Source organism: Hippocampus zosterae, chromosome 20, assembly GCF_025434085.1.
Source record: "Hippocampus zosterae strain Florida chromosome 20, ASM2543408v3, whole genome shotgun sequence".
Taxonomy (NCBI): Eukaryota; Metazoa; Chordata; class Actinopteri; order Syngnathiformes; family Syngnathidae; genus Hippocampus; species Hippocampus zosterae.
The window spans coordinates 12,539,792-12,593,186 of record NC_067470.1 but is presented as its reverse complement, the minus strand read 5'-3'; the positions used below and the strand labels follow the sequence as shown (position 1 = coordinate 12,593,186).

Sequence of the window (53,395 nt, the reverse complement as noted above, 5' to 3'; positions counted from 1 at the left end):
ACTGCTTTTCTGGTCAGCAACAGAGGTATGATCTCTGCGTTTTAATGAGAATGATGTAGGAGCATGTTCTCCCATGGGCTTAAAGGTCAACCATCGTGTGAGCAATACCTTGAACTCAAGGTATTTCAAGCATACTTTTTGTTAGGGTTTTTTTTTCGTAACCCACCCCAGATTCATAGTTGGACACATAGCAAGGCACTTAACAACGAAAATGTCTTTGTTCCGTAAACTCCGACCAGTGATGTCATCGACAGAATGTGTGCCAGTCAGCCATTGTACTGCATCGTTGATTGTCCCATTAGCTATTCTTTGCCGATGTTCCCCAGTTATTTGGCAAAATGCCTTGTGGCTGTGTGTTGACGTTCAGACAAACAGTTTAAGTGGCCAAAAGAAAAGAATATGGACCAGAAAATTGGAAAGATACCATTTTGTTCTCACAAAGCGAATGAATTTCACACTGGTGTTGATGAGCATTCTTTGTTACAAGTACTTCGAAGACCTGTTTTCTCAACCGGATTTGCAAAAAAGTAATGTGTGACAATCAATGAATAACTGGCTGTTGTTTATGAAAAGATTTGATTCAAGGTACCTATATGTACATGGATGTATTCCCGTATGAAAATATTTCTATGAGTGCCATCGTTAATGGTTTGCAACTAACAATACAGCCGATATCATGCGCGGAGTGGTCGAGAATGCAATGGAACTACCTTAGCAATGATAATGTAGGCCACCAGCATACTGTAACGTGTGATCTCAGTGCTAGCAGGAATAGATGGATTATGTAGGTAATCCCATTGTGCGTAATTTACAGCACGGCACAGTATCGAATTGCAAACAATAATGCAAGGCTAATATCCACAGCTGAAATAGATTACCGTTGTTCCAATCACGATGGGTCTCATCTCCACTCCATGTCCAGCGTAGGACACATTTTCCAAAACTTGACGTGTGCATACCTGTCAACTTTTCGGAGCGCCAACCTGTATAAACTACCAAAAAAAAAATCATTATAAAGAGCAAAAAATCCTTATAACATACCAAAGCATTTTATATGTCAACTTAACGGCAGAAAACCCCCCCACAGAATTTTCAATATTTATTGTAGATCTCCATAATACAATGTCTGGTTAATGTCTAATCATCATTCTACTTAGTGGCATTACTGTGTTCAGAGTTGTATACCTGCGTTACTTTTTTCACCAACTCCAAATCATTTGGAGTTGGTGGAAAAAAACCCCCGGAAATTTTCAGAATCCGTATGATTTGTGCGAATAGGCCATATAAGTAAGATTCACCACAAAATCCGTATGAACTATGGCTAAACCGTATGAGTGGACAGGTGTGCGTGTGGCTCGTGCATGTATGGTCCAATACACATCTTGCCAACAATCTCCTCTTCCACCAACTCTTCAAACACCCGGATCCAGTAAGATAAGTTTGAAATGTCATCATCTGCGTTGTTTTACTTCTCCAGGTACGGGGAATCTCAAGCGTAGGTAGTTATCACAAATTTACTTTATCAGAAGATGTTAGGATATAAATATGCAGTCAGTGACACTCCTAAAACTTTGGAGCTTATGGACCTTCCAACAGGATAACAATTCCAAGCATCCCTCCAAATCATCCACTAGAGCTTGGTTGCAGACGAAGGGCTGGAAGTTTCTGAAGTGGCCGTCTCAATCGCCCATTTTAAATCCCATTGGTAATGTCTGGCGGGACTTGAAGACAATTACAGCACACAACCCCAAGAATGTCAATGAACTGGAGGCCTTTGTCCCATTTAGAATGGGAAGCGATACCTGTAGATGGCTGTGAGAACCTTATTTCAAGTCAAATTATTGCAAAAAAGTGTTGTGCATATGTACTAAGTACATATGTGACTAATTGGTTGAATAATTTTGGTGTATAACTATAAAAAAAATTGTAAATTAAGATGCATTTGCTCAGTCCTAAGATGATCCGATTCAAAACAGAATCCATCCATCTTCGGAACAGATTTATCCTCACAAGTGGTGCTCAAGCCTATCCCAGCCGTCTTCAGGCAGTAAGCAGGGCAGGACACACAGAGACAAAGAACCATTCCCGCTTACACCTCGGGACAATTTAGAGTGTTCCATTAACGTGCCAAGCATTTTTTCAGAAAATGTTGAGGAAACCCGTGTGGGCTCGGGGAGAAAATACAAATTTCACACAAGAAGTCGGAACCCGGAATCAAATACTGCACCTCTGCATTGTGAGCCGGACGTGTTAATCAGCCGACCAGCGTGACGCCCCATCAGCACAATGTATGGTATTCATTTTTTTAAAAATCAGACTTAAGGGTCAACAAGATCTCAAATTTCAGAGGCCTTTTATTTTGAAATGGAACATCAGATCTAAATGAGAGTCGTCCATTGAGGGATAACTAAAATGTATTTTTTTTTAAATTGGAAAATCAGGCGAAAAGATCAAGATGCCCGATTTTAGAGGACTTTTCTTTTGAAATGGAACATCAGACCTGAATGACACTAGTCTGGTTGATACCTAATGTGGTCGAGTATGTCCTAGACCTGGTCTGGTTGAGGGAGAATTCAAATTCATTTAGTTACCGTATTTATTTTAATCAAGCGAAAAGGTCAACATGGCAGATTTCAGAGGCCTTTTATTTTGAAATGGAACATCATATCTGAACAACAGTCCTGTGATTGGATACCTTGGGTGCCCCAGTAGGTCATAGACCTGGCCTGGTTGAGGGATTTTATTTACCGTACTTATTTTTTTTAAATCAGGTGAAATTTTAGTTATTGATGTAGGGCGGGTGTGCCCAACCTTTTTTGACTGAAGATCAACTTTTGAAGCAACCGACCTCCCGCGATCAACCCGCTATCGCACGTGCACGCACAAACACACACACGCACGCCATGATGAGCAACAGCCATAATGGCCCCAAACATGTACGAAACAGAAAAATAAAGTGGATGCAAGAGCTTGCGAGTTTGTAAAAATGATTCAGAGACCGGATGTGGCATCATGAGACCCACTTTGGCAGCATTGTCAGTGCAACAACGTCACTATCGTAGCTCACATTTTAAAACACTTTTCTTGGCGCTCCCAAATTCCCATTCTTTGCCAGTGCCATCGGTGAATTGTACATGAAACAAACTTGAGAATGAGAATAATAAAAATAAAAAAGATATAAGGCAACAGCTGTAATTGCAAGCTGCAATTGCAGACTGCTGACCGCTCACAACCGCCGGTGATGCAGGTCACACCCTACCACGATTTGAGCAAATTTGGCATCTGTCTAAAATGCCCGAAAAGGCAGTTGCTAGATTTCGATTGTTTATAGGTATCTTGGTTCATAGTACAAAAAAATGTCACAAGCAATTTATTAAAAGTAATTCTTTTCAAGGTTGTCATCATGTGGATTTGCAGATCAAAATAACAGGCACTGCACTTAGTGGGTCACGAGATTCCTTTTTATGCAAAGGGCAAGAGAAGGGGGACAAGTCGCACAAACTCAACATGAGAGCGTTAATCATTCCATGTAGAGAAAGTTGCCTCTTACAGAGATTTCCCATGACGTCGCACATTTCTGGAAATGCCTCAGGCCGCCATGTTGGAGGTCAACGTACTGTCGTGTTCTGGTTCTCTGTGCATGTGTCAATCGAGAAATCTGCAGTGTGCAACAAAACAAGTCAAATTGTCAGCTCATCAAGACCTGAACCAATTTTGAACCAGTGTGAAAGGGAAGGAAAAAAAACAACTAGTCATTGAAAAAAAATTGTGGCTTTCACCCTGGCCAGATAATCAGGAGTAAACATTTCATAAAGTTGGCAATCTAGAGGAAGAAAACGTTTATGGTGTTTCCACAGGTGAACCTGTCAGAGGAGAACTATTGAGGCGCCAGTCAGGATTGAAAGTGGTCATAATCCTCTTCCTAATCTCAACCTCCAATTCAGCGGACAATCGAATACTGATCACGTGATCGAATAGTATCTATAAGCAAACATCCAGATAAACATTCCGGCGATCGGCCAGTATTTTTCAAGTTTCCCATTGAAATGATCTGGATTGTTGAAGATTTTACGGCACCATGTGAACCATGCTAAGATTCAGACCCTCGCCCCCTTACCCCACCCGCCCTAAGATGATCCGCGAGTTAAATATTTGGCATAAAGAAGAAAACACTGGCAGAACACAGCATGAGAAAGCCATGTCGTCAGCCAATTCTCAGTCCGACAGAAGTTAGCGTGCCAGTCCACGATGCCAGAGTCACTTTTTTTTTGTTGGAGTGGGGCGGGCGGGGCATGATTGGAAAGTACTCCTCGTCAGGGGACTCACCATGTATGTGATCAACCAGTTGAAGAGTCAAATTTGTTCACAACGAAGAGGCGTCAGTCCTGAAAGCTAAAGTGCAGTGAAAATGAAATGATTCTGAGCACCAAAAAATAAAAATAAAATAATAAATCCCCACTGGAGAGTGTTCTAGGCTTTGTGTATGAGGGAAGATTGCATCGAATGAATGTTTTCATTCCACGGGAGTATAAGAGGCCGTCCAAACGAGGGTGATATGGAAGCTCCGCCCTCAGCAATGAAGTCAAATTCCTGATTTGTCCATCAATAGGCTGAGAGAAAGAGGGAAGAGGGGAGGAGATGTGTGTCTTAAGTGCCTTTTCGTCAGTTGAGTCCAGGTCAAAATGTGGTCTTGTTGGTCAGTCTAGAGTCAAGGTGAGTTCGATGTCACTCAATCATTCATGCGAGCAAGCGCCGCTCAGTTGCCAAAGCAGCAGGATATATTTTGGGGATGACGAAAAGGGGCTAGCTTCACACAGGACAGCAGACCCACGCTCCAGTAATTGGACATAATCACAATCGAGAAGGAGGGAAGATGGATGGGTCACTCTCGCCAGTCGTGGAGGACCGAGCGGGTAGACATTATAGCTGGAAGCCTTCCATGGGTGCCTCGCACTGCTGGAAGAGGAACTGCTGCTGCTGCAGGTCCACGGCGGGGACCAGCGAGGCATCTTCATCCTCGACGTTGAAGTAGCGCTCGATCAGGTCGTAGGCTTTCTGGTAGATGTCCTGGTTCTCGTGGCCCTGCAGGAACTCCAGCTTGTCCAGACCTGAAGCACATCAAGCATAAGCGAAATGTGACAACTTTGCCCTTTTCGTGGATTTTTAAGGCTGCAGCCCATTAAACGTCGAGACTGAACTGGACAATTGGTAACAAACTACAGTCGGTGTCTCACCTTCACACAATTGCCCCACCTAACATCCGGCTACAGCAAAAAAACTAACGCCTGGTTTTCATGTATGTTGGCCTGTGAATCGCAAAAATTATTTTGAAAAGCCGCCAATTGTGTAGCCCTGGCATATGCTAGAATAACAAAAATAAAACCCTGTTGATTCACAGTTTATTCAGCTCCATTAAAATGGCATAGCCAGACAAAGTATCTCACAAAAGTGAGGAAATTTCTGCATGTTTAATTATCTTCTCATGGGACAACACGAAGGAAATAAACCTTTGACAAAATGAAAAGTGTACAACTTGTATAACCGTGAATGTGGTGTTCCGTCAAAATAACTCCAACTACAGCTGTTAATAGCTGAACCCAGAGCAAAAAAAAAAAGTGAGCCGACCCCCACCACGAGTCAGGATGACTATTTCAGAGAATTCCCCTCCTTCTGTTGATTTGTTTGTTTGTTTGTTTTTAATTACAGGACTGTAGTGACCGAATAGTAACCCGGCAGTATTGAGTTCTGCAAAGTCGTTACGTTTGAATGCACCCATGGTTAGAGGGTAGAGCGAGCTTTTATTTAGAAATGCGAAGATAAACATGTGCATGGGCAGCAAAATGACAAAAAATATCTAAAAAGTGTCATCAATAAGTTGACATTGCCTTGACTATCATGAACTGAACGTGCAACTAGAAAAATACCTGTCAACCCTTCTAGCCACCAGCCATGATCGCGATTTCTAAGAGACAGAACTGTCCACATAAAATGTTTTGATTTCAACCACGTTGTGACATATCCCTGAATAAGCCGTGGTGCATCAGCCACTGGGCGTACCGTAAGCCTCCTCAATGAGTGCACAGTAGGGGTTGATGCCGCCCCCCCTCTTGGCCTCCAGATCGCCCAGCCGCAGGATGTTTTCGATGCCATTCAGGGCCACCTGCACTATTTTGGAGTCCATCAGCGTGAGCAAATCACACAGGGGTTTTATGCACCCTTGGTCCACCAGATGTCTGTACCGGGTAGTAGATACACACAAGGAAATGAATGGTTAGGAGTAGCGCCAAGAAGCTCTGTGACACCGTCCCAATATAACGCCAAGAGCATACTGAAGACTGCGTGGCACTGTTTATGTGCTAACGTTTTGGGGATTGCGCTTCAGAGGGATCGCCAGGCATGTTTGAGACTATAGACTTGGATGAACCGCAATCGTCCTCGTTTTCATACGATCAGCTAATAACGCGAGTTGCTTGTGCTGAACCAATCATGTGGCTTGAAAAGAAAGAACCATGCCAAGTGAAGTTGACGCATGGAGCACATGAGTAGCCAGACGCAAGAGGTAGTGAAGTTTGGATTGCTGAAGTCATTGGAGCCGGCGCACTCAGCATTTTGTCCGCATGACTGACGCAGCATTTGGGTCATGTGGACCAGTCAGTGACCACATCACATGGTCATTCTGTTACAAGGAAGCCGAGGGAGCGCTGCAGCAGCCCAGTACCTTTGGACGGTTCGGCCAAAACGCAACTTTTAAGCGCAATTTACGTTCAACCTGGACATGACCAATATAAGGCATTTTTAATACTGCAATATCTTGAATACAGTGACATCTCTAATAAGGGAAAAACTTGAGTGAAAGAGTCCTTTCCCCGTCAGAAAGCTGGGACTCCTCACACTCACGTGCCATTGGATTAAAGGGACTATTTCCCAGGCACAAACAGTGCCAAGCCACTACAAGAGGAAGGTCTACTATTTAAGAAAATGCCAACACGGAATTATTTTCATACCATAACCTAGAATCATTGGATAATGTATGTTTATAAACCCTTAACCTGGAAAGGCTACTGAGCGACAACAGCGGGGGAAATATCCCTGTGAGAAGTCCAACCTGATCTGCTCCGCGGAGCCCCCTGAAGTGGCGTTGGTAATCGCCCATGCCGCCTCCTTCCTTGTGCGGAACTCTGCCACTTGCAGGATGTTGATGAGAGGAGGCAGCAGATTAGCATCGATCACCATCTGCACTGGGACAGTATGAGTTGGTCAACACTGCACCAAGTGTGGGCTTTGCGGCCGTTATTTGACGGGAGGTCACGCACCTGTATTTGTGCTCGGTTCCCTGCTGTGATGTTAGAGATGGTCCAGCAAGCTTCCTTCTTGATGGACTCTTTGGGGCTGTTCAGGAGGTGGAGAAGGGACTGCAGGGCTGAACAGTTGAGGATGACCTAGAACAAAACATGCATCACAACATTCAAAGCGCTTGCAGAACTTTGTGTGCGTGAGATTCTGAATGTTGCAATTACCTGTGTCTGGAAATCATCACCAGTGACGATGTTACCAACAGCTCGTAGAGCGGGAGATACCACCTTGTAATCAGTGTGCCTGGAACAAAACACTGTTGTTCATATTATAGAAGACTTACAGTTCCATTAAAAAGTATTTGCTGCTACCGAAAATGCATATTTTTGCACACTTTTGTTTAAAAATCACAAAACAAATGCCAATGACCAATAACAATTGCAAATAGCACAGCCTCCTTATAACAGTTGCATATATATACACATACATACATACATATACATACATATATATACACACACACACAAAAAAAAAACCTCATCTCACCCCTCGGGTGGTGTCCGTCCCTCATTCAGCTCGGGTCCTCTACCAGAGGCCAGGAAGCTTGAGGGTTCTGCGCAGTATCCTTGCTGTTCCCAGCACTGCACATTTCTGGACTGAGATGTCCGATGTTGTTCCCAGGATCTGTTGCAACCACTAATCTAGTTTGGGGGTCACTGCCCCGAGTGCTCCGACCACCACAGGCACGACTGTCACCTTTACCTTCCAGGCTCTCTCCAGCTCCTCTCTGAGCCCTTGGTATTTCGAGTTTCTCGTGTTCCTTCTTTCTGATGTTTCCATCACTTGGGACCACTACATCCACTACAACGGCTTTCCTCTGCCCTTTATCTATGATCATCATATCTGGTTGGTTCGCCATTACCATCTTGTCAGTCTGGATCTGGAAGTCCCACAGGATCTTCGCTCTGTCATTCTCAACCACCTTCGGAGGTGTTTCCCATTTTGACCTTGGGGTTTCCAGTCCATACTCGGCACAGATGTTTCGGTAGACTATGCCAGTCACCTGGTTATGGCGTTCCATGTAGGCTTTCCCTGCCAGCATCTTACACCCTGCAGTTATGTGTTGGATCGTCTCAGGTGCCTCTTTGCACAACCTACACCTTGGGTCTTGTCTGGTGTGGTATATCTGGGCCTCAATGGCTCTGATGCTCAGGGCCTGCTCCTGAGCAGCCAGGATGAGTGCCTCTGTGCTGTCCTTCAGGCCAGCCCTCTCTAGCCACTGATAGGACTTCTTGAGATCGGCCACTTCCGTTATGGTCCGGTGGTACATCCCGTGTAGGGGCTTGTCCTCCCATGATGGTCCCTCTTCCAGCGCCTCTTCTACTGTTCCCCATTGTCTGAGACATTCTCTGAGTACGTCATCCGTTGGAGCCTTCTCCTTGATGTATTCATGGAGCTTGGATGTTTCATCCTGGACAGTGGCTCTCACATTCACTAGTCCCCGGCCTCCTTCCTTTCGGCTTGCGTACAGTCTCAGGGTCCTGGATTTGGGATGGAACCCTCCACGCATGGTTAGGAGCTTTCGGGTCCTAACGTCCGTGGTCTGAATCTCTTCCTTTGGCCACCTTATTATTCCTGCAGGGTATCTGATCACTGGCAGGGCATAGCTGTTTATTGCCCGGGTCTTATTCTTGCCATTGAGCTGGCTTCTTAGGACTTGCCTCACTCGCTGGAGGTATTTGGCTGTAGCCGCTTTCCTTGTTGCCAGTTCGAGGTTGCCATTGGCTTGTGGTATACCGAGGTACTTGTAACTATCCTCAATGTCTGCTATTGTTCCTTCAGGGAGTGAGAGCCCTTCAGTGCGGACTACCTTTCCTCTCTTAGTCACCATCCGACTACATTTCTCAAGCCCGAATGACATCCCGATGTCGCTGCTGTAGATCCTGGTTGTGTGGATCAGGGAGTCTATGTCCCTTTCGCTCTTAGCATACAGCTTTATGTCATCCATGTAGAGGAGGTGACTGATTGTAGCTCCATTTCTGAGGCGGTATCCATAGCCTGTCTTGGTGATTACTTGGCTTAGGGGGTTCAGTCCTATGCAGAACAGCAGTGGGGAGAGTGCTTCACCTTGGTATATGCCACATTTGATGGACACTTGGGTAAGTGGCTTGCCATTGGCTTCAAGTGTGGTTTTCCACATCCTCATCGAGTTCGCAACGAAGGCTCTTAGGGTCCTGTTCACCTTATACAACTCCAAGCATTCAGTGATCCATGTATGTGGCATCGAGTCATAGGCTTTCTTGTAATCAATCCAGGCTGTGTACAGGTTGGTACGGGACCTGCAGTCTTGTGCGACTGTTCTGTCAACCAGGAGCTGATGTTTGGCTCCTCTGGTATCTCTACCAATGCCCTTCTGTGCTTCGCTCATGTATTGATCCATGTGTCCACTTATCTTAGCCGCAATGATGCCTGACATGAGCTTCCATGTTGTGGAGAGACAGGTTATTGGCCGATAGTTGGATGGGACTGCACCCTTTGAGGGATCCTTCATGATCAGGATCGTTCGCCCTTCGGTTAGCCATCCTGGGTGAGTCCCATCCCTCAGCAGCTGGTTCATTTGTGCTTCTAGGCGCTCATGGAGTGCTGTGAGTTTCTTTAGCCAGTAGGTGTGGACCATATCCGGGCCTGGTGCTGTCCAGTTCTTCATATCTGAGACTCGTTCCTGTATGTCTGCCACTGTTATGGTAACTGGGTTCTGTTCAGGGAGGTTGCTGTGCTCCTCTCTCAGGGTCACCAGCCATTGTGCACTGCTGTTATGTGCAACCTCCTTCTCCCATATGCCTTTCCAGTACATTTCAGTTTCCAGTCTTGGTGGGTCAGCTCTGTTGTTAGGACCCTGCCACTGAGCGTACACTTTCGCAGGTTGTGTTGCGAACAGCCTGTTTATTCGTTTGGCCTCATTCTCTTTCGTGTACCGCTTTAGGCGGCTGGACAAGGCTTGGAGCCTTTGTTTGGCAGTTTCGAGTGCTTCAGGTATGGTCATCTGGATGTACCTCTCAGGTATCGGACTTTTCATCACACCTCTCTGGGCCTCCGTCAATTGACTCACATCTTTCCGGGCCGCCTTGATTTTAGCCTCCAACCGTCTTTTCCATGGTGGGTAACGTATATCATGCCTTCCATGGTTGCTCTTATAGCCAAGCATCTCAAGGATCACTGATGCTCAAGCGTATATCAGCTCATTGGTTTCCGTGATCGTTACGGTAGGGATCGCGCTCAGTGCTGCATTCACACTTTCCATTAGACTTTCAGGTGGTACTTCACATAGCCGTTGTAATCGGTTTCGAGGTTGCCCAGCTTTCATTATCGACATGATCTCAGCTTTCAGGTCAGTTGTTGCCTCGCTCAGCATTTCACTCATTGGGGCTGGCCTCCCAATCTCATCATCTGCATTCATTGGGGCTTGCCTCTCAATCGCTGGTATGACCTCCTCCTCTGATCTGCCAGCCTATATATATATATTCATTCATTCATTCATTCATCTTCCGAGCCGCTTGATCCTCACTAGGGTCGCGGAGGGTGCTGGAGCCTATCCCAGCAGTCTTCGGGCAGCAGGCGGGGGACACCCTGAATCGGTTGCCAGCCAATCGCAGGGCACACAGAAACGAACAACCATTCGCACTCACACTCACACCTAGAGACAATTTAGAGTGTTCAATCAGCCTGCCACACATGTTTTTGGAATGTGGGAGGAAACCGGAGCACCTGGAGAAAACCCACGCAGGCCCGGGGAGAACATGCAAACTCCACACAGGGAGGCCGGAGCTGGAATCGAACCCGGTACCTCTGCACTGTGAAGCCGACGTGCTAACCACTGGACTACCGGGCCGCTATATATATATATATATATATATATATATATATATATACATATACACATATACATATACTAGCTGGTGCGCCGCCCTCCGGGCGGCTCATCAGCTAGTTCCTGCGGAAGGCTGGTAAGGTGGTGGTTCGCCGCCCTCGGGGCGGCTCATCAGCTAGTTCCTGCGGAAGGCTGGTAAGGTGGGCCTTCGGCCCACAAAAGTGTTGTTGCTTGGTTGAACTTTTTGTTAATCTTCATTGCTGATCGCGAAAATAAAGAGATGTTTAGCTCTACTAAATAACAAACAATTTCATTGCAATGCTTGTGGGTAGACAACATTTTTTCTCTAAGATGCCCGCGCGATCGTAGTGAGCCACTGCCTGAGCGGCGCAGTGGCGGCGCGGTGAAGTAGGTACGTTTTGAAAAGGGACAGACGGAAGGACAGACCGCGTGCGGGACGACGCGCAATATATATATAGAAGATATATACATACATACACATTTTTATATTATATATATATATACATTTATTTTTGTGCTTGCAAACGCTGTTTTTCTTCTTTCTACCCCCAAAATTTGCTGCTGTAGACTAAATTTTCCCAGTGTGGGACAAATAAAGGCTATCTTAAGATAAGATAAGATATCCTTTATTTGTCCCACAATGGGGAAATTTACAACTTAACTTAACTTAATCTTAACTAAGTAAATTAAATAAAATGCAGTTCTAAAAATTTTCAAAGCTATCTAACAGTGTGAAAAAGTACTTGCTCGACTTGATATATTGGTCGCCGTTAAATTCTAAACAATTAGTTGTTTCTTCTTTTTTCTTCTTTTTTTCCCAGCTCATCAGACTGCCATGACATGAAGTCTGTGGTGTGTGTGCGTGTGTGTGCGCGCAATTTTTGTGGGCTGGAAATTGTTTATGTCATTTCAATTTAATTTATTCAAAATCGAGTGGTACACCTCTACTTACAAATGCCGCTCCATACAAAATTTTCAAATAATGAAATGCCTCAAGAGGAAAATATCAAGATACGAAAGGTATAAATACAGTTTGGGCTGCTACTCGGAGCTCCAAGTTTCCTGAATGCAACATACTTCTCGCTACTCTGCCATTGGCTATTACCTAGCATCTTCCTGGCATCCCATTGGCTAAGAGGGACATCTACTGTATGTGTGTCGATAGATAACAAATATGTGTCTATGCAGCATCTTCATCATTCACTCCTCTGGCCATTAGGCGTTTCGATAGTGTTACGTAAATGTGAATCACCTAGAAAAAGTGTTGACCAGTCGGGTGATTGTTCACTATGCTGATGTTTGCCATGGATATTTTCAAAGGATTGCTTAAAGTCGACAAAAGCAAACGTCCTTGAATCAGTTCTTTACAAAATGCCGTGCTTCTGAGAGAGAACATAAGATAAAGAGGGCAAAAAACGATGGATAGGCAGTTAAAAGTTAAATGGCCATCATTTTTATTCTTTATTACAGTATGCACAACTCATTTATTGTGCAATAATTTAATTGTAACATGTATTGGTCACATGTTTCGATGCATGTTTATGCTTTCGAAAAAGAGAGATTACATGGAAAACACTACTTTTTCTAAGTTAAGAAATTTCTTCAACAACCAATTGGTTTTGTAACTCGAGGTATGACTGTACAAGCATTGCGAGCTTGGCCACGGAACCTACGTAACCAACAGTCAACACTTTGAACATTTGCCATTTGCTAAGTGCTTGCATGCTTGCGGTGATGAAGTGGCGAGTGGCGTTAATGTGTTGTGATCATCACCAACCCTAACCGACCCCCAAAACAGCAAGATGGTTCAATAAAGAACATTGCATCGTCTAAGAAAGCAAGCCATTTTCAACTTGAGACTGGTGAATTATTTGGAAAAAAATAATACACATACAGTATGTGGAGACCAACTTATCGTATCAATTAATTTTTAAACATAAAATTGGCCGAATTGTAACATGAGGTACCGCCCCAACAACAGCGATAAACTGCTGGTTCGGGCAAGGTCACGACAGTTTAGCTTGTAGTGGCCCTCCCCAAGGGTTTAATGTGGACCCCTGAGAAAAGTCTAAACAATTCTGTTGTTTTGGAAAAATTTTAAATGCAGAAATGCTGCCTAACACATTCCCCCCCCCCACACACACACACACACAAAGTGATGCTTACATCAATAGCTCCACCAGCCTGCGACAAACCCCCGAGTCGATGACAGCCTGGATTTTGTCATTGGGCCCATCCGACAGGTACGAAAGAGCCCAGCAAGCATCGGCCATGATGTCAATGTCATTGACGAACAACAGCCAAGAAAGCACGCTGAGACATGGGGACACCTGTGACAATAACACAATTACGATGAACACGATGTATTACCGTTTTCATTCTTCCATGTATCATTACAGTTGAGTGTAGTGGAATCGCGATTTTCTTGAATAATTCATTCCACAAGATATAACAAAAAAATACAAAAAACAACAATAATGTAAACCCAAATGATCTGATCTAAACACCCAAAAATGTTGGCCCAAAGGGAAAAAAACAGGTGTAAAGTTACAAAATCACACTATTTTTAATTTAAAAAATAGAAACAACCTTAATGTTACCCCAAAAGATGATTTAAGAAAGAGCTGTTTCAATACAAAACTCTTTTTAACGAAGAATGGAAAGTTTAAGGTTACAAGATAGTAATTAGTAAAATGCTATATACACTTCAATAAAAAGGTTACATTTTGTACAAAATAATTGGTGAATTTTAAAAGACCACACGATTTTTTATTTGAAAAATACCATACCGTAAAAATTGTATACCGTATTTGGCTGTCTTTAAGTCGCAGTTTATTTCATAGTTTCGCCGGGGGGTGAGACTTATACTCTGGAGCGACTCGTGTGAAATTGTTAACACCTTCTCTAAGCCATTTTACGCATTATTTTCACACTAAACCGCAAGAGGCCGCTATAAACCTGTGTTGAGACGATAACTGACGTAAGCGACGTAGAAGGGGAAGTGCAGCATCTTCTAACTCCGGAGTTCGCGGAGGTAACACAGAGGATGAAGATTTCATTTGATTTAGTGTTTTAGAGTGACATTGATGGTTTGGTAAACTTTTAAACATGTTCTTTATGCTATAGTTATCAGAATAAAATCTTAATATGTTACGTGAACATAACAGGCATGTTCTCAGTTCCTTGTTTATGCGTACTTACTCAGCCTGATGTTCTCCATTTTTATTCTTTCTTGCTTTTCAAGATGACATGTCTGTTCTTGGTGTTGGGTTTTATCAAATAAATTTCCCCCCAAACTGCGGTTTATATTCCAGTGCGATTTATGGGGTAAGGGGGGGTTCTTGTTTTTTATGCATTTTATGCCTGGTGCGACTGTAGCGACACCACTTGAGCGAAGCGCGACTTAGCAGTCAATAATCCACTGTTCTATGTTGTGTGTGCATGTACGCATGCGCGCGTCTTTTGACTCAACCAATCAGCATTGACTCAACGGAATTTACATATCAAAGAGCTTTGATCTACCACACAAGCTAATATAGCCTAACCACAACAACAGCGAAGCTAGTTAGTTGAGACGACACCACGCTAGAGGTCGAACGGACATGCTCCCTCTCCCGTCATCTGTATGTTTCTCTTTTCTTTCTCTATCCAAATATATATATATTTTCTAAAACAATAGCGGTCTTGTCCACGTCTTTTTTCGTCCCACCAGGGTTTAGCCATTGTATTTATAATAACGCAGCCGCGGCAAACGTAGCGGTCAGCTCGTGAAGCTAAAACGGGATCTGACACACTTCGAGCGCTCCGGCGTGGTGTGCCCTCGAACCCGTCACCTCGTGCTTGCTAACAGTCGTTGGCTCTCCCATCGCGCCACGGCATTTCTACCCTCCACGCCTTTCTCGGGGAGGAAACCAGCGAAAGCTTTTGAGGGAATTCCCCCGGGCTTGGCGATCGGAAGAGGCAATCCCTCCTGTTGCTATTCCCACAAGGATCGCGTTGTTAAACACCCGGTCGCTGACAAACAAGATCCATATTCTGAGGGAGTATTTCCTTTCCAATGACTTGGATTTCCTGTGTCTGACGGAGACTTGGGCAGGTACTGTGAGTACAACGCTTTGCTTGAATTGTTGCCACCTGACTGTGGTTTCCTCGATACCCCGAGGACATCAGGCCGTGGTGGTGGTACGGTGAGCATCTTTAAGAACAATTTCAAATGTAAACGGTGCACATTCACTACACCTTTGTCACATCCCGGCTGGATTACTGCAATGCCCTGTACTTTGGAGTCAGCCAGTCCTCCATTAAGCGCCTTCAGCTGGTCCAGAATGCCGCTGCTCGCCTCTTGACTGGTACTCGTAAGAGGGAGCATATAACTCCTACTCTGGCATCCCTTCACTGGCTCCCCATTCATTTTAGAGTTACCGTATTTTCACGACTATAAAGGCGCCATTAAAAGTCTTAAATTTTCTCCAAAATGGACAGGACGCCTTATGGTGCGGAGCGTCCTTTATATGCGCTGAGTTCTAAAATCTGACTGACAGCCGACACGCTGTTTATATAGAGAAAAGGCGGAAGTGACTGTAGCCAGGCATGCGGGAAAGAAGTCGGCCAATCAGGGAAGGGTGGGCGTGTATATATACATATATGGAGAGGGAGAGAGAGAGAGAGAGAGGGAGAGAGAGGACAGGCAAGCTAGTCCGCCAATGGTGAAGGGTGGGCGTGTAACTACGCTAAAGGCACGCCTCAAGCCAGTACCAACACTTGTATAGAGTGTGGCAATGTGCATTGTTGCAAAACAACTCCGGTTTTGGTTTCTAAGAACCCCTGAAAATAAATTCGACAAAAAGACACGCCTACGAAGCTCAGTTCAAACTTAAAGCCACCGGTTATGCTTTTGGCATGCGTGCCCATCTCACAGCAGCGGTGAAAAAACATGTCAAGCAAATGAACTCTGAGCTTGCCGTTATTCCCGGAGGCTTGACTAAAGAACTCCAACCGCTGGACATTGGCATCAACCGGGCGTTCAAAGTAAAGTTGCAAACGGCATGGGAACAATGGATGATCGGTGGCAAACACAACTTTACAAAGAGTGAGAGGCAGCGCTTGGCGAGTTACGCCACAATACGCAACAACGAGAGGGAACGCGGCGTTTTTGATGGATTACGGTACTTGCACAATTGTTCAATTCTTTCTACACACACACACGCGCTGCCACCATGTTTCGCTCTGTTCTTTACTTTCAAATGTGGGAAAGCTTCACACGAGAGAAATGTTGACTTTGCTGTTGCTGCTCCTTCTTTGCGCTCGGCAATGCGTAGCAACTCACACTTTAGCATGTGATGCGTTCAATGACAACTGGGATGTGCAGTCCTCTGTTTCTGATACAGAGGATGAGGACTTTGATGGATTTCTGGGTGATGATTGATCGAAAAACGTGAGAACATTGTACGTTGGCTAAATAAAATACACCCAAACTCAGTTCTGCTTTCGTTGCCTTTTTAAAAACGTGTTTTTAGCTTATCTGTATGTCTTGGCATGCTACCGTATGCTTCAAGCTAACGTGTTAGAGTGTGCGCATGCATGCCGTATGTTTAAGCTGGCGTATGTTTTAACACTGTAAAACTGCGGCCATTCGTACGGTGTGTCCTGTGTATGTGTAAAATACAGAAATGTCACCCATTAATGAGACTGCGGCCATTAGTACGGTGCGTCGAATAGTCATGAAAATACGGTATTTTCAAGATCCTCCTCTTTGTTTTCAAATCTCTGAATAATCTCGCGCCACGTTACCTCTCTGAGCTCATCCGCCCCTACACACCTGCCCGATGCCTCAGGTCTGTGGACCAGTCTTTGTTGGAAGTACCAAGAACTAAACTGAGGCTCAGAGGGGATCGAGCCTTTTCTGTTGCTGGTCCCTCTCTCTGGAATGACCTCCCACTGAACATTCGGCAAGCCTCCTCGCTGCCCATCTTTAAAGCCCTCCTTAAAACTCACTTGTATTCTTTGGCGTTCGACTCAGCATGACTTAGATTTGTTTCTAACTTTATTACCGATTCGTCTTGCTGTTTATTGTGTATGTTAAATCGCTCCATGTACAGCACTTTGTATGCAGCGATGGCTGTTTGAAAGTGCTCTATAAATACTGTTGACTTGACATCGGCCACCAGCTTTGAAGCAACCTTCTTTGAAGTCGGTCGTGTTTTCCGTTGCTTTGTGCTGTCATTTACCGTCCTCCTAAATACAACAAAGACATTTTAAGCGACTTTTCAACCTTTCTTCCGGAAATCAGGCTGAGATATGATCATATCCTCCTAATGGGGGATTTAGTATCCATGTGTGCTGTCCGGAAAAACCGCTAGCAAAAGACTTCTTAAGACATACCGACTCTTGATTTTGTGCAGTATGTGACCAGCCTGACACATGAACAAGGACATATTTTAGACCTTGTCCTTGCTCATGGTCTACCGGTGTCAAATCTGGAAGTCCTTGAAAATGGGATTTCTGATCACATGGCAGTTTTATTTGACGTAGTCTTATCGCATGCTGCTGTGTAATCTGGCGCTCCTAGTTGTAAACGCAGAATGTTTAACCCTCGCACCGCTAGTCGTTTCTCTGATGCCTTTAATAACCTTAATACTTAATACCCTCGTCTAACACAGAGGAACTCACCTCTTGGTTCAACTCATCATGCCGTGCCATCCTGGATTTGGTGGCTCCTTCAAAAACTGTGCTCCCAAAACCTAAACCCGAGCCATGGTTCAACGACATTACCCGCGCAGCTAGGCAGGGGTGTCGCAAAGCTGAACGCAAGTGGAAAAAAGGCAAATTGCATGTGTCTTATCAAATTTGGAAAGACTGCTGGCGTAACTACCACCAGTGTTATTCGGTGCTCACAGAAAAAGAGGCCAAAAGAGAATATCTGTCGGACCTTATTCAAGCTAACTGTCACAACCCACACGCACTATTTAAAACGATAGATTCTGTACTCAAACCACCTCTGCCTACTTGCTCGGATTCTTCACCCGAGATGTGCAACAAATTCCTTCAGTTTTTCATTGATAAGGTCTCTACAGCTAGGATTCCGGTCTCAAATACCGCATCTGACCCCTCTGTCCATGTTCCATGTTCAGCTGTGCTAAATTATTTTGAAACGGTGTCCTTGGCGCTTTTGGAGGATGTAGTTCGCCAGACGAAGCCATCTGGCTCCCCTTGTGACTCTCTTCCCCCGCACTTCTTTAAGGAGGTTCTCCCGAGTGTTGGCGCATCGGTCTTGGATATCATCAACAGCAGCCTCTCTTCTGGTGTAGTTCCCCAACAGTTTAAACATGCTGTGGTCCAACCCTTGACCAAGAAACCTGGTCCAGATATGCTGTCAAGTTTCATGCCCATCTCCAAACTGCCTTTCATTTCCAAAATTCTGGAAAAAGTGGTGTACATGCAGTTGAAACTTTTCTTGTATGAACATAACATCTTGGAGGTCTTCCAGTCAGGTTTCAAGACGATGCATAGCACGGAGTCAGCCCTGTTACGCGTTTCTAATGACATCCTCCTGGCAAATGACTCTGGAGACCACGTGTGTCTAGTTTTATTTGACTTAACTGCAGCATTTGATACAGTAGATCACAGTATTCTGCCGACTCGTTTGCAGCACTTGGTGGGCATAGGCGGCAGTGCTCTTGAGTGGTTTAGGTCCTATCTAGCTGACAGAACCTTTTGTGTCAGCCTTGGCTGCTCTGAGTCACGCACTGCTCCCCTGTCATGTGGTGTTCCACGGGCTCAATTCTGGGGCCTCTGCTGTTCTTGCTGTATCTGCTCCCTCTGGGTTCCATCTTAAGGAAACATGGTATTCCCTTCCACTGCTATGCAGATGACTGCCAGATCTATGTCCCACTGAGCAAGAAAGACGCGTTCTCATTAAGGCTACCCTGGGTCTGGGCTTCCCTCCTAAAGCTGGGCTTCCCTCCTAAAGCTGCTGCCCCCGTGACCCGATTCCGGATAAGCGGTGGAAAATGGATGGATGGATGGAGTTTCAAAAATCAGTGATTGACATTCGGTGTTTAAGTGTTCAGCACTTGTCGAGCGATTTTTATTAAAAAAAAGTTTGGACACCCCTAGTATGATGTTTGTGGAGGTGTTTCACCTTTGTGAAGTCAGGAGGAGGATTCTTCCCCCTGCACAAGTTTGAGAGCGCCCACACTGCATTCCTCATCATTGTTAGCCGAGTCTGTTTTGCCAGTAACCTGCAAGATGGATTAATAGGCGTTATACGGTCATAGGATCTATGTGAGAAAGCAAAAGCGACACCGTTCGTCGCTACTCACTGCAGCAATGAAGGCAGAATGTTGCAGTCAACAACAAAGTCTCTGCATTCTGTGCTGTCTCCCGCAATATTGCCCAGTGCCCACACAGCCTGCACAAAGCACACCGAGGTCACTTTTACACGTCAACAAAAAAATTGATTAAAAGTGGTATTGGCAAAAGTGCTTCCACCACACCTGCTCTTGTACGTCTTCAAAATCTGAGCTGAGCATCTCGATGAAAATGGGAACAGCACCAGCTTGGATTACCACCCGCGTCTGATGGGAAGTGCCCGATGCAATGTTGGTGAGCACCCACGCAGCCTCGAACTATGACAACAAGGTGATGGTTGGGGGGGTGATCAACAGAGCAAAACAAAACAGAGGAGCTGGCAATCGTCACGTGATGCTGTACCTGCAACGTGCAGTTTTCTCGCCTCTTCAGGAACTCCACAAAGCGCTCCACCACCCCCAGTGTGGCAATGACTTCGTCAATGGGTGGGTTGGGCTCTGTGGATGACAGGGCGGCAATGAACTGATTCACTGCCATGATTGACGCCTGTTGCTATTAACTGGAATCTGGACGTTTACTGCCATGGACGTTGAGGCAGGCCACTTGGATTTTTAACTGTTTATAGGTTACATACTCTGTCAAGAGATTGCAATGTAAAAAACTATCAAAGAAAACATGGCAATTTATTTACTGATAATTAGTTGAAGTTAAGACGACCGCGGCATTGTGCAACACACAATATAATCCAGCAAGAGTATATTGTGCATTATAACCCGATTTAACATCCCAGGATAGAGATGTGGTGTACAAGTGAAGGAGTTCGTTTTTCTTTGACGTGCCAACATCAATGTTAGCCATGTCAGACCCACGGCATCGCACTGAAGTCACTGTGAGGCAAGTAAAAGGTAAATGAACTGCGGCAAAAAACGAGTCCGCTAAAAAGATAAAGTAGTGCTGAAATGGTTGGTGACCGCTAATGCATGCAGTGCAACAGATAATTAGTTCACTATGGTGCTTTGGGCTAACATCTAATGCAAATAAGCATTGAAAAAGGCACGATTGGAAGAGCAATTTTTAACATTACACTAAATAGGTTTAAAAAAAAAATCAATAATATTAGTGACTGTTATGAAGTACTTACTTTATGAAACATTTTTCAGCCATGTCGCCCAAACTTACAAATTATGTTTAAAAAGCCTTTTATTTATTTTAATCCTTATATTGACCAGTTTATTTGACTTTTGCAGAGTTGTATTGACTTCTTATTAAACATCAAGTATAACGCAGTAGAATAAAATCACCTAAATTCAGCCTTTTTTTTCTCCGGGTTATTACTTTCAATTCCCGTATTTTCACGACTATAAGGCGCCATTAAAAGACCTAAATGTTCTCAGAAATGGACTGGACGCCTTTTGTGTGCGCTGAGTTCCAAAATCTGACTGACAGCCGACACGCTGTTTATGTAGAGAAAAGGCGGAAGTGACTGTGGACAGACATGCGGGAAAGAAGTCAGCCAATCAGGGAAGGGTGGGCGTGTATATATACATATATGGAGAGAGAGAGAGAGAAGGCAGACATGAGCGAGGACAGGCATGTGGGGTAGAAATCCGCCAATGAGTGAAGGTGGGCGTGTAAGTGTACGCTAAAGGGACCCCCCGCAAGTAGGTACCAACACCTGTATAGAGTGTGGCAATGTGCATTGTTGCAAAACAACTTCGGTTTTGGTTTCTAAGAACCCCCGAAAATAAATTCTACAAAGAGACACGCCTACGAAGCTCAGTTCAAACTTAGAGCCATCGGTTATGCTTTCGGCATGCGTGCCCATCTCACAGCAGCGGTGAAAAACCAAGTCAAGCAAACGAACTCTGAGCTTGCCGTTATTCCCAGAGGCTTGACTAAAGAACTCCAACCGCTGGACATCGGCATCAACCGGGCGTTCAAAATTAAGTTGCGAACGGCATGGGAACAATGGATGATCGATGGCAAACACAACTTTACAAAGAGTGAGAGGCAGCGCTGGGCGAGTTACGCCACAATTTGCAAATGGATTGTGGCTGCTTGGACGAACGTGTCTGCTTGCACTGTTGTTCAAGTTTTTGGCAAAGCCGGCATCATTTCTGTGGAGCCGCATGGCAATGAGAGTGACTCTGACAACGAGAGGGCACGCGGCGTTTTTGATGGATTACGGTACTTGCACAATTGTTCAATTCTTTCTACACACACACACGCGCTGCCACCATGTTTCGCTCCGTTCTTTACTTTCAAATGTGGGAAAGCTTCACACGAGAGAAATGTTGACTTTGCTGTTGCTGCTCCTTCTTTCCGCTCGGCAATGCGTAGCAACTCACACTTTAGCATGTGATGCGTTCAATGACAACTGGGATGTGCAGTCCTCTGCTTCTGATACAGAGGATGAGGACTTTGATGGATTTCTGGGTGATGATTGATCGAAAAACGTGAGAACATTGTACGATGGCTAAATAAAATACACCCGAACTCAGTTCTGCTTTTGTTGCCTTTTTAAAAACTTGTTTTTAGCTTATATATGTATGTCTTGGCATGCTACCGTACGCTTCAAGCTAACGTGTTTTTAGCGTGCGCGCATGCATGCCATATGTTTATAAGCTGGCGTATGTTTTACCACTTAAAAACTGCGGCCAATAATACAGTGCGGTTTGTCTATGTGTAAAATACAGAAATGGCACCCATTAATGAGACCGTGCCCAACCATACTGTGCGTCGAATGGTCGTGAAAATACGGTATATATTATACATAATTGTTGGCCCTCTATGAAATGGTTGTGTTGTATTCTTCAGTCATATCACACACCCCGAGAAGAGTAACAGCTCAGTGAATAATCAAAAAACAACCGATTTTTTCATTTTGCCGAGATGCATTTTTTACTTGAACTTAAATTGTGTATAGCGGTACACTTTACATTCTTCTCAAGAAACACGAGCGAAGTGAGTATGGGACAACATATTGTCAGAATCAGCAAAAGTGATTTTGCTGCTTTAACAGTACATTTGTGTCTGGTTTGTTTAAATCAGGGGTGCCCATTAGGTAGATCCTGATCTACCGGTAGATCTAAGACAGGTCCCAAGTAGATCCGAGGAGTGTCGAGGAGAAAAAAAAACAACAACAAAAAAACAACCATTTGTCTCTTTGTACATGTTAGTAATATATATTTTTTGTGTTAATGTACGTTGCACCCTAATCATCCTATCAGTCTCATTTTCACAAAAAAATATAAATAAAAAATAAAATAAAGCAGGTAAATCTTGAATTTACGGTGGCGCGTGATTACATCACCGGAAGTTGTTTGCGCTCATCAGTCTGCAATTGCAGCTTGTAATCAGAGCTGTTGCGCTCTATCTTTTATCGTCATTATTCTCATTCAGAGTTTGCTTCATGTACAATTCACCGAGGGCATGGGCAAAGAATAGGAATCTAGGAGGGCCCAGGGAAGCACTTTAAAACTGTACGTGTGAGCTACGATAGTTAACAGGCTGCAAAAGTGCATCGCATGCCTCAGTTTCAGGCTGTTTCTCATCATGGCGTGCATGTGTGCGTGTATGTGCGCGTGTGTGCCGGTAAGGGTAGATCCCGGGAGGTTAGTTGATCGAAAAGTAGATCTTCGGTCCAAATAGTTTGGGCACCCCTGGTTTAAATAATAAAAAAAGATGAGTAAGAACCACAACTTTGCCCAATTGTTAGCAAAAGGGAAGAGTAATTTTTGCCTTTTAAACTCCCCTTGAAAAGTAATTCAACGGCTCTTGCCAAGGAGTGCCTGCTTAGCTTGAGGACTTGCACACTGCAAGAATCAAAACAAGGCCACGGAAAATCCTCCTGGATCCCCCGCACCCTGCCTACCACCGTTTCCAGCTACTCCCCTCAGGCAGGCGCTACAGATCCATGCGCACCAAATCCAGCAGACACTTAAACGGCTTCTTCCCTCTAGCCATTAACTCCCTAAACAGTCACTCTTCTTGTACAACAAATACTGCTACTGGTCACTGTAAAATGGTTCTCTAAAATGGATTTTTTGCACCAACTGTACAAACTGTCATAGTATTGTATTCTACCACTGATCACTTTCGTTCTGCTTGATACTTTGCACATTGTCTCAGAGTTGTCACTGGGTGGTACCACCGCACTACGGTTCACTTACATTGCAAAATGTCCTTCCTTACCTATTTGTCACGTCCTTGTTTATGATGACACTAATGCAGTGTGTTATACTGGAGACAAATTCCTTGTGTGTTCTACATACTTGGCCAATAAAGATGATTCTGATTCTACTGGACACTAATGCTGGCAACGGGCGCTTAATTAGTAATTGAACATGATTTCAGGCGGGTGGTCTGTTAGTATTTGCAGCTAAATCTTGCGACTTGAACTGGCTCCAATTAGGTGGGGGAGACGAGTGAAGACAGCAACCTTGTGGGTGGGAACAACGTTTAAAATAAAAGCATGCTAACGTATTGGTGTCGACGGTTTCTTTCGTGAAGTAAGGTTAATTCTGAAGGGAAGTAAACAGGTGTTGCTTGGGCTAACTTGACTCTCTTCCAGAAAAAAAAAGTCCTCAAAACATTTTATTTGGTTTTAGTTTTTGAACCGAGGTACTCAAATTACTTGAGGATACATTTCACTTTGGGCTGAAATGGTAAATTGCGATTTGACAAAGCGCCATTTTGTCATCGCTAAGGCTGGAGTTTAAATGGTCATTACTTTGACAGCGGAGCGCAGGGGAAGAACGCTAAGCTCACGCTGCCCCGCTAACCTTCACCCGTGCTGACTTTTAGCTTTCAAACATGCTTGATCCTTGTCACTTCACATGATTAATAAAACTGTGAGTGTAAGTGGACGCCTCAAGCCAGTACCAACACTTGTATAGAGTGTGGCAATGTGCATTGTTGCAAAACAACTCCGTTTTTGTTTTCTAAGAACCCCTGAAAATAAATTCGACAAAAAGACACGCCTACGAAGCTCAGTTCAAACTTAAAGCCACCGGTTATGCTTTTGGCATGCGTGCCCATCTCACAGCAGCGGTGAAAAAAACAAGTCAAGCAAATGAACTCTGAGCTTGCCATTATTCCCGGAGGGTTGACTAAAGAACTCCAACCGCTGGACATTGGCATCAACCGGGCGTTCAAAGTAAAGTTGCAAACGGCATGGGAACAATGGATGATCGGTGGCAAACAACTTTACAAAGAGTGAGAGGCAGCACTTGGCGAGTTATGCCACAATACGCAACAACGAGAGGGAACGCGGCGTTTTTGATGGATTACGGTACTTGCACAATTGTTCAATTCTTTCTACACACACGCGCATTTGATGGATTTCTGGGTGATGATTGATCGATAAACGTGAGAACATTGTGCGATGGCTAAATAAAATACACCCAAACTCAGTTCTGCTTTCGTTGCCTTTTTAAAAACGTGTTTTTATCTTATCTGTATGTCTTGGCATGCTACTGTATGCTTCAAGCTAACGGTGTTAGAGTGCGCGCATGCATGCCGTATGTTTAAGCTGGCGTATGTTTTACCACTGTAAAACTGCGGCCATTAGTACGATGCGTCCTGTGTATGTGTAAAATACAGAAATGTCACCCATTAATGAGACTGCGGCCATTAGTACGATGCGTCGAATAGTCGTGAAAATACGGTATTTGAGATGTCGCTTGTCTGTTTCATTTTCTCCCCCCATTTTTGCACATGGTGTACAATGAACTACTTTGCATTGCAGTGTAGCAAGCCAACATGGCACAGCAATGTATATTCAGTAAATTACTGCCAAAATTATTGTTTTTTTCATTTTACTGTTTGATATTTCTTGCCTGAAATTCATATTACAAATTGTGATAAGACTTTGGTGTGTTTAGACTTGTGCACAGATTTGGGTTATTCTGTCTGTATTCGACACCAAAGCGCGACAGTATAGCCCATTACCTTTTGAAAGGAGTTTCCGAAATCGCTGGGTACCGATGAGTTGCTGCTCAGGGGTAGTAGAGAAGATCATTTGAGTCATATCCTCAGAGATAATGCCACCCTGCACATAAAATAAGTTGTGTTAACCACCTGCCTGAATTAATGCAGGGCACCATGTCCTTTTAATACCCCTTACCATGAGCAGGTCCACATTGTTAGCCTGTGACTCCAGGTAGCCACTGTCAACCATTCCATCATCGTCCAGCGCACTGCCGTCATCTTCCACCGTTGCGACATTTCTCCTTTTGAACAGCTGAAAAAAAATAAAGTTAGTGAATAAATGAATTTGCTCTGTTATGTAAATTGTTTTTTCTTTTCACCTGTTCATCCTTCTTTTGCTTACGGAGCTGCAAGCCCTCCTCCTCCCGTCGTCTCCTCATTTCATCAGTGTTAAGCGATTTGTTCTTGTAGCTCTTCAGTCGGGCATTGTTGTCCTTACTCTGACTCATTGTGCCACCTGAGAAAACACACGACGACACTTAACTTTTATGCAACTTTTGACAGAACTGGACCATTTGTTGTGTAATGATAATGGCAGAATTGACGACAGTGTGCTCATTTTACAGCATGGATGGGAACACCATTTGCATATCTCCATGCCCTCCCAGCACATGAACGTTCAGTGCACACACACCCTGAAAATCTGAACCAATTTGAGTACTTTTCCTCCCTTATGATCAAATCAGCAAAGGCCCGATACTTGAATGTCTGTAAAAGATTATCCTGGGCTATTCCCCTATTGTGGAAAGAAAGTGTGCGTGGGCAGGACCCTACCACGGACTCAGAGATTGTGATCATTCATTCATTCATTCATCTTCCTAACCGCTTGATCCTCACTAGGGTCGCGGGGGGTACTGGGTCCTATCCCAGCTGTCTCCGGGCAGTAGGCGGGGGACACCCTGAATCGGTTGCCAGCCAATCGCAGGGCACACAGAAACGAACAACCATTCGCACTCACACTTAGGGACAATTTAGAGTGTTCAATCAGCCTGCCACGCACATTTTTGGAATGTGGGAGGAAACCGGAGCACCCAGAGAAAACCCACGCAGGCCCGGGGAGAACATGCAAACTCCACACAGGGAGGCCGGAGCCGGAATCGAACCCGGTACCTCTGCACTGTGAAGCCGACGTGCTAACCACTGGACTACCGGGCCGCCCAGATTGTGATCATGCTCAAGTTAATGCTCATTATCTACAATTATGGGCTCAAGTTTAAGTCTTGTTTTGTTGTTGTTGTTGTTTTTAATCAACGCCCTGTGCAATCTGATTACCCGGTAGTTTTTAGGGTTGCATCGAATGCTGGCTGTATGTTCCCCGTTTCTACGTTCAGCATACGAGGTACTCTCGTGTGCTCAAGTCACATTTTTATTCATAATAATTACGACTCTTCAACCATGAATGCAATGTCAATTGCACAAATGGGAAAGCAGGAGGGGGTATTTCCAACTAGCATTAACTGCGCTGACCACTGCGACACGGTAAAAAAAATCAGAATGACTATAACATTTGATGAGACGTTGAATTCAATGTACTCACAACTCACTAAACAACTTTGAGACCCCCGAACAGGACCGACAAACGAAGCCAAGCTATGTTAGCTCATGCTAGTTCGCCAATTCAAAAATGCAACGTTCGCTCGAGGGGAAGGCAATTTTCCCACAACTTTGGGAAACGCCGACGACTCCTTAAACAGTACTTCCGAGCAGGTCACCTTAACGCGTTTAAAAGCCCAAGTAGCTGGAAATGTACAAAAACCGACCTGTCAAATTGGGTTCTGTTAATCCCCTAATTCGTGAGGCCCTCTCGAGCTGTCGCCGGTATTGAACAGCGCATGCGCCAATCTCTCCCTCCTTACCAGCTGTTTACAACTCCGCCCTGTCGATGGCGCATTACTGTTTTTTCTGCTTCTCTTGCTGATTAATAATAATAAAAATAATGGATCGCATTTACATAGCGCTCGAAAATACACTTATACAATACAATAATAATCAATAAACGTGTCTTATTTCCCCATAAAAATGAATGGAAATGCTATTAATCCGCTGAAGCCAACCCAAAAATTATGTAACATATTTTCTAAGACTACACTTTGTAATCATGTAATGACAAATTAAAGTAGAACAGCTTTATCACCTTTTCTTCCATCAATACACATCAAGCACGGTGCCAGGATTTCTTTCCTCTCCCAGGGCCAACATGCCTTGAGGGGCTGAGAAAATAATTGCTTTTCATGACTTCACTTACTTGACAGTTGCTCTCGTTTTTTAGATACAGCCACAACTCCGATTAGCCGCCTCAACAATAGATGCGCAGAACTTAGACTCAACGTCCCCCGCCGCCAGGAGGACGTGGGAAAAGCCCTGCCGGTGGTGGGAGCTGAAACTTGTTCTTACAGGGGATTGTGCTTGATGCTCCCAATAAACACTCATAATACGTTTGGGTCTGCCAGGTCGGACCGGCATCTTCCCCCATCATTGGAGCAAACTCAGCACGAGGTGGTGATCAGTTGACAGCTCCACCCCTCTCTTCACCAGAGTATCCAAAACATGAGGCCGCAAATCCGACGATACAACCACAAAGTCAATCATTGTACTGCAGGCAAGGGTGTCTGGTGCCAAGTGCACATATGGACTTTGAACATGGTGTTTGTTATAGACAATCCATGATGAGTGTCACGTTGCCAGGTGGTGGACCCCAAAAAGCAGGCAAGAGGGAGGAGCTGGGTGTACTTGACAGATTGTATTAAAACACAGAGAAAACTAAATCCTAAACAAAGTCCTGAAAACAAAAACAATTCAAAGTAGCAAACAAAACCATGATCAAAGCAAAAACTAACCATGACCGAAACATGACAGTAGCAAATAAACAGCAACAATGACCCCGACAATGAGTGGTCAGGAGGGAGTCTTTTTATACAACTAATTACATAACGACCAACAGGTGTGAAGCTGCAGGGGGGAGCCCTACAGTGCCACCTGTTGGTCACAAACCGAAACATGACAATGAGCACAGAAGTCTAATAACAAAACACCCCTTGAGTTCCGATCATGGGGGCCATTCCTCCCAATCATTCCCTTTCCTGGTTTCACTGTTATTGCCCACGTGAGCATTGAAGTCCCCAATCAAAATGAGGGAGTCACCAGTGGCGGGGTGCGAGGGGGGGCGATCTCCAGTACATCCTCCAAGGACTCCAAAAATTGTGGGTACTAAGAATCAGATCAGAATCAGAATCATCTTTATTGGCCAAGTATGTAGAACACACAAGGAATTTGTCTCCAGTATAACACGCTGCATTAATATCATCATAACAAGGACGTGACAAATAAGTATGGGAAAGTAAGTATGAGCTGCTGTTTGGTGCAGAGTCACAAACAACATTCATATTTTGAAGCCTCCGCAGTTACAAGTTGCGGTTGGTGCTCAGGAGTTGGACCGGACTCATTTTTTTCCAAATACCCTCTTCCCATTTTACCGCGCTAGAAGAACAGGAGACTTTTGTTTAATTGTTCGTCTTCTGGGCAGCACAGTGGTCGACTGGTTTGCATGCCCACCTCATAGTGCATAGGTGCAGTGTTCGAATCTGGCTCTGGCCTTTCTGTGTGGAATTTGCATTTTTTTTCCAACTGCGCGGATTTTCTCTGGGAACTCTGGTTTCCTCCCACATTCCAAAAACGTGCATCGCAGGTTAATGGAACACTCTAAATCAGGGCTGCCCATTACGTCGATCGCGGACTGGTCCCAAGTCGTCCGCGAGGGGTGTAGAGGAGAAAAAAGACAACCATTTGTGTGTCTTTGTGCATGTTAGTAATATATATTTTTTGTGTTCATGTACACTGCACCCTAATCATCCTATCAGTCTCATTTCACAAAAGTATTTAAAAACTAAAATAAAGCAGGTAAATCTTTTACCTACGGTGGCATGTGTCACCAGAAATTGTTAGCGCTCAGCAGTCTGCAATTGCAGCTTGTGATCAGAGCTGTTGAGCTATATCTTTTATCGTTATCATTATTCTCATTCATAGTTTGTTTTGTGTACAATTCACCGAGGGCACGGGCAAAGAATGGGAATCTGGAGAGCCGAGAGAAGCATTTTAAAACAGAACGCATGAGCTACGGTAGTTAACAGGCTGCAAAAGTGCGCCACATGCCTCCATGTCAGGCTGTTGCTCATCATGGCGTCCGTGTGGATGTATGCATGCACGGTAACGGGACGATCGCGGGAGGTTGGTTGATCAAAAAGTCGATCTTCGGTCCAAAAGGTTTGGGCATCCCTCCTCTAAATTGTCCCTGTAGGTACGATTGTGAGCGAGAATTGTTGATTAACTATGTGTGATCTGCAATTAGTTGGGAACCAATTCATGATGTACCCCTCCGAGATGTTTCAGTTGTCAGAAACATCTCGGATGTTTCTGACAACTGAAACATCTCGGAGGTGGTTCTAAAGTGGTACAAACAGAATTTGCATACGCCATCCCAGATTTCAAGATTTATGATGATTTAACCGGTCTGCATTGGAATTACTTGCTCTACAGTGGACTGAGCATAACAGGTCCAAAACAGGCTGTCATCTGCTCTGGTTTAATGTCAGCATTACTCTATCTAAAGTTCAACGTGTCACAAAGGAGGTCTGATCTGTTGTTTGAAATGTTTGAAACTTGGTATGGTTGAACAAAAGTGGGACTACTGGGTTTATGTGAGTTCTCATTCGTGACGGTATAATGGAAATTGAAAGAGTACTTGCTCATAATCAATGGCTGCAAGTGTCTCTCGGCATAAGGTAGAGTCGGTAGACCACGGCGTGTGTAAAGAATGTAGCTAAAGTTGAATGGCTTTCACTTTGGAGTGGAGCGTATTTTCCGTGAGGAATTCAAATTGTGCAGCATGGTTTTTCATTTTTCAAAGTAAATAATGGAAATTCAAATAAGGTAAATTAGATTCAGTTGTTCAATTAACTTATTTATTTGTAACGATTCAAATTAAAATGTAAATTACGGTATTCAGATCCAGTTTCTAGTTGCACATATTTCTGCCAATATGGATGGTGCTTGCTGCACGGACCAATAGACAAATAGTTCAACGCAAGACACACTATGGCTCGCCCCCTCGTTTGAATAACATTTCCATCTGTATTCCATGCTGACGTTTTCCGGCATGAAATAAAGAAATATGAGAGCAGAGCTCTTTAATTCTTTGATTGATATTTAATTTGATTTCTATATTTATGTTTGTCATTATTTTCACATTTATTTTTTAAATCCTTAAATATTAATAAATAAAATATTTCATGTTTATCTTTGCTTTTATTTATATACCGGTAGTTATGCTTTTTGGTTGTTTTTATTTCCATTACTTTTATTGACCACATGGCCACGCAATAGTGCCATTTTTCTGAAGAACGGTAGTTAGAAAGTCCAACGCCCACACCATTATAACAGCTTATCGTCACCCTCATAAAATAATTAAAGGTTTTTAAGATAACACGAAAAAACAAAAAAAGAATACTGTTTATGTTCTATCTATTGATAATCACATTTCAGAAGTAGCATTAAATGGTTTGTTTGATGGATGAAGAACATGTTAGCTGAGGTGGCCAACATCCTGAGGAGAAAAACAATATATTTTTGGACAAAATGACTTTGCCGTATTCAGATTTGAACTATTTAGTAGATGCCAGAAAGATCGAGACACCGCTGTGAAGCTTTCTTCTCTGTGAGATTGCGCTAGAAGGTTTAATCTGTCCAAAAAAGGTTTCGACTCTCATACCGTCTTGGCCGCTTGAGCTCCATGGGAGCGGCTCTGTCTACACCATGTGTGACGCTATGATCGTAACAGATTCCAACTAGATGCGTGCCAAAGGTGTCATAGATAAGAAGATACCAAACCAGGAGGAAGGGTCACAGCCGCACAACACCCTCACACAAGTCACCTATCAAATTACTAAGAGGTCTAATCTAACATAACTGGGGTTTCAGTGAATTTTTTTTCTCAAACAGACGCCGTCAAAAACAGTGTTAAGATCGCCGCCCTATGGCTTCAGCCATGAGGGGCCTATTGATAGACCATGCATATATGTTTGTGGCATTTATCTATAAATCATTGCATACACAAAATCACAGGCATTTTTTTTTTACAAATTATATATAATACAGCATCAGGTAATCCAATTAACATCTGGTGCATACAAAATACTGAAACAAAAATAAATGTTATCAAAAAATAAAAAAGTAAATTATAATAGTAATAATTAATAAATAAAAATACAATTTTCAAACGAGGCATGTCCGTGAGTTACTCTTTAAACTTTTTTCATGTATAGCAATTATTGATGATTATTGACTTTTATTTGTTATTAAATGAAAAGACTTAAAACGTGAAATATTCATGTAAGTTCAGTGATTATGATGTCATATTTTTTAATGTAATTCTCCAACTTTATTTAAAATGAAGAGTTTAAAAGGAACAAGCCAAGCTTTCCTCCAGCTCATGTTTCCAAATTGTGTATTCCCAAAACATTTCCCATGTGGCACTATTTTCTGAATTTTAGAAAGAGAGTCCATCATGTGTTTATTGCAACATTTACTGCTGAAAATGTCAATACCATTCATAGGGAGATGACCGTATTGGCCCAAATATAAGATGGCCCTGATTATAAGATGACCCCCTCTTTTTCAAGACTCAAGTTTGAAAAAAAGACTTTTTGAACACCAAATTATTTTTTATACAGAAAAGAATTACAGTACATCTGAAACAAATGATTATAACAATATATTTAAGAGAAAAAGCATGTTATTTTGCCTCATTCAAATCTGTATATCTGAACATTTAAATATGTAAACTAAAGTGCAATCACATTCGTAAATGGCTTCTGGTTTTTGAAATGTAAATGACATCATAACTTCTCCTCAGCTGCCGGTTAACCTGGCCGATCTTATGACCCACTTTTCTCCAGATTGTCGCTACGTTTCTCACTTTTCTGTTATTCCTTCTATTATTTTCTTCTCTTTTCTTTCTTACCGCTATTTTTATTTTTATTCTTCATGACAGGGGTTCACTTTGGCCTGGGGAGTCAAGTTGAGAATTCGCTTCAACGATATCTGGCGCCATATAGCGTCGTGAATGGGGAAATGTCAAGACCCCGAATATAAGACGACCCCCACTTTTTCAGTCTTATTTCAATGCAAAAAACACAATCTTATATTCGGACCAATACGGTATTAATAATCATGGGTTGTTTGTTTTGTTTCTTATAGTCTTTAATTCATTCATTCATCTTCCTAACCGCTTGATCCTCACTAGGGTCGCGGGGGTTGCTGGAGCCTATCCCAGCTGTCTCCGGGCAGTAGGCGGGGGACACCCTGAATCGGTTGCCAGCCAATCGCAGGGCACACAGAGACGAACAACCATTCACACTCACACTCACACCTAGGGACAATTTAGAGTGTTCAATCAGCCTGCCATGCATATTTTTGGAATGTGGGAGGAAACCGGAGCACCCGGAGAAAACCCACGCAGGCCCGGGGGGAACATGCAAACTCCACACAGGGAGGCCGGAGCTGGAATCGAACCCTGTACCTCTGCACTGTGAAGCCGACGTGCTAACCACTGGACTACCGGGCCGCCCCTGCTTTTTTAATTTTTGATTATTTTTTTGTGAAAATGAGACTGATAGGATCATTAGGGTTCAGCGTACATTAACACAAAAAATAATATTACTAACATGTACAAAGACACACAAATGGTTGTTGTTTTTTTTCCTCCTTGACACTCCTCGGATCTATTTGGGACCTGTCATAGATCTACCGGTAGATCAGGATCGACGTAATGGTCAGCCCTGATGTAAGGTATGCCAAATAGGGAGTCTCCCAACCGCACTGATGTAACGCTCACGTGTATTTGTGCTTGAGGGCAATTCAAAGTCGTGCTCATGACATAAAACCTGTCGAGTCCACGTGCTACCTCGTCTGGCAGTTCACGCTGTTTACCTTAGCCTCAACAGCAAAGCAAAAAGCAGAGTAGATTTGACCTTACTGTGAACGCGTTGGTTTTCGAATTCGGTTAGTTCATCACAATGACAAGCCTTCTTATTGCCATGGTGTTATCGATGGGCATTTTCATCGTCACGCTGGTGTTTAGTTTTCTGGCAGCACGAGGACAATGTAAGTAAAGTGCCATTTTACGTGTATGTATTTTGCCATTTGCAGTAATGATATTGCATGTTAACTAGGAGACATTTACCACCCTGAGAATAATCAAGAAAACACTCTTAAAACTGCGACTCTGTGTGTTTTCAACTCTGAAATAACAACACTGGCCAGATGTCACAATTTTTCTTTCGCCCACTCACAGTTAATGTAAAGGACTTCAAAAGCTTGAAGATAAATGAAGAAAACATGTATTTACATTCGCTATACTAACATTTTTAGACCTGTTAAAGTAACTTCTAAACTGTCACGTTTTAAAGTCCCGTATAAAAATAATCGATATGAATTTTGACCACAGTGCATACTTGAGGGGACCCCCCCAACACAATTAAACATGTTTAACAAACTTCAGGTGTATAGTTTGTCATGTTTTAAACAACAAAATAAGTAGACTAGCCAAGTCTCTTTGGGTGAGGAACATTTTGCAAGGCAAATACATTTCAGGTCAGAATATTTGATGTTGAAGTTCATTTATTTTGAATACAATATTGTGTACTGTCCATTTGGATTCATATTTATGCGGAAAAAAAAGTAGAATAAGTGTTTAACCTCTTCAGCCCCGTGACCTGCGGTTTGAACGTTGAGTTTGGGCGCCTTGCGTAAGGTTGAGTTTGACATCCCTGTAAAACTCATTTTGGCAAGAACATTTGTGTCATGTTTTTCATTCATCCATCCATTATGTGAACCGCTTCATACCCATGAATGTCGGGGGCGTGACGGAGCCTATCCCAGCTGTCATCAGGCAGTAAACGGGGGACAACCTGAACTGAATACTAGCTAATCGTAGGGCACACAGAGACAAACAACCATCCGTGCTCACACTCACACCTCGGGACAATTTGAAGTGTTCATTCAGCCTGCCATGCATGTTTTTGGAATGTGGGAGGAAACTGGAGGACCCTGAGAAAACCCGCGCCGGCACATAGAGAACATTCAAATCCCACACAGGAAGGCCGGAGCCGGAATCGAACCCAGCACCTTTTCACTGTGAGGTCGACGCGCTAATCAGTCGACCACCGTGCTGCCCGTATGAAATATAACATCACTAAACGCCCAAAACTTGTCACCCCTTCTAGATCCCTTTTTGGAGACCACTGGCAACATTTCAGACGCATTTGCCACCCACATAACACCATCTGGATGGACCTTCATCATTTGGACCTTTATTTATATCTTTCTTGCTCTTGTGATGGTCTATGCCTTTGCAGGCCTCTGCCGAAGGTACGCCCACCCCGCCCCGCTCTCATAATACTTGCAAGTCGTTCATGAATAACAGCTTTTTTTTTCACCAGAAATGCACTCGGCCTGATGTACTGCTGCCCTCCGGTTCTTTCACATGGCTTCTACCTAACTTGGTGCTTAAATTTTGGCTTCAATATCGGATGGTTGTTTGTGTGGGACAGAAGGTAAGAAACGTGCATGAAACGGCTTTGAATGTAATCGCAGATGCATTAAGCCACACAACCATGGAGTGACCACATCTCAGAGTTGTTAGGTTGTGGGGGGGCTGACAGAGAAGATATGTCTGGGCCATCCATCCATACATCCATCAACCCGCTTTTTCCTCACGAGGGTCGCGGGGTGTGCTGGAGCCTCTCCCAGCTGCCTTCGAACAGTGGGAAGGGTACACCCTGAACTGATTGCCAGCTAATCGGAGGGCGTGCAGAGATGAACAACCATACACGCTCACACTCACACCAAGGGACAATTTGGAGTGTTCAATCAGCGTGCCATGCATGTTTTTGGAATGTGGGAGGAACCCACGCAGGCACGGGGAGAACATGAAAATTCCACACAGCGAGGCTGAAGCTGAAATCGAACCCTGTACCTACGCACTGTGAGGTCAACGTACTAACCACTCAAGCACCAGACCACTGTCACGCCGCGTGCTCGCCAGCAGGTGGCGGGTTCTCCCGCCGCCTGTTCGGCACACCTGCCCGTTATTTCGGGCTGATTACGTGCCTTTATTAGGCGACTCCGGCAGTCATCTCACTGCCGGAGAATTCCTCGCCGAGCCATTATTCGCTCTCGCTATCTATTTGCGCTATTGCTATTTGCCTCGTTGCATACTTGCCTTACGACCTATACTTGTTGCCCACTTATTTCGACTTTCGATATTTCGTATTTTTATACTATTTCCACCAGCGCGATTATCTCCTCGCGTTTGCTCTAGCCGCGAGCGTTTTCTGTTTGTTTCCTGATCCTTATTTGATCAGCGTTTTCTGTTAATTTCCTGATCCTTATTTGATCAGCGTTTTCTGTTACCGTTTTTCCCTGTCGGGCTCTTTCTGTTGTTTTTTCGTTCTGTCATTAAAGACACCTTATTTTGTGACAATACTCTCTCTTGTCTGCTTTACCTGGGATCCAACTTATTTAATTCATTTGTTCTGCTCGGAGCGATTTTTTCCCCTCGAGCAGAACGTGACAGAATTCTCCGGCCACCATGGATCCCGCGGATGTAGAGAGAATATTGTCCGCTCTTACCCGAAAAGAGCAGCAAATGAGTCAGCAGGGCCAAGCCATTTCGGAACTCCGAGGCACGGTCTCCATGCTGGCTCATCGGTTCGATGAACTCGAACCTCGTTTGGTGCGGGTGGAGGAACGGAGACTCCCCCCCTCAGGGAGCTATCCAACCTCTCCGGAGGCACCCCTCTCTCAGACCACTATGTCGAGGGAACCCTCGCTCCCACACCCACCTCGTTACGGGGGTGAGCATGGGCAGTGTGGTCACTTCCTCCACCAATGCTCGCTCATTTTTTGCCAGCAGCCGTCTGCCTACGCTAATGATGCCGCCAAGGTGGCCTACGTTATGAGTTTGTTGACAGGTCCGGCGGCGTCATGGGCGATTGCGACCAGCGAGGCCAAGCCAAATCTCCGATCATCGTACCCGGAGTTTGTGACAGCATTCCGCCGGGTGTTTCACCATCCCGTGCGGGGTCGAGAGGCAGAGGGTCGGCTACTCGCCCTCCACCAGGGGAGACGATCGGTCGCCGATTACTCCATCGAGTTCCGGATCCTGGCGGCGCAAAGCGGCTACGAGGATCGAGCGTTGTGTGGGCTGTTTCGCCGAGGATTAAACTCCCAACTCAAGGACGAGCTGGCGACCCGTGATCACAGCACCGACCTGGAAGAACTGATCGATCTCGCCCTACTCATGGACAATCGCCTGAGGGAGCGAAGCCGGGAACGTGGGGGAGTATTCCGGGAGACAGCACCAGCAGAGGAGCCTATGCAGCTGGGAAGCGAGAACATTGGTGGCGAGGAGAGAGATTCCTTTTCAACCATCACCAATCACCCGGGATCATCTGTTTCCTTCGAACATGAGTACTGTGAGTCACCGTCACGCGCGTTAAACCCCAAGTCTGATCGAGTCGACCCGCGACCGAACAGACTAGTACTTGAGGGAACGATATCTGGGGAATCCCGGTCTAAGCGGGTTCGGGCCCTGGTGGACTCAGGAGCGGACGTATGCCTGATTGACACCGAGCTCGCTTCCGAGCTAGGTTGTGCGTTAGAGAGACTGATCGATAGGAAGCGGATTCGTGATCTCGATGGGCGTCTCCTGGCGGTCGTAACCCACAGAACGGAGCCACTGAAGCTCCAACTCTCGGGTAATCACATCGAGCTGCGGCGCTTTTTGGTCATGCGGTCTCGCAACGCTCCCCTCGTCCTCGGGTTACCATGGTTACGAGTACACAACCCCGTAATCTCCTGGGCGCGCCCAGCGATCAACAGCTGGAGCCCTTACTGCTATAGACACTGTCTACAGTCGGCCGTCGGGGGGTACGAACATGTCACCCCCTCCGTGGAAGTCTGCCTTGACGGAGTGCCGGATTGCTATCGGGACCTCGGGGAGGTATTTAGTGAGGATCGAGCGCGTTCTTTACCTCCACACCGCCCCTACGATTGCGCTATTGACCTGCAGGCGGGCGCTCCGTTACCGTCCTCGCGGCTGTACCAGGTGTCTCAACCTGAGCGCGAGGCGTTGACGGAATACATAAACAGCTCGCTCGCCGCAGGTCTCATCAGACCGTCGCGTTCACCGTTAGGGGCGGGTTTTTTCTTTGTGAGCAAAAAAGATAAGACTCTGCGCCCCTGCGTCGACTACCGTGGATTAAACGACATCACCATAAAGAATCGCTACCCACTACCATTGCTAGACTCCGCCTTTGCCCCATTGCAATCCGCCACTATATTCTCTAAATTGGATTTACGCAGCGCTTACCACCTGGTCCGTATCAGAGAGGGAGATGAGTGGAAGACCGCTTTTAAGACCCCTCTGGGCCATTTTGAGTATCTGGTCATGCCCTTCGGACTCACTAACGCCCCCGCTGTCTTTCAAAACCTCATTAATGACGTTTTAAGGGATATGATCAACATTTTTTGTTTCGTTTACTTGGATGATATTTTGATTTTCTCCCGGTCAGAAGAGGAACACCAGCAACATGTCAGGCGGGTGTTGCAGCGCTTATTAGAAAACCGGCTCTTCGTCAAGGCGGAGAAGTGTGAGTTTCATGTTCCCGTCATTTCCTTTCTGGGGTTTATAATCGAGCGGGGTAGGATACGAGCGGACCCCATCAAGACGCTGGCAGTCAGGGATTGGCCAGTCCCGTCTAACCGCAAGGAACTGCAGCGCTTTTTGGGGTTCGCAAACTTCTATAGACGATTCATCCGCGGCTATAGTCAGAAGGCGCTCCCCCTGACCCGCCTTACGTCAACTAAGACTCCCTTTAAGTGGGACTCTACCGCGGAGGCCGCATTCGTTAGCCTAAAGGCGGCGTTTACCAGTCCCCCCGTCCTTCAACATCCTGACCCTGATCTTCCCTTCGTTGTAGAAGTGGACGCCTCGGATTCAGGGGTGGGGGCGGTATTGTCCCAACGCTCTCCAGTCGACCAGAAGCTGCACCCCTGTGCCTTCTTCTCCCGTCGACTCTCTGCTGCCGAAGCCAATTATGACGTTGGCAACCGTGAACTGTTGGCGGTTGTCTCGGCTCTGCAGGAATGGAGACACTGGCTCGAAGGGGCAAAAGAACAATTCACGGTTTACACGGACCACAAGAACCTCGCTTACCTCCGTACCGCCAAGAGGCTCAACTCCCGTCAAGCCCGGTGGGCCTTGTTCCTGACCCGATTCAACTTCTTACTCACATACTCCCCAGCCTCCAAGAACACCAAGCCCGACGCTCTTTCCCGTCTCCACGACCCCCCGGAAGTGGACCTATCCCCAGAGACCATCCTCCCGGCTCAGTGCATCGTGGGGGCCGTTCAATGGGAGGTGGAGCAGCGGATCCAGACCGCCCTGGAGGGGGTGCAGGTACCGGCGGGGTGTCCGGCGGGGAGACTGTTCGTGCCTCCATCCCTGCGGTCGGAGGTTCTTCAGTGGGGACACGGGTCCAAGGTGGCATGCCATCCAGGGGTGAACCGGACGGTACAACTTGTCGCCCAGCGATTCTGGTGGCCGGAACTCCGGAACGACGTGACGGAGTTCGTCAGGGCCTGCACCTCCTGCGCCTGCGGCAAGTCCTCCCATCGACCCCCGGCCGGATTGCTCCAGCCGTTGCCCATTCCACCTCGCCCCTGGTCACACATCGCGCTGGACTTCGTGACGGGTCTTCCCTCCTCCCGAGGTCACACAGTCGTGCTCACTATCGTGGACCGCTTCTCCAAAGCGGCCCACTTCGTGCCATTGTCCGGGTTGCCGTCGGCATTGGAGACCGCCGACCTCCTGGTTAAACACGTTTTTTGTCTCCACGGCCTCCCTACAGATATTGTGTCGGACCGGGGCCCCCAGTTTGTGTCACGCGTCTGGAAGCGGTTCTGCCGGTCCCTCGGAGCCACGGCCAGCCTGACGTCCGGCTACCACCCCCAGTCCAACGGACAGGCCGAGCGCGCCAACCAAGATCTGGGGTCGGCCCTCCGCTGTGTGTGCCTCCACCAACCCGCGACATGGGTCGACCACTTGCCTTGGGTGGAGTACGCACACAACACCCTCGTCTCCTCCGCAACCGGCCGATCCCCGTTCATGACGGCGTACGGTTACCAGCCGCCGCTGTTCCCGTCGCAGGAGGGGCAGGTGGAGGTCCCTTCCGTTCAACACCACCTCAAGCGGGCCCATCGCGTGTGGAGGGAGGCCCGGGCGGCATTGTCCCGCACGGCGTCCCGAAATCGTCAAATCGCGGATCGTCGTCGGCGCCCGGCCCCCCCCTATGTGGTGGGGCAGAAGGTGTGGCTGGCTACTCGAGACCTTCGCCTGGCCGGCTCCTCGGCGAAACTGGGTCCTCGATTCACTGGTCCCTTCGAGGTCGAGGCCGTCATCAACCCGGCTGCTGTCAGGCTCCGTCTACCTCCTACCATGAAGGTGCACCCCGTCTTCCACGTCTCCCTTCTCAAACCCGTTTCTTCCAGTGACTTGGCTCCTCCTCCCACGCCGCCGCCCCCTCCGCGGGTCGTCGACGGTGACCCGGTGTACACGGTTCGTGCCATCCTGGACTCTCGGCGCAGGGGAAAGGGGTTCCAGTATCTGGTCGACTGGGAGGGCTACGGGCCTGAGGAGCGGCAGTGGGTGCCTCGCTCCTGGATCCTTGATCCGTCCCTTTTGCGCGACTTCCACGCTGCACACCCTTCCAAACCGGGTAGTCCGCCGGGAGGCGTCCGTTGAGGGGGGGGTACTGTCACGCCGCGTGCTCGCCAGCAGGTGGCGGGTTCTCCCGCCGCCTGTTCGGCACACCTGCCCGTTATTTCGGGCTGATTACGTGCCTTTATTAGGCGACTCCGGCAGTCATCTCACTGCCGGAGAATTCCTCGCTGAGCCATTATTCGCTCTCGCTATCTATTTGCGCTATTGCTATTTGCCTCGTTGCATACTTGCCTTACGACCTATACTTGTTGCCCACTTATTTCGACTTTCGATATTTCGTATTTTTATACTATTTCCACCAGCGCGATTATCTCCTCGCGTTTGCTCTAGCCGCGAGCGTTTTCTGTTTGTTTCCTGATCCTTATTTGATCAGCGTTTTCTGTTAATTTCCTGATCCTTATTTGATCAGCGTTTTCTGTTACCGTTTTTCCCTGTCGGGCTCTTTCTGTTGTTTTTTCGTTCTGTCATTAAAGACACCTTATTTTGTGACAATACTCTCTCTTGTCTGCTTTACCTGGGATCCAACTTATTTAATTCATTTGTTCTGCTCGGAGCGATTTTTTCCCCTCGAGCAGAACGTGACAACCACCTAGTTAGTTAGTTAGTTCGTTAATTTTTTTGTCAAATGCCTTTTTTTATGATAATATTTTGTTCACGAAAATGTTTCTCTTCAATTTTAGTTGTCGTTATTTCATGAGCTTACATCGACGATTATAACATTGTACTGCACCGTTTTCACAGGCTGGTGTCTGTCGCTCTGGCCTTCCTCATTGTGGTGACTGTGACCAACTTTGCCATGATATTCTTCTCATGCTGTGGCCTTCACATTTACGGCGCCTGGCTCCATAAATTCCATAGGGTTGACCTTTGGCTCGTGCGCGTGTTGGTGAGTATCTAAACATGTCAGCGGGTGAATACTGGTGACTTATCTCCAGCATTTCATGTCATAGGTTCAAAACGGTATAGCCATGTACGCAACGTGGACCACCATTGCGAGCCTCCTCAACCTGGCCATTGTGCTCAACACGTATGCAAGCCTGTCCCAAACATCTGCCGCCACAATCTCACTTGCCATTTTGGTCGTGGTGGTGTTTGTATGGTAAGTAAAATGACATCATCTAACAGACTGTCTCCTGTGATTGTTTTCCTGATTACTTTGTTCCTCACACCAACTCCCAATGGCAGGTTTGTCCTAGAAAATTTCTTTTTGGATAAACATGTGCGCTACATCCTGGTCATCTACCCCGTCGTCATCTGGGCGCTGATTGGATCCTACACCAAAAACTATGATGCAGAATCGCCCAGTCAAACCGGAATATTTGCTGGTAAGGAAGTTTTCTTTCTTTTTTTTTGCATCGTGAAATAACAGATCAATATACAAAACTCTGGCGACAATCATTTTAAAGATGACATATCAAACGTCGCAAATGTTGTTGGTCCCTGTGACATCTTACATACAGTATCCAAAACCAGTGTCCCTCCTGCCACAATGACACTGAGTCACCCTTAAATGAACCCGTGTTGTTCATTCAAGCCCTCCACCAAGTGGTCAAAAATAATAATGAATCTCCAATAAATAAGAAGACAGCCTTTTATAATGCCTCCTCTACATGGGATATGTCACAAACACATCAGAGGTAATTGGCCAAAACCAGTGATCTTGTATCATTGTTTTATGCATGGTGGTCGACTGGTTAGTACGTCGGCCTTACCGTGCCGAGGTGCAGGGTTTGATTCCCGCTCCGGCCTTCGTGTGTGGAGTTTGCATGTTCTTCTCATGCCTGTGTGGGTTTTCTCCGGGTACTTTGGTTTCATCCCACCTTCCAAAAACATGCATGGCAGGCTGATTGAACACTCTAAATTGCCTCTAGGTGTGAGTGTGAGCGCGGATGGTTGTTTGTCTCTGTGTGCCCTGCGATTGGCTGAACCGGAGCGCAGCGGTACATCAGGTCGAGTGCATTTCTGGTGGAAAAAAAAAGCTGTTATTCATGAACGAAATGCAAGTATTATGGGGGGGGGGGGGTGTTACCTTCGGCAGAGGCCTGCAAAGGCGTAGACCATCACAAGAGCAAGAAAGATATAAATAAAGGTCCAAATGATGATGGTCCATCCAGATGTGCAAATGCGTCCGAAATGTTGCCAGTGGTCTCCAAAAAGGGATCTAGAAGGGGTGACAAGTTTTAGTCGTTTAGGGATGTTATACCCCTCCGTGAGTCGTCACCTTACCGTGGTGGAGGGGTTTGTGTGTCCCAATGATCCTAGAAGCTAAGTTGTCTGGGGCTTTATGCCCCTGGCAGGGTCACCCATGGCAAACAGGTTCTAGGTGAGGGGCCAGACAAAGCACGGCTCAAAGACCCCAATGATGATTGCAATAAATGGATCTAGGTTTCCCTTGCCCGGACGCGGGTCACCTGGGCCCCTCTCTGGAGCCAGGCCTGGAGGTGGGGCTCGTTGGCAAGCGCCTGGTGGCTGGGCCTACACCCATGGGGCCCGGCCGGGCACAGCCCGAAGAGGCAACGTGGGTCCCCCTTCCCATGGGCTCACCATCCATGAGAGGGGCCAAAGGCGTTGGGTGCAATGTGAGCTGGGCGGCAGCCAAAGGCGGGGACCTTGGCGGTCCGATCCTCGGCTGCAGAAGCTAGCTCTTGGGACATGGAATGTCACCTCTCTGGCAGGGAAAGAGCCCGAGCTGGTGTGTGAGGCAGAGAATTTCCGACTGGATATAGTCGGACTTGCCTCCACACACAGCCTGGGTTCTGGTACCAGTTCTCTCGAGAGGGGTTGGACTTTCTTCCACTCTGGAGTTGCTCACGGAGAGAGAGGCGCAGAGCTGGTGTGGGCATACTCATTGCCCCCCGGCTCAGTGCCTGTACATTGGGGTTTACACCGGTAGACGAGAGGGTTGCCTCCCTCCGCCTTCGGGTGGGTGGACGGGTCCTGACTGTTGTTTGTGCATATGCACCAAACAGCAGCTCAGCATACCCACCCTTTTTGGAGTCCTTGGAGGGTGTGATGGAGAGTACTCCTGCTGGGGATTCCCTTGTTTTGCTGGGGGACTTCAATCCCCACGTGGGCAATGACAGTGAGACCTGGAGGGGCGTGATTGGGAGGAACGCCACCCCCCCCCCGATCAGAACCCGAGTGGTGTTTTGTTATTGGACTTCTGTGCTCGTCACGGATTGTCCATAACGAACACCTTGTTCAAACATAAGGGTCTCCATATGTGCACTTGGCACCAGGACACCCTAGGCCGCAGTTCGATGATCGACTTTGTAGTTGTATCATCGGATTTGCGGCCACATGTTCTGGACACTCGGGTGAAGAGAGGGGCGGAGGTGTCAACTGATCACCACCTGGTGGTGAGTAGGCTCCAATGGTGGGGGAAGATGCCGGTCCGTCCTGGCAGACCCAAACGTATAGTGAGGGTTTGTTGGGAGCGTCTGGCGGAATCCCCTGTCAGAAGGAGTTTCAACTCCCACCTCCTACAGAGCTTTTCCCATGTTCCGGGGGATGCGGGGACATTGAGCCCGAGTAGACCATGTTCCGTGCCTCTATTGTTGAGGCGGCCAATCTGAGTTGTGGCCGTAAGGTGGTTAGTGCCTGTCGTGGCGGCAACCCCCGTACTCGCTGGTGGACACCAGCAGTAAGGGATGCCGTCAAGCTGAAGAAGGAGTCCTATCGAGCCTTTATGGCCTGTGGGACCCCAGAGGCAGCTGACGGGTATCGACTGGCCAAGCGGACCGGGGCTTCGGTGGTCGCCGAGGCAAAAACCCGAGCGTGGGAAGAGTTTGGTGTGGCCATGCAAGCCGACTTCCGGACGGCTTCGAGGAAATTCTGGTCCACCATCCGACGTCTCAGGAGGGGGAAGCAGTGCACCACTAACACTGTGTACAGTGGGGATGGGGCGCTGCTGACTTCGACTCGGGACGTTGTGAACCGGTGGGCAGAGTACTTCGAAGACCTCCTCAACTCCACCAACACGCCTTCCTTGGAGGAAGCAGAGCCTGGGGACTCTGAGGTGGGCTCTCCTATCTCTGTGGTTGAAGTCACCGATGTGGTTAAAAAGCTCCTCGGTGGCAAGGCCCCAGGGGTGGATGAGATCCGCCCGGAGTTCCTCAAGTCTCTGGATGTTGTGGGGCTGTCCTGGTTGACACGCCTCTGCAGCATCGCGTGGTCATCGGGGAGAGTGCCTCTGGATTGGCAGACCGGGGTAGTGGTCCCTCTTTTTAAAAAAGGGGCCCAGAGGGTGTGTTCTAACTACAGATGGATCACATTCCACAGCCTCCCTGGCAAGGTCTATTCAGGGGTGCTGGAGAGGAGGGTCCGTCAGGAAGTCGAGCCTCAGATCATCATCATATCTTGTCGCGCCAGTACTGGATCCATTGCTTGGCAGCATCACTAGTGTCTAAGAGGTCTTGATCTGTGCAGGTGGGCCCCAGTTCACAGTCCCGAAGAATGTGCTCCATTGTTTGTATTGGGTGGCCACACGGACATTCACTGCTGAGTGAGAGTCCCCATTTATAGGTGTTGTTCCGAGTCTTGCCTACTCTGGTTCTATCTCTATTTAATGTCACCCAGTTCCTTCTTGAGAGGGCTGTTCCACTTGGAAGATGTTCGTTTGGGCTTTGGATTGCACCATTTAGTGCAGAGCTGTCCCATTCTCTCCATTTTTCGAGCCTGTGGTTTGTTGACTGCTCAGGATCTAAACTATGGACAGTCATAAAGCTCTTTCTGGACTTCAGTCTTCTTATTGATTCACTATGACCATAGAGGGGGTGTCTTGTGTCATTTTCTTGATTATGCTTTTGTGCCCTTGCATGAATGTCTCTACGTATGTGTGGTGGTGCGATGCCCGCCAATCTGTAGAGTGCTGGCAGTGGTGTTGGTTTTAGTGTGCCAGTAATTATTCGGCATGTGTTGTTCAGCTCAGGATCTATTTTGTGAGCATGACATGATCTTGCCCATGCTGCTGAGCAATATTCAGCAGTAGAGTAGCATAGTGCTAGAGCTGTTGTTCTCAGAGTTTTAGGATCTGTTCCCCAGTTAGAGTTAGCAAGTTTAGCTAATAGGTTGTTTCTTGTGGCAACTTTTGACTTGAATTTCCTTACATGTTCTGCGAAGGAGAGCGTTCGATCCAATGTGACTCCAAGATAGACAGGATAGTCAACATGCTCAAGTCTCTCATTATTCCAGTGGATGCTTAATTTTCTATTTGCCTGGTGGTTATTTAGGTGGAATGCACACACCTGCGTCTTTCCTGGATTGGCATTAAGTGAGTTTTGTTTATAATACTCTGTTAGGTGTTGAAGAGCAGCTGATAGTCTCCTTTCGGTGGTTTCAAATGAGCGCGATTGGGTGGCAATACACAGATCATCGGCATATATAAATCTTCGGATGTTTACAAACTCTGGCTGGTCATTTGTGTAGATGTTAAAAAGTACTGGAGCCCGAACAGAGCCTTGTGGGAGACCATTTTTTTGTGTTCGGTATCTACTTTTCTTGCCATCCATTTCTACAAAGAAGCGTCTGTTTGTAAGCAGTGATTGTATGATTTCACAATCGTTGTATTATGAACAGCTTTGGCAAGCCTCAGATTGAGGAGGAGCAGTGTGGTTTTCGTCCCGGCCGTGGAAGAGTGGACCAGCTCTACACCCTTAGCAGGGTACCTGAGGGTATGTGGGAATTCGCCCAACCAGTCTACAGGTGTATTGTGGACTTGGAGAAGGCGTTTGACCGTGTCCCTCGGGGAGTTCTGTGGGGGGTGCTTCGTGGGTATGGGGTACCGAACCCCATGATACGGGCTGTTCGGTCACTATACCACCGATGTCAGAGTTTGGTTCGCATTGCCGGCAGTAAGTCGGAATCGTTTCCAGTGGGGGTAGGACTCCGCCAAGGCTGCCCTTTGTCGCCGATTCTGTTCATGACCTTTATGGACAGAATTTCTAAGCGCAGCCGAAGCGTTGAGGGGGTCCGTGTTGGGGGCCTCAGTATTGCATCCCTGCTTTTTGCAGATGATGTGGTGCTGTTGGCTCCTTCAAACGAGGCTCTCCAACTCTCACTGGAGCGTTTCGCAGCCGAGTGTGAAGCGGTTGGGATGAAAATCAGCACTTCCAAATCTGAAACCATGGTCCTCAGTCGGAAAAGGGTGTAGTGCCCCCTCCGGGTCGGGGAGGAGATCTTACCCCAAGTGGAGGAGTTCAAGTATCTTGGGGTCTTGTTCACGAGTGGGGGTAGGAAGGAGCGGGAAATCGACAGGCGGATCGGTGCAGCGTCTGCTGTGATGCGAACGTTGTATCGGTCTGTCGTGGTGAAGAAGGAGCTGAGCCAAAGGGCGAAGCTCTCAATTTTCCGGTCGATCTACGTCCCAAACCTCACCTATTGTCACGAGCTATGGGTCGTGACCGAAAGAACGAGGTCAGTCATCCGGGAGGGCCTCAGAGTCGAGCCGCTTCTCCTCCACATCGAGAGGAGCCAGATGAGGTGGCTTGGGCATCTGATTCGGATGCCTCCTGAGCTCCTCCCTGGTGAGGTGTTCCAGACATATCCCACCGGGAGGAGACCCCAAAGACCCAGGACACGCTCTATGTCACCCAGCTTGCCTGGGAACGACTCGGGATCCCCCGGGGAGAGCTGGAAGAAGTAGCTAGGGAGAGGGAAGTCTGGGCTTTCCTGCTAAAGCTGTTGCCCCCGCGACCTGGCCCCGGATAAGCGATAGATGATGAATGGATGGATAGATGGATGGATGGATGGATGGATGGATGGAAGGATGTTATATTTCATATGGGCAGCACGGTGGTCGACTGTTTAGCGGGTCCACCTCACAGTGAAAAGGTGCAGGGTTTGATTCCGGCTCGGGGCTTCCTCTGGGGAGTTTGCATGTTCTGGCCGCGCGTGGTTTTCTGCAGGTACTCCAGTTTCCTCCCACATTCCAAACACATGCATGGCAGGCTGATTGAACACTCCAAAGTGTCCCTATGTGTGAGTGTGAGCGCGGGTGGTTCTTTGTCTCTGTGTGCCCTGCGATTGGCTGGCAACCAACCAATCCCCCGCCTACTGCCCCAAGACAGCCCCCCCCCCTGACCCCCCACCACCCTTGTGAGGATAAGGCGAATCGAAAAAGGGATGGATGGAACCTCATTTGAGGACCAATGTAAACAACGAAAAGGCACACAGTATGTTGCACATTTGTACAACACAGATACAACGGCACATTTCATCATGTGCTCTTCTTTTTATTTGTAAAGTTTATTGGAATTGTTTCGGCTGTGGTGTAGACCAACACTCTTTTTTCCACAGTGGTTGTGCTGGCAGCGGCCTGTGTTCTGTTTGCCACCCGTATCATTCTGGTTGTGTGGCGTCACATCAAGAGTCCGATCTACAAGCAAAATAGTGTAGACCTCAGATTGCCGGTGGACATAATCAACAGTCAAAGAAATATATTGTTCAAGTGAGGGTGCTCACTGCACTGCTTTTGTGTGACACTTTGTGTGAGTTATGCTTGGGAAATGTGGTTTTTGCAATTTTGGAAAATGTTTTGATGTCAGTGATTTTTTTTTTGTATTACCATATATAATGAATGCACTTTTTCTTATACTATGTGTATGCATTGCATACATGTCAACTTTTCGGAGCGCCAACCTGTATAAACTACCAAAAAACTACTTATCACATACCAAAGCATTTTATATGTCAAAATAACGGCCGAAAAAAAAAAACCCACGAAATGTTCAATTATATTTATTGTAGATCTCCATAATACAATGTCTCGTTAATGTCCAATCATCATTCTACTTAGTGGCATTACTGTGTTCAGAGTTGTATTCCTGCGTTACTTTTTTCACCAACTCCTAATCATTTGGAGTTGGTGAAAAAAAACCCGGAAATTTTCAGAATCCGTATGATTTGTGCGATACGACCATATACGTAATTGTGACAACTTGTGACAACATTCATAATATCTGCAGGGTGGGCCCAAAGTATGTATACCAGTGGCGGGCCGTGCATTTCAACCATAGGCCTTCAGTGACGTCACATACATTAACACAATATAGGCTCGTCAGGCAGCACTTAATTTCAGGAGCATTTAAAACCATCAAGTATGCATTAACAATTAAGAGCAGGAAACTAAATTTACAGATATTGTCAAAAATAAAAAGATTTAAGAAATACTCAATAAAATGACACCCAAATTACGCTGTGTGATCATAAACATGTCTGTCCAATATATTTGCAATGTTGAAGTTTCATATAAGACACCAACCACACAATAACAAAACAAACTATTCTTTGAAAATAAAATACTCAATCATTTGCATTTTGAGAATCAGCTATACAACATTAAATAATTTAAAATGTTGAGCAGCTGAGATTGAACTAATTTTAGTGCACGAAGCTGACTATAATGCGCCATTATAAATTGCAGGTGAGCTGATTTATTTCATACATTTTTGTATCTTTGTAATTTTATTTCGTTTCCATTTATACAAACAAAATAAAATAAGAAGAAATGTAAAATAAAATTCATTTACTCACCAATGTAGTGCCTGTTCACTGAGCTGCAGATCTACGCGAGTGTCCCCAAACGTTTTTAAACGCACCGTAGCTCGTAAGTGCCCAGCCGTGCTCTGATGTTTCCTTGCTGCCTTGGTAAAATAACTTAAATTGGTCCATCCAGTGGAAGGTCCGTCTTGAAAATTGTGTGGAAAGTAGTTCTGCAACCAGATCAACGTCTTCTCCTTCGGGCATTTTGGGTCAAAATGCAACAACAGCTCTCTAGCAAGCGCTCATCCAATCACCGAAATACGCACGTCCAGTGTCGAAGTAAGCCCTTCTAGCTGGCCCTGCTACGCAGACTCGTGATCTGATTGGCTCTTGCAAGCTGACTGTGCCGGTTCACTTACAGGGCACAGGGGCCTGCTCCGTTTAATCTGAAGGCCCCGAGCAAGTTTAATTTACCTGGCAACACAAGCTAGCTGAAATATGATTGGTTAAAACCTCTACCATAATAAATAAGTTATTAATCGAGTGGCTTTCAATGTTATTTTAAATAACATTCAATGTTTCAATGTTATTTTAAATAACATTGAAAGCCACTCGACTAAGTGGAAATAATATGACGTAAAGAATACAGAGAATAATTTTGTTTACATATTTATGAAAATAAAATAACATCAATTAAATTTATGTTATTCTCAGTAATTTAATTTAATAAATTTACTTTTCTGAGCATGTTTAGGCCAGCAGAGAAGGCCTTGCTGGCCCTGACGGAACGCCACTGATGTATACATATTTTAAATTCACTTTTTTTTTGCACATAGGCTACCATGAATAATGAAAACTATATATATATATATATATATATATATATATATATATATATATATATATATATATATATATATATATATATATATATATATATATATATATATATATATATATATATATATATAGCATCCTCGTCTCGAAAGGCGATGGTCGACGCGTAGGGGGGGATTAGGTCCTGTACTGGACGCATGAGCGCGAGTGGCTGAAGAGCCCTATTCTTGAGTGGCATTCCCGCTGGCATTTCACGCAGGTGAATGTTGAGGATGGTGGGGTGGTTCTGCTCGAGGCGATACCAAATCGCCTCGTGCAGAACAAGGAAATAAAGGGTAGGATCCCCGGAAAGCAGACAACGAAAAAATCTTGTCGAACAAAAAGTGTCTTTAATGACAAAAAACAGAAAGAGCCCGACAGGGAAAAACGATAACAAAAAACGCTGATCAAATAAGGACCAGGAGTAACAAAGAAGGAAAAAACAACTGAAAACGCTCGCGGAAAACAAAACACGAGGAGGGCCTGAATTGGCGAAAAATACGATAAGTACAAATGTTAGAGTCTAAGCGCGAATCACAAGAGTATCGGCCGTAAGGCAAGAAGGCAACGAGTCAATAACAAATAGCGAAATAGAGCACGAGAGAATATGGCACGGCGTGGAATTCTCCGGCAGTGAGTGGACTGCCGGAGCCTCTTCATAAAGGCAGGTAATCAGCCCGAAATTACGGACAGGTGTGCAGTTGGCGGAGGGAAAAGCCCGCCACCTGCTGGTGGGCACGGGACGTGACAGGGGCGGTAATGAAAACTAGTCAAGAACAAATTATGTAGGTTCTAGGATTGGGCTGGTACTGTAGAACGAAAGGTAGTTTTAAGGCTGGTCGCAATAAATGTAAGTAAGGTAAGAAGGAAGGAGAGGGAAAGATCTATAATAGAAAATAAGTTGCAGGGAGACAAGTAAGAATGAAAAGAAGGGAGAACAGCAGGTCTCAGTAGCATCCTGACAGTTGAAAGATGGATAAATAAAACAGCTCTGATGGAAGGAAGAAGGGAATGAAGGGCGGGAGGCAAAAAGCAGTTTCAAGCGAAGGCAATAAATAATGATGAAAAAAGTATGAGGGGAGGAAACAACAAAGGAAGGACAGATGGATACTGTAGTTGGAAGTAAGGCAGCCAGGAAGGAACATATATATTCAGAATGTTCTGACATCCATTTTGCTCACAGCGAATGCAAATGCATTTAAAATGCACTTTATTCTTCACGTTTACTGAATGCATGTCGCATTATCATTGAGTGCATTTTAATTTAGGAGATATGTGAAATGAGAAATCAAATGTGTTTTTGTTTCTGCAGTTCAGTTGAATTATTATAAAAGTGATCATTAAAAAAAAAATCTGATTTCAAGAGGTGAGTCTATTTGAATGGGAATTGTCACATCTCGGTTTTTCACCAATCCTGGGCCATTTTTAAGGGTGTGTTTAGTGCCGATCTTTTAAAGTGAATAGCATTCAAAGTATGTGACGTGAGGAGCAAACATCTGGTAGGTACGTTTTGTCTTCAAGTACATTTTCGTGCAAAGACACCATGAAGTAGACAAAAGTTTCCCATTCCATTTGTGACAGATTTCAGTAAACTGCAGGCGGCCCTATCGCTTCACCCAGAACAGGGGTCGGCAACCCAAAATGTTGAAAGAACCATTTGAACCCCTGCCCCCCACCCCCAAAAAAAACCACAAATACATCTGGAGCCGAATAAAAATAAAAGCCTTGTATCAGACTGATAATGAAAGCAACACACGCTGTGTGTATGTATCTATTTTAGCTATATTAGCCAACTATCAAAATGACTAAATTGGCTTCAAATACACAATGAGCCTTCATGATTAAATGGATTTTTTCATGCAGTGCATCCGGTAGAGCAGGGGTGCCCAACCTTTTTTGACCGAAGATCTAGTTTTTGATCAAACAACTTCCCGCGATCAACCCGTTACATAACATGCGCACATACGCACGCACCTACACACGCATGCCATAGTGAGCAAGAGCCACAACGGTCCCTAAGATGAATGAAACAGAAAAATAATGTAGACACAAGAGTTTGTGAAAATCACTGCCGACTTTCATCGTGAAGACATGGGACGCACTTTTGCGGTGTGTTATCGATCGTAGTTTTCATGATCTGTTTTAAAATGCTTCTCCACAATGCCCTCCACATTCCCATTTTTTCCAGGTGAATTGTCCATAAAACACTTTTTTTTTTAAATTTTTACAACAGCCACCTGCCTGGCATTCCGCCCTGTTAATAGAAATGTGTGTTGCAGGCTATGATGCAAATCTTCGTTGACAGAAGTGTTGAAATTTTATAATTATTCTACACATTTTTACAGCATTGGAAAACGTTAAGAATGTTGGTGTCATGTTTGTCCTCATACGGAAACTATATTAAAACAAGAAATACATTTCCCTCCCCCATTTTTTTTCCATATTCAAGGAACTGGGGCACATGCAGCTCTAGAGCCGCCTGTTGCCGACCCCGACCCACAGCATACATGCCCATCATTTAATCATAATTACCTATGAAAAGAGCATCAACATATATGAAAAAAAACATGGGAGACTTTTTTTTTAATCTGACGCTTGGCTATGCAGAATGGAGGATCTACCTTTTAGTATATGTTTGTGTGTGTGTGTGTGTGTGTGTGTGTGTGCGCGTGTGTGTGTGCGCGTGTGTGTGTGTGTGTGTGTGTGTGCGTGTGGTGGGATGGGTCAGTGGTAGAGTTTCTAACCCATAGATTGTGGATTTGATTGTGGATTTGATCCCCAGCCCTCATGACCAAGTTACAGAGTTCTAGAGCAAGATACTGAAGCCCCAGTTGCTCCTAATTCTGCGGCTAATACAAAGTCAGCGTGAAGAGCTGAGAATGCCTTAATCGGGGGAAAAATGCTACACAAGTGAAAGACAATTGATGCCTGACGCAGTTCATGGAGGAACTGAATGGGGACTGGATCCCACAAACCTAAACACAAACAGAATCCGTAAGAAAAATATTTATTTACGAGAAAAAGTGCACCGAAAAAGTATAAATAGAAATCACTGGTCACAAAAAGCCAAGAAAAACAAGGCATACACAAAACATGCTTGAAAAGGCAAAGTAATAGTCACGCAGAGAATATAAACAAAATGATAAGAGTCCAATATCACAAAACAAAATCTAAATCAAAGACAAAATAATGTCAATACTTACTCACGAGGTAAGTGAGAGCAAAAATGATCATTATGAGATCAAGAGGTCCAGAAAACAACACTTGAGCATGAGCAGCAAACAAGGTCAATAATCTGACAGAATATTGGCAAAAGGCCTTCCTCTGCCACCTGCTGGAGACACACAAGAACAGGATCATGACAATGCCAAAGCAATTTGCCCGGGTCACAGAGCAGTTTTTTTAGGTTCCAGCCCCCCCTGGCGACTCTGTACATGATAAGTGGTGTCCAAAATGACATGCCATGACAAAACAGGACAAGAACAGGGCAGGAATAGAACAGCCCAAGAGTAGTGGAACTAGAGTGCGGTGAGGGTGGGTTGGTAACACGTACACGAAACAACTGTCGAAACTGAGTGCAAGTGAGAGCACAGTCTTTGAAGTTAGAGTAACGTCTCAAGAGCTGTTCAAAGAAATGAATGGCCTGCACCATGCAACTGCTTTAAATAACATAGGTTTGTCTGTATGAAAATATGGAAAAAAATTGACACTGTCAT

At 45.6% G+C, this 53,395-nt stretch overlaps 2 protein-coding genes across 2 annotated transcripts; one reads left to right on the top strand and one right to left on the bottom strand.

Annotated features, from left to right (window-relative positions):
- Positions 1–3,447: 3,447 nt before the first annotated feature.
- Positions 3,448–27,383, bottom strand: kpna1 (karyopherin alpha 1 (importin alpha 5)). Its single transcript, XM_052054276.1, has 14 exons — positions 27,244–27,383; positions 25,804–25,940; positions 25,620–25,736; positions 25,445–25,544; positions 19,895–19,989; positions 19,678–19,809; positions 19,504–19,592; positions 19,323–19,422; positions 13,349–13,512; positions 7,518–7,596; positions 7,314–7,439; positions 7,106–7,233; positions 6,058–6,233; positions 3,448–5,108 (listed from the first exon to the last, which is right to left on the bottom strand). Exons 2-14 carry the CDS (start codon positions 25,930–25,932, stop codon positions 4,921–4,923), a joined length of 1,623 nt encoding a protein of 540 aa, XP_051910236.1. The 5' UTR covers positions 25,933–25,940; positions 27,244–27,383; the 3' UTR covers positions 3,448–4,920.
- A 6,120-nt stretch (positions 27,384–33,503) lies between these two features.
- Positions 33,504–49,656, top strand: LOC127593076 (uncharacterized). The gene is made up of 7 exons (XM_052054294.1): positions 33,504–33,640; positions 34,762–34,906; positions 34,978–35,091; positions 41,064–41,208; positions 41,273–41,421; positions 41,508–41,647; positions 47,619–49,656. The coding sequence occupies exons 1-7, from the start codon at positions 33,553–33,555 to the stop codon at positions 47,771–47,773; spliced, it is 936 nt and encodes a 311-aa protein (XP_051910254.1). The 5' UTR covers positions 33,504–33,552; the 3' UTR covers positions 47,774–49,656.
- The last annotated feature ends 3,739 nt before the right edge of the window (positions 49,657–53,395 follow it).

Coding starts and splice junctions, on each gene's coding strand:
- kpna1 (XM_052054276.1), bottom strand. CDS start 25,932: ATGAGTCAGAGTAAGGACAACAATGCCCGACTGAAGAGCTACAAGAAC. Junction 19,990..25,444: donor TCGGAAACTCCTTTCAAAAG/GTAATGGGCTAT, acceptor TGTCATCCACAG/AGCCCAACCCACCCATTGAC. Junction 5,109..6,057: donor ACTCATTGAGGAGGCTTACG/GTACGCCCAGTG, acceptor GATGTGCTTCAG/GTCTGGACAAGCTGGAGTTC.
- LOC127593076 (XM_052054294.1), top strand. CDS start 33,553: ATGACAAGCCTTCTTATTGCCATGGTGTTATCGATGGGCATTTTCATC. Junction 41,422..41,507: donor GTCGTGGTGGTGTTTGTATG/GTAAGTAAAATG, acceptor TCCCAATGGCAG/GTTTGTCCTAGAAAATTTCT. Junction 41,648..47,618: donor TCAAACCGGAATATTTGCTG/GTAAGGAAGTTT, acceptor TTTTTTCCACAG/TGGTTGTGCTGGCAGCGGCC.